Raw genomic sequence first — 72,089 nt, 5'->3', positions numbered from 1 at the left:
CATATAGCAATAATGTGAGGAAAGGGAATTTAAATCTTTTGCATGTGAATATGCATGTATCTCTGCATTATTTGTTCAAAAGGTTGTTCTTTTGCAAGTAAATTATTTTAGCAGCCTTGCTGCATATCAATTGACCATAAATACACGGGTTTATTTCTGGGCTCTCAATTTTATTCCTGTAATCAATAGGACTGATATCAAACCTGATATCAGTCACACATTGTTATGACTATTGTAGTTTGTAATAAGTTTTGAAATCAGGAAATTTTCCTGATTTCCAACTTTCTTTCTTCCCAAGATTGTTTTGGTTACCCTGCATGCCTTGCCTTCCATTATGAATCTCACATCAGCTTGTCAATTTCTACAAAAAAGCAGCTGGGATCTTTGTAGATCTTGTGTTGTCTGTACATAAAATTGAAGAGCATTTCCATTTTAGCCAAATGGTGACAATCAATAAATAAGCAAGGGATGTCTTTGCATTAATTTAAGTTGTTGCAAGGCTGTTGGGTTTTCTTTTTTTTTCTTTTTTTTAATGTTTATTTATATTTTGAGAGAGACAGACAGACAGACAGAGCTTGAGTGGGGGAGGGGCAGAGAGAGACAGAAACAGAATTTTGAAGCAGGTTCCAGGCACTGAGCTGTCAGCAAAGAGCCTGACATGGGGCTTGAACCCACAAACCATGAGATCATGACCTGAGTCAAAATTGGACACTTAACTGACTGAGCTATCCAGGAGCCCCAAAGTTGTTGGTTTTCAAGGCTACTGCAGGCTTTGGAAGATGTAAGGGAGGAGTGCAAGCTAATAGGCCATGAATCTTGCTATTCTTACCAAAACTCAGTAATTGTTCTTGATGTGACACTTCTTGGAATTTTTTGCAAGCTTTTGGTTAATTTCAGAATCCTGGAAGAGTTGATTTTGAAAATTATTGTCATTGTTTTTATGGCTTTTACTGAGAAGTGAATTTTTGAAGGCCCTTACTTTGCTATTCCAGAATTGTTTCTTTTATTTTTAATGTCATTTTGGCAAGGAGAGAATTGTAGTCCAGATATAATGGCCGCTTACCTAACATCATTGTCCCATCTAATCTACCTCATCGAAATGAGATATCTGATAAAACTTTCTATCCCAAGGGGCTGTCGTCACAATCTCTGCTGTATAGACATATGCCTATGTAATACAATAAATAACTCTAATGCTCAAAAACTGTCTTATCTCTTTGATCACAGCCTTCATGCAAAAATTGTCCTTTGAGTTTTTCATTGTGTTACATTATCAGATCTTCAATAATATGACGAATATATTTCAAAAATGTATTTTATGCAGCATTGTTTATTATCAGTGAATGGAATAATCCCTCCAGACAGATGAGATCTCCTCAGGTGAAGATATATGGAGAGAATTTTAGCAGAGAAAATAATATCAGGGCAGGGGGGGAAGTAAGTTTGAAAAAATATATTTTTTTTTTCTTTTCTGACTGTGTATAAACAAAGAAGTGAAAATGCCTTTAGTGCAAATGAATAAGGACAGTGATTGCAAAAATGTGACAGTGACAGAGGAAAGAGCAAGCTCAGTGATGGCTTAGGGACTGATGACCACATATACTCTTTATTCCCTCAGTCAGTTAACCATTATCATTAGCTGCACTATAATTTGTAAATGATTACAAAGCATGAAAAACATTAAAAAACACACAACTGATTGTGTCAATATATGATCCTTAAAATAATTAATGATCATTTAAATCAACATTGTCAAAAGTCGTTCTACTAATTTCAAAAGGGACTCATTATGGAAAAAAAAATAAAAAACTTAGGAAACACATTATTTTCTTTCTCTACGATTTCACAATGACAATACCCTATAAATAAAGGCTTCAATTAGAATAGTATTTACTTGGGGCGCCTGGGTGGCGCAGTCGGTTAAGCGTCCGACTTCAGCCAGGTCACGATCTCACGGTCCGGGAGTTCGAGCCCCACGTCAGGCTCTGGGCTGATGGCTCAGAGCCTGGAGACTGTTTCTGATTCTGTGTCTCCCTCTCTCTCTGCCCCTCCCCCGTTCATGCTCTGTCTCTCTCTGTCCCAAAAATAAATAAACGTTGAAAAAAAAAAAAAAAAAAAAAAAAAAAAAAAAAAAAGAATAGTATTTACTTTAGGAAAATATGGTTTGGTTATTATATACTAGATCATTCTGCTTCTCTAGGTTTTAAATAATATGTTTAATTTTTGATGAATTTTAACATTAGAACACCAACACATTTTATTTTGTTTTTTAGATTTTATGTGACTGTTTACGAATTGAAATTTTAATGAAGAAGACACCTGGAAAGCTGTGTCATCTGAACTAAGGTCATTGAATCCTTGTGAACAGATGTTATTTGCAATGGTGCTGTGGTTTTCATCTTGAAAAGGTATTATGAGAGTAAGAATTCTACAGAAAGTATACAAAGTCAAGTTCACAGAAAGTTTAATGCTTATAATAGACTCACTCAAGAGACTAATGTACATACTATGTATTTATCTGTCAGTAATATTTTATGGCCATGTGTTTCTCTAAGATAAATAAAGCCCATTGGTATGAATTATCACTCTCTCCAGAGTCTGAAAGTTTGGAGAGACATTGAACCATAAGAAGTAGCATTTTTTTTCTCTTTTCATACAACAACAAAAAAATTTTAACTGTATGTAATAAGCTTGACAACTCAATTCTCCACTCGGAGAAATGCTTACCTGGTTTGACCAAGTTAATATGAATTTGGAAGTTGTGATAATTAGTTCTATGCTTTAATAAAATATTTAACTATTTTTTAAAAACTGCAAACTTTCAGATAATTTTAACATTTTTTTGCTTTGCTAATCATTATCATTTTGATATTTAAAAGCAATTCAGGAAATTAGTCATGTCCAGTATCAATGTGAAAATTATTCCAAAGTTTTTTCTGTGGAGGTTATTTTCTCCTACATACTTTGATAACTGAATCCAACTGATATATATATATTTTTTTTTTTTGCATTTTATTTCACCATACTTACCTTTTACTACGACCAGAACAACTGAAAATGCCAACACTTTAAAACACAAAACCACATATAAGGTATTTTGCCTGAATATTTGCCTTTATTAAAAGTAAAGACTATTTATATAATTAGAAAATATTTCTCATATTAAAAAGATCTAAAGAAATAAGTGTCAAGAGTTTCACATTCAAGAATTGCCATGGAGAAATAATTTACTTCAATTTATTTTTGAATAAAGGCTTTATGGAACAAATATCCACCTCAGAGCTAGGTCTTGATATTTCAGAGTGTATTATTTTCAACATCTCTTTAAAGCAAATTTCATCCACCCTTTAGATGAAAAATTTTAGACATTTTGGGATAATAAATGGCCATTAATTTAAATGAAATTTCTGAGTCACCTGAGGATAATTGTCCCAAAAGCATTAAACTGAATAACTTTATGATATTAAACATCCTTATTTGATAAGCTGATATTCAGTCTATGGCCATACCATCCTGAATGCACCCGATCTCATCTCAATAAGCTGATATTCAGATACCACTAACTATATCTTCTATATGTGCCTCTGTACAAAGAAACAACTTTTTGACCTCTGAATCTTTCTGATGATAATATACACCTGAGATTTCAGTGACTGTTCTTGCTCCAATCAAATTCAGATTTATCTTACATCTCCCTACTATTCTCTCTTATTTTTCTCTAAATCAAAGATAATGTACAAATTATATTTCATTGAACTATTTAATATTAATCTTTGGCAATTCTCAAATTCAGATGCAAAAAATAAAATATACAGTATTTTTCATTGATAAAGTTTTGATAAAGCATGAATATATCTGGATGTATTATTGTTAAGGCAAAAAGCCTATTAATAAATTGTTTCAAAGAATGTCCTTCAATTTATTTCCTCTATGTCCTTCAATGCCCTACATTTCTGTATAATATTTAGTGTATAAGTAATAGGAATTATATTTCTTATGAAACCTGACTGTTTTGTTGTAAAATCTCTTAGCTATATCTGAGAGAATTAACACTGAGAAGCCACTGAAAAACAACTTGTTTTCTGAGAATATTGTTTTTATACTGAGATTCCAACATTGGCCTTTTCTTATTTTTAGTATCACATTGTGACCTTCTCCTCTCCCTCTTATGAATATAAGTTGCAATTTAGGTTAACTCAATTCAATCTCATGGTTTAAATTGCCTTCTATATACTGATATAACAAGTCCTATTTCTATGACTTCCTTTACTGTCTCTTACTGACCCCTAAGTTCAATAATTACTCCTCAAACTTGCCTTACTTGATGATTCCTGTAAGAGAAACATAATGCTAAAAATCTGAGAATTATTTTAAAGCAATTCTCTCTTCTTTATTACTCAAATATTAAAGTTTATGTCCTATAATTTTTCATTCTGAGTACTTCTCTGAGTTATCCAATCCTTTTGGTCCCGCTTCTATAATCCAGTCAGAACTTCATTATTGTTTGCTTTGACATGTATAAAAGCTACCAAATAATTTACCCATTTCCAGTTCCTTTCTGTCTACAGTAGTCTATTGAAGACACTAATATTTTTAAAATATGGATCTGATTAAAATTTTCTCTTGATAGTTATAAAATAAATTATCTTTAATTATTTATAAAATAAATGTCATCGGGGAGCCTGGGTGGCGCAGTCGGTTAAGCGTCCGACTTCAGCCAGGTCACGATCTCCCGGTCCGAGAGTTCGAGCCCCGCGTCAGGCTCTGGGCTGATGGCTCAGAGCCTGGAGCCTGTTTCCGATTCTGTGTCTCCCTCTCTCTCTGCCCCTCCCCCGTTCATGCTCTGTCTCTCTCTGTCACAAAAATAAATAAACATTGAAAAAAAAAATTAAAAAAAAAAAGAATAAAATAAATGTCATTGATATTCAGGCTCCAAAGCTAATGTTCCATACTGATATTTCTGAATCAGTCCTTTTCTAATCAATCTCCAGCAAGTTCAAACACTTGCTATATTTTGGTCTCATGTTTTCATGTAGTTGATATATTTTGTTTTCTACACAAAATATATTTCTATCTAAAAATATAACCCTACCCAACATCTCAGGTCATGCATGATCTTTGTAAAGCCCTCTCTTTTTTTTCTTCCTTTTTTCTTGTTCTTGTTGTTCATGGAATTAATTGCCTTTCCCTGTGCTTTCATAGTATTTTGTGTATCGCTTGGCTACAGCACTCATCACATATTAGAGTGAGTAAATTTTGTTTTTAATTTGCAGTATGAAGATTTATATATTACTCATATTCATAGTATCACCCAGAACAATGTTTATTTAAAAATACACATTGACTGGGGCACCTGGGTGGCTCATTCGGTTAAGCATCTGACTTCAGCTCAGGTGATGATTTCATGGTTCGTGGGTTCAAGCCCTGAGTCAGGCTCTGTGCTGATAGCCCAGCAGCCTAGAGCCTGCTTTGGATTCTCTGTCTCCCTCTCTCTCTGCCCCTTCCCCAACTCGTGCTCTGTCTCTCTCTTTCAAAAATATATAAACATTAAAAACAATTTTTTAAACACACATTTACTTAGTTTTTTTTTTAATTTTTTAATCTCATGAGGGGTCTTGACCTCAAAGGTAGATATTGTTTTATTTCCATTTAAATGCATTCCAAATGACAAAAGAAGCAAATGTTGCTTATAGTGAAGAAATATATTGTTCATTTAGTTAAAATCATAGCTACCACCTACATAACTTAGCCCCCCTTAAAGTTTCTGAGTACATCTGAATAATTAGTAAGTGATTTGTTAATATGTACAAATAGCTATATGCTCACAATAGCATTAGTGAGTGAAAACAAACTGCAAAAAAGCAAGAAAAAGGGGGCAAGAGTCCCAGTCTTTGGATAAAAATTCAGGGAAATTATGCCTCTGGTTAGCACTCTAGACACAGGAAATATTTTAGTGTGCTTCCTTTTCTCTAAGGTCTCTTGTTCTTCATTCACTTCAGGAAACCTTGGCCTTGGCCTTCTTGCTAATGCATCTTAGCTAAGCTTAAAGAAGGTACTATGATTTTTATCAGTAAAGCTATCTCATTTCTTCATCTTTTGAACAAACCTATGAACACAAAGAGTCAAAAACATGAATTTTAGACTAAACACAAGAAACAACAGATGTTGGTGAGGACGTGGACAAAGGGAAACTCTCTTATACCATTGATGGGAATGCAAACAGGTGCAGCCACTCTGGAAAACAATATGGAGGTTCCTCAAAAAGTTAAAAATAGTTACCCTACCATCTTGCAATTGCACTACTAGGTATTTACCCAAAGAATACAAAAATATTTATTCAAAGGGATACATGCACCCCAATGTTTATAACAGCATTATCTACAATAGCCAAATTATGGAAACAACCCAAGTGTCTGTCCATCAACAGATGAATGGATAAACAAGAGGTGGTATATATATATATACAATGGAATCTTAGCCATAAAAGAGAATGAAATTTTGTCATTTGCAACAACATGGATGGAGCTAGAGAGTATTATGCTAAGCAAAATCAGTCAGTCAGAGAAAGACCAATACCATATGATTTTATTCATATGTGGATTTAAGAAATAAAACAAGCCAAGGTTAAAAAACAAGAGAGAGAGACAACCCAAGAAACAGACTGTTAACTATAGAGAACAAACTGAGTTACCGGAGGGGAGGTGGGTGGGGGGATGGGTGAGATAGGTGATGGGGATTAAGGAGGGAACTTGTGATAACACCAGGTGTTGTATGGAAACACTGAATCACTACAATGTACACCTGAAAGTAATATTACACTGTATGTTAGTCAACTACCTGGAACTTAAATAAAAACTTAAAAAACATGAATTCTTAAAGCATGAAGTAGATAAGAAAAGGGAATAGAACAAGGGTCTCCTCATTCCAACTTTTTAATATTTACAAAATGTCTTCTTAAGCTTGGAAGATACTAAATGTATACGAAATTAATGTAGGATTTTTATTTTTTTTATTATTTTTTATTTTTTTTTCAACGTTTTTATTTTATTTTTGGGACAGAGAGAGACAGAGCATGAACAGGGGAGGGGCAGAGAGAGAGGGAGACACAGAATCAGAAACAGGCTCCAGGCTCTGAGCCATCAGCCCAGAGCCCGACGTGGGGCTTGAACTCGCGGACCACGTGATCGTGACCTGGCTGAAGTCGGACGCTCAACCGACTGCGCCACCCAGGCGCCCCGATGTAGGATTTTTAATGTGCAAAGTTACATATGAATATATACCATTGTAATTGACAACTATAATAGATTTTAAGCAGTCCTGTCACTTCAAAACTTAAGTGTAGGTTCTCAAATATTTTAGAATTACTGGAGAAATTTCAATTTCCAAATTTCAATTGGATAGATCATTTCCAATAAATTCATAATTATCTGAGGAATGTGAACTGCAATTTACAATGAATGGAAAATGTTTTAGCTCTTTTTCTTAAACTATCAAAAGCTTTAAATTATTTTTATTTTTCTTTGAGTATATCATTTTTAAATGTTTCCACTTCATATTTACATTAATGAGAGTCCAAGGCTTAAGGAACTTCAGCTATCCACAGTGTTTCATTACTATTTATCTCTGGCAGGAGAATACATGCATATCTAACACAGTGTTTATGAGTTCCAAATATATGATGCCAGAAGTTGATGGAATGAAGGCAAATTCTCAAAGATTTTTCTGTCTTCAAAATGTGATCTTAAAAGCCCCTGACCGCTTCTTAATGCATTGTCATATTGCTTTCTTTTTGTAACATTTTCTAATTTTCTAAATTTGAAAGTAAGCATGTTTTCTATAGCAAGTTAAAAGAAAGAGATAACAGAAGAAGTTAATAGTATGTCTTTACCTAACTTCCCCAAATCTAGTCTCTTAAAAAAATAACTATAAGTTTGGTGTATATATACCTAGACCTATGTCCTATAATCATATAAAATATATACATAGTATCTACTTATCTATCCACCTATCTACCCATCAAGATAGCTCTTCATTAATGTTTAATGAAGCACAACACACATACATATGATATTAATAAATATACAACTCGACTAATTATCACAAGCAAATACACATATGACCATCACCCAAACAATAAAACACTGAGCCCCCAGAAGCTGCCTCCTATTCTTATTAATCACCATCTCTAGCCACATTCCAAGGTTACTTGCTATGCTGATTTCTAAGACTATATTTTATTTATTTTTTTTAACGTTTATTTATTTTTGAGACAGAGAGAGACAGAGCATGAACAGGGGAGGGTCAGAGAGAGAGGGAGACACAGAATCCAAAACAGGCTCCAGGCTCTGAGCTGTCAGCACAGAGCCTCACGCGGGGCTCGAACTCAAGGACCGTGAGATCATGACCCGAGCCGAAGTCGGACGCTTAACCGACTGAGCCACCCAGGCGCACCTATTTTATTTTATTTTTTAATGTTTTATTTATGCTTGAGAGAAAGAGAGAGAGAGAGAGAGAGAGAGAGAGACAGCATGAGCGAGGGAGGGGCACAGTGAGAGAGGGACACAGAATCCAAAGCAGGTTCCAGGCTCTGAACTGTCAGCACAGAGCCTGACACAGGGCTCTAACTCACGACCAAAACATCATGACCTGAGCTGAAGTCGGATACTCAACAGACTGAGCCACCCAGGTGCCCCTCTAAGACTATATTTTAACTTACTCTGATTTTTTGGAAACTTATATTGCAATATTTATTAAGTATGCATATTTTTGTGTCTTCAATATATTGATGACATATAATTGCTACACAGAGTGATATTTTATCAATTTTGATTTTTCTTTGTTATTCCACTGTATGATATTCCACAATTTATTCATTATCCTAATATTGTTGGACATTTGGAATGTTTCTGGTTTAGGACTTATGGGCTGAACTGTGTTACCCGCCCCCCCACCCCCAGTTCACATGGTGAAGTCCTAACCCCCAGTATATCAGAAAATGGCCTCATTGAAGACAAGGTCTTTGCAGAAGTAATCAGGTTAAAATACAGCCATTAAAGTGATTCCTAATCCAATATAAATGGTGTCTAATAAAAAAAAATGGAAATTTGAAGACACACACACACACACACACACACACACACACACATACACATAGAATGTAAAGATTGAGGCAGCAATCTGGGTGATACCTGTACAAGCTAAAACTTGCCAAAGATTGCCAGAAAACCACAATAAACTAGATAAGAGACATAAAAAAAGATTATTTCTTATAGCCCTCAGAAGAATGCAATACTGCCAATTCCTTGATATTGGACTTTAACTTTCAGAACCGTGAGACAATAATTTCTGCCGTTTAAACCATCCAGTTTGTGGTACTTGTTATGACAACCCTAGTAAACTAATACTGGATTATTATGAATAATGCGGCCATGAACATTGTTGTGTAAGTCCTCTTGTCCATATAAACATGAATTTATATTGGGTATACAGATATGAGTGCAGTTGTTGTGTCATAGAGAATTTACACGGTCAACATCAACATATAATGCCACTTATCAAAGTGTCTATGAAAATTTACTACCAGGAGTATGAAAAGATTCCCATTTCTTTATATTTTTCAATGTGACAAGGAGCTGTAGTGTATTTAATTTTATCCATTTTGATGGATGTTTTATGGTATATCATAATGATTATAATGAATATTACCATTTAATCTCATGACTGAGATTAAACTATTTTCATGTTTATTAGACACTTTTTGATATGAAATTTATTGTCAAATTGGTTTCCATACAACTGTTTATTAGCCATTTAATACATTATTTTGTGAAGCACCCTTTTATATCTATTGCCTACCTTTCCTTTCAATTTTTGTTTCTTATTATATTGTATAGATCCTTTAAATATTCAAGAAAAAGGATTGCCTGTTCTGTAGCTTATAAATAACTTCTCTCTTTCATTTTCATTCACTTAATCATTTTTTTAATAAACAAGTTTTAAATTTTAATGTAGTCCAGTTACTTCAAGAAAATAAAGAAAACAGGGGCGCCTGGGTGGCGCAGTCGGTTAAGCGTCCGACTTCAGCCAGGTCACGATCTCGCGGTCCGTGAGTTCGAGCCCCGCATCGGGCTCTGGGCTGATAGCTCAGAGCCTGGAGCCTGTTTCCGATTCTGTGTCTCCTTCTCTCTCTGCCCCTCCCCCGTTCATGCTCTGTCTCTCTCTGTCCCAAAAATAAATAAATGTTGAAAAAAAATAAAAAAAATAAAATAAAATAAAGAAAACAAAATTTGCCAGACCCGCATATCCTTAAAATATTCTCCTTTTGTAACTTCTAGAGTATTATTTTATGCTTTGCATCTAGTTGTGTGTGTGCGTGTGTGCGTGTGTGCGTGTGTGTGTGTGTGTGTGTGTGTGCATGTGATAAACAGTGGTCAGTTTTCTTCAGTTTGTGTATGGATATCTAATTGGCCCAGCATAGTTTATAATACAGAATCAATCTTTGGTAATATACTTGTTTTAAATCAATTTCCACATATGCATAGCTCTATTCCTGGATTGTCTCATTAGCTCCAATCTTCTATGTGCGTATTCTTGTATTAGAAAAAGCTACCTTGGGATGCCTGGGTGGCTCAGTTGGTTAAGCATTAGACTTTGGCTCAGGTCATAAACTCATGGTTCATGAGTTAGAGCCCTGCATCAGGCTCTGCACTGACAGCTGGAAGTCTGGAGCCTGCTTCAGACTGTGGCTCCCTCTCTCTCTGCCCTTCCCCCATCTGTGTTCTCTCCCTCTACCTCTCCCTCTTCCCCTCCCCCCCCTCAAAAATAAATAAAAATTAAAAAAAAATTTTTAAGTTACATTAATTACTCTACTTTATAATAAATCTTTATAATAAAGCTTGATTACTCAAGTCCTCAAAATGTTTCCATCTTCTTCAAAAGTGCCATAGCTATTTTTTTCTTGCCTTTTTTGCATCTCCAGAAAATTTCAGAAACATCTTGGTGATTTAGAAATACACACATATGACACATACACGCACACACAAAGCATATACAAACATGCATCCTATTGCGGATTTTGTTTGCTAACAAAATAAATCACTTTGGTAAGGATGGATAGCTTTACAATGTTGAATTTCCCAATCCATTAACAAGTAACTTCCCACATTTCATTTAGTTAAGTTTTTTAATTTTTTTAATGAAATAATTGATAGTTTCTGTGTAGAGGTACTGTATATATTTTCTTTGACTTATTAGTTTTCTTTGGGTTTGTGTTGCAACTGGCAACTTTATTTTTAACTTCATTATTAAAATTTTCACACACAAACATAAAATATTTTTAATTTAACCTGAATCCAGAAAACATGCTAAGATCACTTAATCTTAAACCATGATCAGATGTTAAATTTATTAAATGTTTTCTGCACTCTAGTGCCATGGTTATTTGGAATATTTAATCTTTATCTCAATTTTGTTACATTGCTTAGATGCATTTTTTTTTATTTTGAAGCAAACTTCTTTTCCTGTAAGAATCTAATTTGGTTGTGATATACTACCTATGTGTGTGCATGTGTGTGTGGTTACACATTGTACACACTGCCAGATTTGATCTGACATTATTTTATTCAGAATCTTTGCATTTATATTCAGAACCGAAACTGGCATTTAACTTTTACCCCCATTTTTTATATCTCTTCCAGGTTTTGTTATATTGGCCTTCTAAAATTTAACAAATTAGGCAGTGTTTTCTCATGTCATATTCTCTGGAAGTTTCAGTGTTGACATTAAATAATGTCCTTAAATATTTTAAATGGGTCACTGATGACATTTGGGCCTAAAATTTCCTTGTTGGGAAGGTTTTTAATAATGTATTCAATTTGGGGGCACCTGGCTGGCTCAGTCATAGAGCATGCAATTCTCAATCTCAGGGTTGTGAGTTCAAATCCCACATTGGGCATGGAGCCTAGATAAAAACAAAACAAAAATTTTTTTTTAAATAATAATGTATTCAATTCCTGTAATATCTCAAATGTCCTTCATCTTCTTTGTTCAGATTTTGTTTTTCATTCTAACAGCATTTATCTAGAAATGCCCATTTCATCTAAATTTTCAAATGTACTAATATAAATTTACTTATCAATTTACAGTCATTTTAATTTCAGCAGATATTCCCTTTTTGTCCTACTGATGCTTTTTTTTTCTCCTTTTTCTTTTATCAATTTTCTTTGTTCAGGTAAGTTTACGACTTTTTAAAGAAATAACTCTTTTTTGGTATTGTATTATTTTCTTTATATTATTAATGTCTGCTCTTGATTCTATAATTTCTTCTTTCATTACATTGAATTTGCTTATCTTTTTTTGAGAACAATGTTAATTCATTTTAACTTTTTCTTTTCCTTTTTCTCTAATGCATGCATTAAAGGCTTCAAATTTTCTTCAAAGCACAGCCTAGATTCATCATGTAAGTTTTGATACATTATATTTTATTGTATTGGTCTTCTCAAGGCCTAAAATGTCCTATTGTACTCCTTTTTCCATAATCCTCACCCTCAGGCATCTGTGGGTCTCACATACACCAAAAGTGTGCCTACCACTGCCCTCTGTGGCTTCTAGCCTGAAGTCCAAACAAGCCTGCCATTTCTGTGTCAACTCCAAGTCAGGCAAGACATTTACTAGTTCCTTAGGCAGCCTACAGACAAGCCAGAACGTTCCAAAATATTTCTGCTCTGGTTTTTTCATGCCAAGGGAAGGAACTAGGAATTGGACTACTTCCTCCCAACCACACCAACCACACAAGGAAGGGGATTGGGTAAGAGCAAGTGAAAACATCACAAAATGTCCTATAATTCTGAATGTGATTTTTATTTGAATAGGCATCACTTTGGTTGCTACAGATTTTTTTTACTACTTTCCAAAGGTCCTATAAAGTTATTCTTGTCAGTCTCTGGTTATTTATTTGATATTTCAAATAATGATGACCTGGAGCTTCATGTTATACCATCTTGTAGATGCCTACTTTTGATCCCTCTAAGCTTCTTCCCATTCCCATCTTTAGGAAAAGTGCTGATTTTTTTCTACTCTGACAGTATGTTAATAGTAGACCCACTCATGTTCTTTATTTTTATATAACATTATAATCTGACAACAATTTATTGTAATGGGTATTTGAATCTACAATGATTACATGATTTAGATTATTGAAAGGACTCACAGAAGACTGTAATAAATGTAGAGTATATCACATAACAGGAAAGAAAAAAAATGCAAGCAAACCTAAGGGCCTATGCAAATCTAGATGTGGTTTCCTTGGACCTTTCTTAGTCTTACAGAATGAATTTCACCTCAGGATTATGAACGACAGAAATTTTCATTTCAGAAGAACTCAGGGAAAACTTTTCACAGGAGTCCTTTATGCTCCACAGGCCACCTAGTCAAATAATGCTGTGTAACCATTTAAACCAAGTATAAACTTTCATCTACTCATCCCTAAGTAATGCAAACAAGCTAGTCCTGCTTGTCAGCAGGAGAATTTTTAATTTCAATAGCATTATATAAACTACTATCCAGTTCAATCTCTCTGCAAACCACGGCCAGGAGCCAGTTCAGACTTTCAGAAAATTCTGGAATAAGCATAGTACTCAGTCTTCCATATGACTCAGAAAAAAAGCAGGCTAATTAATTACTCTATCTCATTCCCAGAAATTTGAATTGCAAATAACAGGTTAATACACATAAAACTGGGATCGTGTTACAGCCATAGAATCTGGAAAAGAGAAACACATTTTACAGAAAGAAAAAAAAATGACATGAGGGAAGTACACATGGGAAATGAAAAGAGAGATTCTTTCACTGTAATCTTATTAGATCTCATGCACATTCTGGGAACAGGGATTTCAACCGTCATAATCATCTGCTTCTCATACTCTTCCTGATCAAAGAAATACTGAACAATTGGGGTGGCTGGGTGGCTCAGTTGGTTAAGCCCCCAACTTGATTTCGGCTCAGGTCATGATCTCATAGTTCAAGAGTTTGACCCTGGTGTCAGGTTCTGTGCTGACAGCATGAAGCCTGGCTGAGATTCTCTCTCTCTCCCCCTTTCCCTCTCCCTCGCTAGAGTGCTCTCTCTCTCTCTTTCAAAATAAACAAACATTAAAAAAAAAAAAAAAAGAAATACTAAACAATAATGACCAAGACAGTAACTAGGATAGCCTAGGACTTTGTTGCAGTTCATCTGTTGTTTCATTTTTTATTGATGATATCCCATTTCTTCAAGCTGATGTGACTCAGATCACAAGCATTTAGCTGGAAAAATCTGAAGAAACTGTTACAAATTGTGTATATCTGAAATTGATTATGATTGTTTTATTTGACATATACAGGTTAAAATTTGACTACTGCATTACTTTAACTTAATGATTTTTAACTTAACTTTTAGAGTAGGATAAGTTCATGGGAATATAAAATAAATTTAGAGGAATTACATGAGTGCTCCATGGCTTGTTGAATCCAAGAGGACAGACATAGCCTACTCAACTGGTAGAAGCATCAGGCTTCTCTCATGCTTTAATATTTTTTACTTCCTAATAGTTTTATCATCAAGTAAAGTAATACTATTTTAGAATTGGCCAGTAGTTATCAATTAAGGGCTTATAGAAATCCATAAGAAAGTTGATGGGTTTTACTATTATTCTAAACACTAAAAGAAGTAATAAAGCTAAGTAAATTTTGAATTACTGTATTTCAACTCAGGAAATAAAATAACCAAATTGAAATAGTGTACCAAGAATGCATCTGACTTCTCAGAAAAAGAGCTCTATTTAACTACTATGAATCAAATTATTCAAATGAATCATTATCTTCTCAAAAGACATTGATAGTCCTGATTTTTTCCCCATTAATTATTATACTAAGAACATTTTTTCTTGGAGAGATACTTGATGTCATCTCTTTGTAATAAAACCTTTCATTCCATTTAATAATACATTGATAAACATCTAAAATAATTAATAAATGTTAGCAAAATATTCCAAAGAAGACACTCATTAGGAACAGAATTTAATTCATATAAAAGGAACACATTAAATGACTTATTCTTTACCATATAACTTGAAGTATTCATTAGAATCGATTTTCTTACCTTTAGTGTTTGTTCCACTTCATAGACACAATCTTTTTGAAAATTACCATTTTGAGTACTTCTTCATAATCTGTATTTTATTAAATGTTAATGTAATTGAAAAAGGAAATGAACCAAAACAAATTGTTCATAGAAAATGAGACACATTTGAAGTTTTGCAGACACATTTCACTGAATTTTAAAGAAAGATGAAAACATGCAACTTTTCATATTGTCACAAAATCAGAAGATAGGATATGTATATCTTCCATTGCTGAAGGTTTTATTATACACTGGCATTCCTTCTTAGAAATTATATAATTACAGAAGGAAGTAAATTAATCAAAAAGTTGTTTCTCTTTCACAAAGAATGTCTCAGGCAAGGTTTGAGGGAGAGTAAACATATATTGTATTATTCAAAGAATCATGACAATTATTTTAAATATGTATGTGTCACTTAAGACTAGAAGAGATATAACCAAAAACTTATCCAACTTGAAATCAGATCAGTATTTAAATAAGTAGAAATGAATACCCCATAAATACCCCAGTTTATAATATTCTCCTGTTTTCACACATTGATACCAAACCTAACTAGAACTAGAATGTGTAGCACTATATCTCTAGAAAGTGAACTCTTACTTTAGATTTACTATATAATGCTGGGACACATGTTATTTTGAGTTTTCAAATATATGGAATGTAAATAAAATATTTTTAAGCATTAAAGGGAGAGACATAAAAAATTTAAGCAAAAGTATGAAAACTAAATTATCATTAATAAGTCTCCTAAATGGATACTCCTACCCACATGTTCAATAAAAAAGATAGTTATAAATATACATTTCCATTAAATTCAAATCCCTAGAAGTCAATAAAGCTTATACCTAACTGTTTTGCTCACACTGAAACTCAGAACCTTGAAGCTAATAATCAGTTTAGATCTACCTTAACAAAATATCTACATATTTTGTATATCTAATACAATACATAAATCAATTTTTTATTCAAAAAATTTATGAAAAATACATTGGAAAAATTACATTATTTAGTGTAACCATGCCATCAGTTCTCCTTCCAAAAACTAATAATGCATAATTATTATGCCTGTGAGCATAGGTCTGGACAAGCCAGGACTTTGATCTCTCTGTCCTGCATTACTTCAATTCAACATTTATTTATTACTGTGTAACCTACCACTGCCAAACTTAATGGCTTAAAACATTAACAGGCATTTATTTTGCTCAAAAATCTGCAATTTGTGCAAGGTTTGGTATGGACAGTTTAACTTTGTTCCATATGACATCAGCTGAGGCAAACTGACTGGGGACTCTCAGTTTTCAAGATGGCATACTTCCATTGCTGGCAAGCTGATTCCAGAAGTTGGCTGGGATTTCAGCTGGGGTCTCCATCATGGGCCATGGTTCCTATAACTTACTATTTCTAAGAGCAAGGGAACCAGACTGTGACAATAAGAAATACATATTTGTTCTCTAAACCCAACGCCTGGTCAGAGCTCCTAAAATCACTGTAATTTCCTAAATGATAAGGATGGTAGGAATATCTTTTGTTATAGTATTTGATTTTTATCTGCAGCTCCTAAAACAGTTTCAGAGCAATAAAGGTGAAAGGAGAATCTTTTGTTAATTATAGCAAGCCCCTTTCACCCACACCTAAATTTATGTTAATAAGGTAACTGCTAGAAAGCCCTAAGAATGGGAAGCTGATTGCCAGAAAAACCAAACACATAATTAAGGGGCTGGATTTTTTATTCCTACCCACCCCCAACCTCCAGGAAGGAAGAGGGTATGGAGGTTAAGTGAATCACCAGTGGTCAATGATTTGACCAATCATTCTTATGTAATGAGGCCTCATTAAAAACCCTAACCAAAGGGTTTCAGAGAGCCTCCTCACTGGTGAACACATGGAGGTGCTGGGGAGGTGATGTTCCAGAGAAATAGGGAAACTCTATACCTTTTTCCCAATTTTGCCTTATCCATTTCTTCCATCTGATTGTTTCTTCCATCTGGTTGACTAGTAGCATTTTATGATAAGCTGATAATCTAGTAAGTAAAATGGTTTCCTAAGTTCTGCGAGCCGCTCTAGCAAACAACTGAAACTGAGAAATCGGGTCTTAGGAAACCCCCATTTGTAGCTTATAAGTCAGAAACATGGGTTACACCCTGAATTTGTGACTGCATCTGAACTGGTGGTGGTGGGTGGGTGCCTCCTGTGGGACTGAGCTCTTAAGCTGTGGGATCTGATGCTATCTCCAGGTTGATAGTGTCAGAGTTGACTTACACTGTAGGATACCCACCAGGTGTGGCAGAATTACTTGGTGTGGGGAAAGTCTCCCATTGTACATTTGAGGATCACATGTGCCAGAAATGAAGTATTCTGTGAGTTGAGTATTCATAGTAGAAGAGACACAGAGGGGTTTTGCCAAAACAACAGAAAAATTCATAAATGAATAAATGATGAAAGTTATTTACAAATTTCATCTGATGCTTCAAATAATTGATCTATTTAGATAATTTCAGGAATTATTTTATCTTTACACTGGGATCAAAACTTTACAAGTTCATTTTCTAAAAGATATGATAATAGACTTACTGATAATTATTATGAATTCAATTAAAAAGCTCAATAGAAAAAATTGGGGGGAGTGATGTCACCAAGATGGCGACATGTCATTCCTAACTTCATACCCTCTCACAAGAAGTAACATCTATTCAAAAACAAGACAACATTGAGAGAATCCTAGAACACAGAAGTGAGACTGAAGTAACCCCCTGCACCACAGAGACCAAGAGAGACTTCATTAGAAGGGGAAGAAATGTGGCTATACCTCAATCATATTATGCCCCATGCCCTTGCCCACGACAGTGCAGCAACCCATGAAGAAGTCTTCTGGTTTCTCCAGTGGGAAAAGGAAACTCAAAGCAGACAACCAGCCTCCCCCAGCACTGGGAGTCTCTCTGTGGGAGGCCCTACTTTGACCTCACACCACAGGGATTACAGGGGAATATTTGGGGCCCAGATACTGGGAATCTGTCATGAATAAGTAGAAAGGCACACAGACCTTAGCAAACTGAGTTCGCTCATGGCTCATATGCAGAACAAAGTTGGTGGTGTACTCTGACTAGGAAATTCAATGGGGTGCAGATCCACCTGATTCAGGTCCTCAAATGAGTTTTCCAGCCCTTGAACCCAGATTGCCCATGCCCAGGCAAGATGCTGAGTCATAGCCCAACCCACTGTGGAGAGTACCTTCCAGCTCCATCTGACAAGAAGGGCTGATGATAACCTAGAAGCTGTGCAGCCCAAGGGTACTTGAACCAAGAGAAGGGCAGACAAAGCCAATAGCTTGAGAAGCAAGGCTGGTGGTCCTGTTTGGCCAGAAATTGGGATGCATGCTGGCTTGAGTTAAGTAACAAAAGAGCTTTATTAGTTTTAGAGCTACATCTCCCACTTCACCTGGACAAAAAAATCTAATTTGTAGTCCTGCTCATCACCAAATATAGCCTTTAGACTGTCCGACCAGGGAACCTAACCAGAACACACAGGAAGTAGTGTGTCCATCCCATAGTCCTACGTACAGTGGCCCTTGAATAGAGAGCACAGCTCATGTCTTCCCTGTCTGCAGAGCAAAACCAGTAGCCTCACCTGACCAGGAAATTCAATGCATACTCGGGCCTGATTCAGGACCTCCAAAAATGAGCTATACAGGCATAAGACTCTAGCCTGATATCTACTGCATACAGTACCCAGTCCTAACCATTTAGCAACCCTTACCAGAGACTGCAGGCAACAATGGAGTCCATTCTACAGTTTCACTTGCATAGGGAACCAAACCAACTGTTTTCAAATTGCGGCACATCCACCCCCACCCCCATCCTCAGAGCTTGAACAGCTGACTTACCCAAAAGCAGACCATAATAGCAGGCCCTACCTGTGCAAAGACATTTCCCACCAGGTACTTGCAGAAATCCAAACAGAGATGACTGATGAAGAACTGTACTAAAGCAAACCTTGAAAGAGGAGCCCCATTACTCAAATGTTCACAAACCAATGTAAGGAATCAAGGATCATGAAAAATCAGGTAGATATGATACCAACAAAGGAAACTAATCAAGCTCCAATTACTGACCCTAAAGAAATGGAGATCTGGGGCGCCTGGGTGGCGCAGTCGGTTAAGCGTCCAACTTCAGCCAGGTCACGATCTCGCGGTCCGTGAGTTCGAGCCCCGCGTCAGGCTCTGGGCTGATGGCTCGGAGTCTGGAGCCTGTTTCCGATTCTGTGTCTCCCTCTCTCTCTGCCCCTCCCCCGTTCATGCTCTGTCTCTCTCTGTCCCAAAAATAAAAAATCGTTGAAAAAAAAAAAAAAAAAAAAGAAATGGAGATCTATGAATTGCCAAACAAAGAATTCAGAATAATACTCTTAGGGAAGTTTAGTGAACTATAAGAACACACAGATAACTAAACAAAATTTGGAAAATAATGCATCAACAAAAAAAGAAGTTTGACAACCATCAAAAGCAAACAGAACCATGAGCTGAAAAATAAAATAACTAAACTGAAGAAGTAAATAGAGTTTCAAAAGTAGATTCATCATAGGGAAGAATAAGAACCATGGAAAAAAGAACACTGAAAATTACCATCAGAAGAGCAAAACAGAAAAAAGAAGAAAGAAAAAGAGTAAAGAAAGCCTACAGGATTTGTGGGACATAAGAGAAAAAAAATCACATTGTGGGAATTCTAGAAGGAGAAGAATGAAGGAGAAAAGAACAAAATGTATATTTAAAGCAATAATGGCTGAAAACATCCCAAAATTTGAGAGAAAATGGACATCCAAATCCACAAGGCCTAAAGGACCTAAAATAGGTTAAACCAAATAGGGCTACATGGAAACACATTATAATTAAATTATCAAAAGTCAAAAACAAAGAAAGAATTTTAAGAGCAGCAAAAGGAAAGTGAGAAGCTACATACCAAAAAACCCCCATAAGATTTTTGGCAGATTTCTCAACAGAAACTTTTCAGTACAGGAGAGAATGGGAAGACATATTCAATATGTTGATGAAAACTGTCAATCAAAAATTCTATATGTAGCAAACGTGTCCTTTAGAAATAAAGGAGAAGGACTTTCCCAAACAAAGCTGAGAAAGTTTGTTAGCAGTAGACTGCCTTACAAGAAATGGTAAAGAGACATCTTTGAATGGAGGTAAAAGAATGCTGATCAACATGATTAAAACACAAAAAAGGTAGCAGACATAAATATCACTGGTAATGGTAAATATACAGTCATAGTTAGAATATGAAATATAGTAATAGTGGTGCTTAACTCAAAACTCTAGTTTAAAAGTTAAAAGCAAGTCAACATGGCAAAAATAACCATAAACACAATAATCTGTTATTAGCTCACAATATAAAAATATGTAAATTGACAGCAATGATTGAAAATGTGGGGGAAGCAGAAGTAAGAGTGAAGAATATAAATTCTATTGAAGTTAAATTGTTGTAAGTTTACAATAGAGTGTTAAAAGCTTAAGATATTTAATGTAAGCATCATAGTAGGAAGTGTTGTAGTATTTACACAAAAGAACACAATAAAGAAGTCAAAATATACTCATGCCAAAAGACATCAAAACACACACAAAAAAGACAGCAAGATAGGAAACAAAGAACAACAGATTTACAAAATAACCAAAAACAATGAACAAAATGGCAATAAGTTCTTACCTATTAGTAATTACTTTAAAGATAAACAGAATAAATTCTATAATCAAAAGACATAAAACAGTTGAATGGATAAACACACACACACGCACACACACAATATCCAACAATATTTGCCTAGAAGAAACTCACTCACTAGCTTCAAAGACACAAATAGATTGAGAGTGAAGGAATGGAAAAAGATATTTCAAGCAAATGGTAATCTAAATAAATAAACAAACAAACAAACAGATAAAGCTTTACTTATATGAGACAAAATAAACTTTAAAGTAAAAATGACAAAAACAGACAAAAAAGCTCATCATACATAACAAATGGACCAATCCATCAAGAAGACACAGTAATTATAAATAATTATGTACCCAATACTGTAGCACCTAAATATATAAAGCAAAAAGGAACAGAGCTAAAAGGAGAAATAAACAGCAATATAATACTAGTTAGGGACTTTAATACCCCACTGTCAACAATGGATAGGTCATCCAGACAGAGAATCAATAAGGAAACAGTAGACTTGAATAACACTATAAACCAAATGGACATAACAGACATATATAGAATATTCTATTCAACAACAGCAGAATACATAATCTTCTCAAGCACGTAGACTGTAGGTTAGGCCACAAAACAAGTCTTACCACATTCAAGAAGATTGAAAGTATTATCTCTGCCCATAACAGCATGAAACTAGAAATCAAAAACAAAAGGTAAATTGGAAAATTACAAACACATGGATATTAAAGAACACTCTCCTGAGCAACCAACAGATCAAAAAAAAAAAAAAAATTAAAGGGAAAATAAAAAAGTTTCTTGAGCCACATGAAAATGGAAACACAACATACCAGAGCTTAAGGGTTTCAGAAAAAGTTGTTCTAAGTAGGAATTCACAGCAATATATGTCTACACTGAAAAGCAAGAAAGATCTCAAATAAACAACTTAACTCTATACCTTAAGGAAGTGAAAAAAAGAAGAAAAAAAGAAAAAAGAAAGAGTGAACTGAGCCCAAGGTTAGCAGAAGAAAGGAAATAATGAAGATGAGAGCAGAAGTAAATAATATAGACAACAGAAAAGCAATAGAAAAAAATTAACCAAACTAAGAATTAGTTCTTTGAAAAGGTCAACAAAATTTACAGTCCTTTAGCTCTACTAACCAAGGAACAAACAGGACCAAAATCAACAAAATTATAAATGAAAAAGGAGACATTATACCTGCCACCATAGAAATTCAAATAAGAGGCTACTATGAACAACTATATGCCAACAAACTGGGAAACCTGGAAGAAAATGGAAAAATTCTTAGAAGCATACAACAAGCCTGAATCAGAAAAAAAAAAAAAAAAAAAAACCCTGAAAATCTTCATAGACCAATGGTTAGTAAGGAGATTGTATAAGTAATCAAAAATCTTCCGAACAAAGCCTAGGACCACTGGTGAATTTTAGCAAACACTTAAAAAAGAATTAACATCAGTCCTTCTCAAAATGTTCCCAAAAATGAAAGAGAAGGAAAAACTCCCAAACTCATTTTATAAGGCAAGCATTATCCTGATAACAAAACCAGATAAAACCACTAGCCAATATCCTTGGTGAATACAGATAGAAAAATTCTCAACAAAATACTAGCAAATTGAATTCAGCAGCACATTAAAAGGATCATTCACCATGATCAAATGGTATTTATCTTTGAGATGTAAGGGTGGTTCAAATTACACAAATCAGTGTGATACATTAATTTGAATTGAATAAAATGAATATGATAAAATTTAAAAATCATATAATCATCTTATTAGGTACAGAAAAATCATTCAACAAAATCTAACATCCATTCATGATAAAAATTGTTAAAAGCTAGATGGGCAAAGAATACATGCAACATAACAAAGCTCATATGTAACAAGCCTACAGCTAACATCATACTCAATGGTAAAAGATCATGAACAAGACAAGGGTGCCCTCTCACCACTCCTATTCAACACAGTACTAGAATTCCTAGCTAGAACAATCAGTCAAGAAAAGAAATAAAAGGTATCAGAATTGGAAAGGAGGAAGTAAAATTGTCTCGGTTTATAGATGATATGATTTGATATATAGAAAATCCTGAAGACTCAAAAGATTGTTATAATTAATGAATTCAGTAAAGTTGCAGAATACTAAATTAACATACAAAATTCAGTAGGATTTCTATACCCTAACAAATTTTCTAAAAAAGAAGAGAGAAAAGAAGAGAAAGAAACTGATCTCATTTATGACATCAAAAACAATAAAATGCTTACAAATAAATGTATCAAGAAGGTGAAAGATCTCTCTTCAAAGAACTATAAGATATTGATAAAAGAATTCAAAGAAGACAAAACAAATGGAAAGGAATCCTGTGTTCATAGCTTAAAAGAATTAATATTGTTAAAATGTCAATATTACCAAAAGTCATATATAAATTCAGTGCAAACCTATCAAGATTACAATGGCATTTTTTAAAGAAATTGAAAAAAAAAGTCCTAAAACTTATATAGAAACACAAAAGATCATGAGTAGCCAGAGAAACCCTAAGAACAAAGCAGAAGGCAACATACTTCCTGATTTCAAGTTATCATAAAAAGCTATAAAAATTTAAAGTATGGTACTGATATAAAAACAAATAGACTAATGAAACAGAACTGAGAACCCAGAAATAAACCCACATGCACTAAACTTATGTTTGATAAGGAACCAAGAATACTCATGTAGAAGAGATAGTATGTTCAATAAATAGTGCTGTAAAATTGGATATTCACATGTAAAAGAAAGAAATTAGACCGTTATCACATACCATTCAAAAATTAACTCAAAACAGATTAAAAACTTAACATGTGGGGCGTCTGGGTGGCGCAGTTGGTTAAGCGTCTGACTTTAGCCAGGTCACGATCTCGCGGTCCGTGAGTTCGAGCCCCGCGTCAGGCTCTGGGCTGATGGCTCAGAGCCTGGAGCCTGTTTCTGATTCTGTGTCTCCCTCTCTCTTTGCCCCTCCCCCGTTCATGCTCTGTCTCTCTCTGTCCCAAAAATAAATAAACGTTGGAAAAAAAAAAAAACTTAACATGTAGGACCTGAAACCATGAAACTATTAGAAGAAAGCATAGAAACAAAGCTCCTTGACATGGATCTTTACAATGATTTCTTCTGCAAGCACACCTAAAGCACAAGCAACAAAATTAAAAAGTGGGACTAGATGAAACTTAAAATCTGCATGGCAAAAGAATCCATTGATAAAGTGAAAAGACAAAAAAATAAAAAATAAAAAAGGGAAGAGACTACCTATGGAACCTATGGGAACCTATGGGAACATTTGCCAACCATATATCTGATAAGGGGTTAATATCCAAAATATATAAAGAACTCACACAACTCAACGGCAAAAATACGAATAACACAATTAAAAATTGAGCAAACAATGTGAATAGACATTTTCTCCAAAGAAGATATCCCAATAGCCAATGGGTACATGAAAAGATGCTTAACATCAGTAGTCATTAGTGAAATGTAAATTAAAACCACAATGAGATATCATCTCATGTCTGTTAGAATGGCCATCAACAAACTGTCAAAATATGACAAAAAAGTCAACATGGGGAATGTGGATGGCTCAGTCATTTAAGCCTCAGACTCTTGATTTCCACTCAAGTCATGACCTCAAGTTTGTGAGTTTAAGTTCCACATCAGGCTCTTCACTGACAGCATGAAGTCTGCTTGGGATTCTGTGTCTCCTTCACTCTCTCCCCCTCCTCCCTGCATTCTCTCCTGCTCTCTCTCCCTCAAAAATATATAAATATGTATGTATGTATGTGTATATATATATAAATTTTTTTAAGTCAATAACAAATGTGTGGGGGATAAGCTTAGGAATCCCCTGAGGATTACACCAATGGGTTAACAAGGCATAAAGAAATACAAAGCCATAAAATGCTCACACCCACGTTTGGGTAAATCAGATTGGCACCCTGAGGATGGGGGGGGGGGGTACAAAGACACCTGAAGAATAGGGAGGTACAAAGGTGCCAGGAATAGGAAGGTGCAAAGGCACCCCAAAATAGAGGGGGGGTGCAGACCCCCAGAATAGAGAGGGAGAGGCAAAGGCCTGAAATAGAAACAGCACAAAGGTGCCCAATACATAGGTATGTGAAATTAACAAGATTAGATTTCACTCAGGGTGAAAGCACCCCAATTTAGTACTATGGCAGAATAGCTGCTTTCACAGGAGAATAGGGCCAGGTTAAATTGGTGAATTGGACTATGGAGCGCTGCACTGCAGGCAAAGCACCCCAGAGCAGAGATGGTTAACAAAAGAAAAGGTGTCTTGTCAACCCTGAGGTTATTCTCCCTATCTGTCTCATCCCCTAGACTAGCTAAGATAAACAGAGGTACTGCCTCATGTCTGCTGTAAACAACCCTCCTCCCAACTGCCCAGCGCTCAGACTTTGTTTTGTATTAACCCAAACCCCTAACCACAAATATCCTCAAGACCCCCTTTTGCTCACATCTACAAATTAATGTTCACAGATTCATTGTCTCTTTGTGCACATCCATCACCATGTTTGTAAGCCTTCTGACCCTAATAAAAACAGGGCAAGAACTCTTACTCAGGGCTCTTATCTTTTCCCAGACATTAGCCATCTCTCGCTTTAATCCTGCGTCTGCTCTTTTGCTGGCCAAAAGAGAACTTTGGACTTAGAGTCTACAACACAAATGCTGGTGAGAATGTGGAGAAAAGGAAACCTTTGTGCACTGTGGGTAGGACTGTAAATCAGTTCAGCCATCATGGAAAACAATATGGAAGTTCCTCCAAAAATTAAAAATAGAACTACCATATAATTCAGCAATTCCGCTTGTGGGAATATATTCAAAGAAAACAAAAACACCAACTTGAAAAGATATTTGCACCCTCAGGTTCACTGCAGCATTATTAATAGCCACTTTGAGTAAATAACCCAAATATCCATCGATAGATGGATAGATAAAGTTGTGGTATATATATGCAATGGGATGTTATTAGTCATAAAAAAATAAGAAAATCCTACCATTTGAAATAACATGAAGGGATCTTGAAGGCAATATGCTAACTGAAATAAATCAGACAGAGAAAGACAAACACTATATGGTTCTACTCATATGTGGAATCAAAAAGAAAAAAACCACCAAACTCAGAAACAGATCAGATTTGTGTTTACCAGAAGTGGGAGGTTGGATGAGGGAGAAATTAGAGGAAAGTGGTCAAGAGATACAAACTTCTAGGTACAAGATAAATAAGTACTAGGAATGTAATATACAATGTGATGAATATGGTTAACACTGCTGTGCAATAAAGAGATTAGTTGTTAAGAGAGTAGATCCTAAGCTCTCATAACAAGGGGGAAATTTCTTTTCTTTTTATGGTACGTATATAAGACAATGAATATTAACTAAACCTATTGTGTTAATCATTTCACATTATGTGTAAATCAAACCATTATGCTGTATGCCTTAAACTTATACAGTGATGCATGTCAATTACTTCTCAGTAAGACTGGAAAAAGATACTAAAATAAAATAGTCAAATAGCCTTTAAAGTCTATCGATGATAGATGATAGATAGATAGATAGATAAATAGATAGATAGATAGATAATAGATAGGTCTATCTATATATTCTTATAACAATCATCATAGAGTTTCTATTTAATCTTTCAACTTCTCCTTTCAATGTTCTCCATTTGGAATCTTATTTTCTGCACATATCAAATTACTGATATGTCCTGAATGCACCATTTTATTTTCCTAAGTACTTTTGCAGAGATGCCACATGTACCTAAGACACCTTCTACTTTCCTCTTCTACTCACATTCACCCAGCTCATCCTTGACTCCTACTGTGCCTAACTATAAAAGAATAATGAATAAATTCTTCTCTACTCTATTTTCCAATTCACTTTTACAATTTATTTTGGTTATCAGTGCTCACCTACACTCAGATTATCCATGGAAATACCTGACACAAATTATTTTTAAGACCACATAAATATGGCATAGAAAACGGGAGTATAGGAACATATTTATGTAATCAAATAATTCAGAATAAATAGTTCAGATTTGAAAATGGGTATTTTGCTTACTTTATTCAATTTGCTAGCCTGAGCCATCATTTTGCTCAAGGATTAAAAGCCATTAGCATTTCTCCAAGTCTCATTAAAAATAAATTAATCTTGGGGCGCCTGGGTGGCGCAGTCGGTTAAGCGTCCGACTTCAGCCAGGTCACGATCTCGCGGTCCGGGAGTTCGAGCCCCGCGTCGGGCTCTGGGCTGATGGCTCAGAGCCTGGAGCCTGTTTCTGATTCTGTGTCTCCCTCTCTCTCTGACCCTCGCCCGTTCATGCTCTGTCTCTCTCTGTCCCAAAAATAAATAAACGTTGAAAAAAAAAAAATTAAAAAAAAAAAATAAATTAATCTTTGCAAAGCACATTTTAACATTTATTTCAAACTAAACCTGAAAACTGTAATTAGCAGAAATGCAGGGACAAGAGACTCATTTTCAATATGTATCTATTATAGAAAATTTTATTTAACAAAACAAAAATAAACATAAAAGCAAGCAAACAAAATAAAATAATCTGTTACCATTGGTATGCCCTTGACTCAAACAACCACTGAGGAAGTTTCATGATGTTGGAAGTTTACTAAAATACTATAGCTTTCCCATAATACACACTCTATCTATATAATCAATTTTTCTCTTAGAAATAATTATCATAATATAACATACATTTGAAACTAAATTTTAATACTTAAAAAATGCTGAAGAGGAAAAAATACCTTTTTAAGTAAGGTATTATGAAACCCACTCTGCTCAAGAAGAAATTATTTATAAGATTATAGATTAATTTTTACTTAGGATAAGCCTGCTTGTGACCAAGGCCATGTGTTAAACCACCATAAAGAATTTTCACTATGGGCTTTGCTGCAAATGTTGGCTTCCAATCAAATGCCATCCTCTCAGCTGGGTCTCCTCAAACCACCCGCTTCCCTGGAAGAGGCTAATTCTTCTTAGCCTGTTCTACTTTCCCCATAGTAATTCAGTTTCTAATATCTTATAAAAGTTATTTATTTTTAATATTTATTTTTATTTATGTTTCCTTGTTAGTATATAAGCTTCAGGAAGGAAGGGCTTTTGTCTATTGTATGCTCTAATGTAGCTAAGAACCAAGAGTACCTGCCATTTAATAGCTGTTCTAAATAAAACCAGGGCAAGTGAATCATATTAAAAAATAAAATAGCAAAAGGGATTTTTTCTCTTGGTTGAAACACAATAAAACAAGCAAACAGAATCGTATTGGTCCCGAATTATGTCAGAATCTAAACTTCTCTGTCATTAGAACATGCCATCACCACCCATTATTCTATATCATCTCAACACAGCCACAGAAACAATTGTGTCTAATATGCCCTGGTTTCTGCACTTGAGAACACCGTGGATATTTACTATCTCAGATAACTAGGTTGTTTCATTTTTATTTATTTTTTATTTTGAATTATAAAAATCCAATAGTAAAACATTATAGGTTTAATATGTGTGACTTCTTGAAAGATCTTCAAATTAAATGAAATTTTTATCCAGAAAATCTCAAAATATTTTATCTTCTTTTTTTCTCATTGAAGGTATTTTTGATTTGTTAGCTTTAAAACTGTAGTGAAGCAAGAAAATCAAAATTATTGAAGAAGAACAGGACTTATTATTTGTTCCTTTTGATATAATAGACAGAAAAATGAATCTTAAAAAAAACAAAAAGAAAAATGCATAATTACTAAGTTATCAATGCTTTTTTCATTCTAATAATTATAAACCTGAAAAAACATCAGTACTTGATAGATGGAATAACCCTGTTATTTATACAACAAGATTCACTTGACACTGAACAAAAACAGTGCTGTTGATGCCTATGCTTAATCTATAATAAATATGCCACTCATGTTTCGCTATTGCAAAAAAGCAAAATATGCTTGTGTTGTTGGTTGGTACATTTTTTTTCTGTGAATTTTCTAAACATTTTATAATCTTATTATTAACTGACTGAATACATTACTTTCAATCAAGACATTAACCCTTTCATCATAAGCCAAGGTGAGATTTATACAAATGAGATAAATATTTCCAAGTATTACTTCATGAAAATATCATGAAAAATATATCTGGGCATTAGTATAGCTCATAATGTCACAAGTGGTGATAAAAAAAAGTTCATCATTAACTTGACAAACATGTTTCTCTCATATGGAATAATTTAAACAAGAAACATTTGGAACACCTGGGTGGCTCAGTCGGTTAAGCATCCAACCTTGATTTCAGCTCAGGTCATGATCTCACAGTTCATGAGATGAAGTCCCACGTCAGCCTCTGCACTTGGGATTCTCTCTTTCCCCTCCTCTCTGCCCCTACCCTGCTTATGCTATAAACAAACAAACAAACAAACAAACAAACAAATAAATAAATAAATTTAAAATAAGCTACTTTTGCTGCTATATTCTACTGTTAATAAAATGGTGACAGGGATAGAGGTAACCCATTGGCTTAGCACACAGACTTTCACTCAGCAATGCAGACCTGGCTACAGCTACTGCTGAGTGCCCAATATACCAGCAGAGACTAATACTGAGTCCCCAGTATGGCGCTCTTCCCCAGGGCTGATCGGGTAGCTACCTGGTGGCAAGTTAATTACACTCTATAGCTTCTATCATGGAAGTAGTTTTTTTCTTACTGGGACAGACACTTACTCTACATGCAGATTTGATTTCTCTGTACACAAAGCATCTGCCAAAACTACCATCTGTGTACTTACAGAGTGTCTTATCTGTTGTCATAGTATTCCACACAGTATTGCTTCTGATCAAACAGCTCATTTCACAACAAAATAAGTGCAGCAGTGGGCCCATGCTCCTGGAATTCATTGGTCCTAATCTTATTCCCCACCACTGTGAAGCAGCTAGTTTGACAGAATGGCAAAATGGCCCTTTGAAGACTTAGTTACCAAGTCAGTTTATAACAATATCTTGCAGAGTTAGAGCAAGATTCTCCAGGAGGCTGTAAATGCTATGAATCAACATCCAATATATGGTGCTCTTCCTCCCATTGCCAGGATTCACAGATCAAGAATTAAGGGATAGAAATGGAAGTGGCACCCTCTCACTACATTGCAAATGACCCACTAGCAAAACTGTCGCTTTCCATTACCATGACTTTATGCACTGCTGGCCTAGAGGTCTTAGTTCCAAAGGGAGGAATGCTTCCACCAGGAAACACAACAATGATTTCATGAACAGGAAGTTAAGACTATCACCCAGCCATTTTGGGCACCTCATGCCTCTGAATCAATAGGCATAGAAAGGAGTTACAGTTATGGCTGGGTTGATTGATCCTGACCCCCCAGAGGAAATTCGATTTCTACTCCACAATGGAGGTAAGGAAAACTATGTCTGGAATACAGGAGATCACTTAGGACATCTTAGTACCATCACTTGTAACTGAAGTCAACAGAAAACTATTACAACCCAATTCACGCAGGACTACTAAGGTCCCAGATACAACACACACGCGCGCGCGCACGCGTGCGCACACACACACACACACACACACACACACACCACAGACACATACACACACACCCTATTGGTTCTGTTTGTCAGAGAATTTTGACTAGCACACAGGGGTATCTCTATTTTATGGATGAAGAAAGAGGTAGATGAGAATAAGCTGACTGATCTGTTTCCAATTACCTGTTCAGCCTCATCTCCAGACTAATTACCCGCAAATAACTTCTCACCCCAAAATGCCACATTTTTCCACATCTGTGCAATTTTACCTATTCTATCATTAATTGGAATGTTATTCTATCAATACTCTGAAAACCTAATTCTTGTCCTTTAATGTTCAGATCAAGCAGCACCTCCTACCATCATTCCTTGACATCTTCTCCTCTAGTTGAATCTGAGTCATTTTCCATTACAGATGTTGTGAGAACTGTGCCCTGTCCACTATCAGAATGAATTCTAATTACTTGTTTTTTTGCTGGGTCTCATTTAGTGAGTTGTGATCTCATTTAAATTAATAAAATATTTTATTTCCTTAGTATTTTCAGTGCATATGCCATTGTACTATATTAGTACTCATTCTTACAAATGTTGAATGAAAATAAGCTTAGAAAATGTTACATTCATTATATAGCTTTCTATCCTAATTATACTGATGATAACATGATACCCCTACATTCTTGCTTTTAATGAGCTTGGCCTTCTAGCTATCTGTGTGTTGTTTTTTTTCCCCCATTATCAGTTAAGTATCACTAGGTTTTACTCCAGGATAAGAAAGCATCTATTTTACACCGTAAGTTATTTTGTCTCCAAACCCTGCCATTATGGCTGAAATTGAATCAAACAATTCATATTTTTCAGAGTCAAGCAGGCAAAGAATCCAAAGTAACTAGTGAATAGATAAATGTCAACAGTGTTTAATCATATTTCTAATGTAGGCAGAGATAAAATTGTCTAAATTATCTGAATCGAATCCCAGGTACCAGTAAGATGGCTCTGTTCCAGTACTGGCTTGGATTTTATGAAACTGTTAAAAAGCATTGTTTAATAAATATTCTCTGTTAATTGGCCACCTGGCCAGGTCAGTTTGCTCTGTTGTAAAAATCATCCTGTTCCCATATGGCCTTCCTATTGTGAAAGCATTAAACTTCCTTGAACATTTGTTTCATGTACTCATCATGTTAATAATGGAAGCCTGCCAGAGTAAGTGATGGTAATGGTGGAAAATCCAGCATTATTTTAAGGAAATAAAGTCATATAGAATATAAATCCCTATCTTTCCACTTACAACAGAAGAGAATCAAACATAGATAAAAGTAGTTAATTTAATTTTAAATCAAATTATATAATGATGATAATGCAAGTAGTTAAAATTGTAGAGTGTTTGGGGCGGGGGGGGGAGGGGGCTTTCAGACATAGGTAAAAAAAGTTCCAAATATGTTTTCCTTAATTAGCTCTCAGCTCCCTACCTGAAGCCCCACCCAACTAACATCTAAAACTACACTTTCTTGTGATGTGATATCCTAGTAAATAATTTGTGAAGTGAATCTCTCTGTGGAATGTGTTTTTCCTGAGGTTCTTTCTACTGTGAAAAGAATTAACTTATAGATTCATTAGCCTTAAAATATAACAAACATATAAAAAAAAACCCTGAGAATTCAATTATCTTATAGTGTAGCATATAAGGATAGGTGAATTTCAGAGTATTTAGAAAACTACATTAGCACCCTAGATTCTATAAACTGGACAAAAATTGAACTCACTTTTTCACCTTTAATAAAAGTTGGTGTTAATAGAAATATTGTGGCTATTTATAATTAGCACACATTTCAAATTTCAGATTATTTCATAGTCTTTCTGAGATGTAATTTAGCATAGAAACTTCCATAGAGCATAGGACAGAAAATTTGACTCCCAGCTTTGTTACTCTTTGTTTGAAAGAGGCTGAATTAGATCTCACTATTCATGACTCCATAACATTTGACTTTCCACTATTAGGTATAATCATATCATCGTCTGATACTTTTATGTAGTTGTTTTAGTGGGAAAATATAAAGCTCTACACATTTGAGCTAAAAATCCTAGAATGCAACCAACTTGAGGGTAGCTGAGGTTGTTCACCACTTCAGTAGTACCTAGGAAAATCTCTGGGTATAGTAGGCACTCAAAAATCTTAGGTACACAAAATCTAAAGTTTTACTATACTATCTGGTCATTACAGGTTTTTGTTCAGAGAAAACTGAACTTGGTTAGAAAGGTAAGGAGCAAAAGTCAAAGAGTCTATCTTCAACCAGATTTTCCCTAAAAAGTGTAAAAATAAAAATAAGCATGTTCTAGTCCATTGTTATATAAATATACCAGCTATGCTTTGAAAAATATTATCCTAGTACTTTTGGTGGCAAATTAATACATGACAGTCCTACTAAGCTTCATAAATCAAATCAGCAGTTAGGTACAGTTTACCAAAATTTTCACTAAAGGATATCTACAATTCAAGTAAACTGTACTTTCTGTCCATAGCTTACAGAGCAGTAGGGATCGTCTTTCAATTTCAATCACTTACTGGAATCCTCTAGATGGGATAAAGAAACTAGATTACTCTTTTCTCCCTCCTCTCCTTCACAACCAGACCTCTAGGTTATAAATAATTATGACCAGTGGCATGTATTAAGAAATTACATCCATAACTGGACACATGTATTTTCTACCCTCCTTCACTCATTTTGCCCATTCGTCCACCCCAGTTATGTTATGAATAGGCCACAGGAATAAAAAGTACAGAATAGGGAATACAGTCAATGGCACTGTAATAGCATTGTATGGTGACAGATGGTTGGCACACTTGTGGTGAGCATGGCATAAGGAATAAAGTTGTTGAATCACTATGTTGTACACCCGAAACTAATGTAACATTGTGTCAACTATACTCAAATAAGCACCTGCCCATCCACAGAAGAATAGATAAAGAAGATGTCACACACACACATACACACACCCACACAATGAATATTACTCAGTCATAAAAAAAAGAATGAAGTCTTGCCATTTGCAACATGGATGGATCTAAAGGGTATGATTCTAAGTGAAATAAGTCAGTCAGAGAAAGCCAAATACCATATGGTTTCACTTACATGTTGAATTTAAGAAACAAATGAACAAAGAAAAAAGAGACAAAAACAAACAAAAAAGCAGACTCGTAAATATAGAGAACACTCTAATGGTTGCCAGAGAGTCGGTGGGGGTAGGGCAGGGAGAATGGGTGAAATAGGTGAAGGAGATTAAGAGCACACTTATGATGAGTTCTGAGTAGCGTATATAATTGCTGAATTATTATATTGTATAACTGAAACTAACATTGTATGTTAATTATTCTTGAATTTTAAAAAAAAGTACATCCATGGAGCACCTGAGTGTCTCAGTCGGTTAAGCGTCCAAATTCAGCTCAGGTCATGATCTCACGGTTCTTGAGTTTGAGCCTCATGTAGGGCTATGTGCTGATAGCCCAGAGCCTGGAGCTTGCTTCAGATTCCATGTCTCCCTTTCTCTCTGCCCCTCCCCTGCTTGCACTCTGTCTCTCTCTCTCCCTCTCTCTCTCTCATAAATAAATAATAAACATTAAAATTAAGAAAAATACATCCAAATTAGCCATTATATTGAGGTTATCAATATGCCCTTATTTTAGCAATGACACAGATTTTCTTATTATCAAATTACAAAAATTACCTGTTGTCATCACACTAATAAAAAGTATGAAATGAGTATCCAGAAATTACTTGTACGTTGTTACGGACTTGGTTAAATTTGCCTGTCACTTGCCTCTTTGGCCTCTAACAATTGCCCTGAAGCACAATCAACTCTCACAAATTTTTTTAAGAAGTGTTCTGTCTTGTCTCAGTGTTTTTTATATATGTTCTATCTGTAAAGATCAATATACTAATTCCTACCCAAATTGTGATTCTTCTTTTAGATTGGGCTCAGGCATTGCATTTCCTAGGAACCAGATCCTATTTCAATTCTTATCTCAACCTGGATTAAGAATCCTTCTTACATGCTTCCTTGTCATCCAGTGTGTTTCCCTTATCAGAGATCTGTCATAGAAGGTTTTGAAGGGCTCTTTTAACTTGGTCTCTTCTCCCACAATAAGCTTCTTGAAGGCAAGAAACAACATTGAATAACAAACACATTGCATTGATCATAATAAACGTAGTCTAAACTCAGTCTATGAATAAGGATCCAGTTTCTGTACTATTATTACTACCTAAAATTGGATTTTGGAAACTTTTTGTCATAGCGTTATAATAATGCCCTAAAAATTAACATAGTATCATCATTGGTTAAAGAGAACTTCTCATTATGTGATACTGGAGTTCTCAATATAGCTTGTTATAACAGGACTCACATATGAAATTTAAGTGATTACTGTGTATTATTTTTTCAATATTAAAAGCAGGTAAGTGCCAACATAACTATAGCTTTCACGGATTACTAATATTCCAAATATTTCAAATCCTAACTCATTGTTTTAGATGAGTTCAAATCCTAACTCATTGTTAAGAGCCATCATGTTCCTGTAAGAGATTTACCTAAGACCTAAGAATTACAGGTTAAGTCTGATGCAACTATGTGATAAGTGTTCTTAATCTCATTCTCATGACTAAAGAACCTGAAATTATTTTTTAAAGCTCCCTGTAAGGAAAAGTGGGAATAAAATAGGCTTAGTATTTTAAAAATTTTAAAAATTCATTTCTATTTCACCAAACAGCAGTGTTTCTTTCACCTAGCCAAAACTGTGATCATAATCTTCTTATAACTTTAAACATAGGTCACTGAAAGATCAATAAACATAGATAATCCATAGACAAAACCATGGGAACAGCTGAATTTAAATAATCCAAAAATAAATATATTTATTCTTACAAATAAATATTTTTCAGAATTCCATGGGCAAATATGCAAATATAATTTTGCTAAGACTGTAGTCTAAATTATATATTCTTTCAAAGTCTACCTAACTCCCATACCTTGCAAAGGGAATCATGCCTGAGCTACCCACAGTTATATGAAATATTTTTAAATGTTTGAATTTTTAAAAATATTTTTACAAATAAATACACTCCAATTGCTTTGGACTAATATTTTCATCTTAGAATATTTTTAGATTGACAGTAAAGTTGAGGAGAGTACGGAGTTCCAGTTTGTCAGTTGCTAATATCTTACATTAGTATGGTATATTTGTCACAACTAGAGGATCAATATTGATACATTATTATTAAGTAAAATTCCACAATTTATTCATATTTCATAATTTTTACAAATGTCTACTTTTTGTTAAAGTATCCCATCAAGGATATTATGTTACTTTTATTTGTCAAAACTCTTTAAACTCCTCTTGACTATGATAATTTCCCAGGCTATTCTTTTTTTTTTTTTTTTGATGACCTTGAGAGTTTTAAGGAGTACTGGTCAAACATTTTACAGACTGTCCCTCAACTGAGTTCTGCTGGTTGTTTTTTTTTTCTCATGATTAGATTAGTTACATTTTTAAGGGAGGAAGACCACAGAGGTAAGGTGCTATTTTCAACATATCATATCAAGGGAACATTCTACCAACACGATTTATCATTGTTCCTGTTGACCTTCAACACCCAGCTAGGGCAGTGTTTAATAGGTTTTTCCACTATAAAGTTCATCTTTTCATCCCCTTTGCCATACTGTACTCTTTGGAAGGAAGTCACTAAGCACAGCCCAATTACGTTCCACCTATTTGTGGAATATGTAGAATTATGTTCTACCTATTTGTGGATGGAGTCTCTACATAAAATAATTGCAATTAAACTGCACAAAGATATTAATCTGTTCCCTTCAATTATTTTTATTCAATCATTTGTATCAGTATGGACTCATGGATATTTGTGTTATATTTTGAATTACAATCTAATACAGCTTAGTTTTGGGAGGAGGAATTACGAGGAAAATGACTCTGTTAAGTTTTTTAAATTGCTCATTAGCTTTAGCCAAGGATTCTTTTTTAATTTTATTGATTGACTGATTGATTTATATTAAGTTAATTAGCATACAGTTTAGTCTTGGTTTCAGGAATAGAACCCAGTGATTCACGTCTTACATAGGACTTCCAATGCTCATCCCTAAAACTGCCCTCTTTAGTGGCCATTACCCATTCAACCCATCTCACCACCCACCTATCCTCCACAACCCTGTTTGTTCTTTGTTATTGACTTCCTCTCTGTTTTTATCTTATTTTTCTTTCCCTTCCCCTATGTTCATCTGTTTTGTTTCTTAAATTCCACATGAGTGAAATTATATGATATTTGTATTTCTGACTGACTTACTTTTCTTAGCATAATATACTCTAGCTCCATCTACATTGTTGCAAATGGCAAGGTTTAATTCTTTTTTGGTTGTTGAGTAGTATGTATATATATATATACATATTATATATATATATACTATATATATACTATATATATATATACTATATATATATATACTATATATATATACATATATATTTGTATTGCAACACACACATTGTTGCAAATGGCAAGGTTTAATTTTTTTTTGGTTTTTGAGTAGTATGTATATATATATATATACATACTATATATATATATACACTATATATATACTATATATATATACTATATATATATATACATATACATATATGTGTGTGTGTGTGTGTATACACACACACACACACACACACACACACACACACCTATTGATCCATTCATCAGTCTATGGACATTTAGGCTCTTTCCATACTTTGGCTATTGTTGATTGTGTTGCTGTAAACATTGGGGTGTATGTGCCCCTTCAAAACAGCACACCTGTATTTCCTGCATATATACCTAGTAGTGCAGTTGCTGCGTCATAGGGTAATTCTATGTTTAATTATTTGAGGAACCTCTATACTGTTTTCCAGAATGGCTGCACCAGTGTGCATTCACACAAACAGTGCAAAAGTGTTCCCTTTTATCTGCATCCTCACCAATATCTGTTGTTCCTAAGTTGTTACTTTTAGCGATTCTGACAGGTATGAAATGATATCTCATTTTGGTTTTGATTTGTATCTCTTTGATGATGAGTGATGTTGAGTATCTTTTCATGTGTCTCCTAGCCATTTGGATGTCTTCTTTGGGAAAGTGTCTATTCATGTCTTCTGCCCATGTCTTCACCGTATTATTTGTTTTGGGGGGGGGGGCGGTATGAGTTTGATAAGTTCTTTATAGATTTTGGATACTAACGCTTTATCCCATATGTCATTTGAAAACATCTTCTCCCATTCCGTTGGTTGTCTTTTAGTTTTGTTGACTGTTCACTTCACCACGCAGAAGCTTTTTATCTTGATGAGGTCCCCTAGTTCATTTCTGGTTTTATTTCCCTTGCTTCTGGAGACATGTGGGGTAAGAAATTACTGTCACTGAAGTCAAAGAGGTTGCTGCTTATTTTCTCCTCTAGGATTTTTTTTTTTTTACGTTTATTTATTTTTTTGGGACAGAGAGAGACAGAGCATGAACGGGGGAGGGGCAGAGAGAGAGGGAGACACAGAATCGGAAACAGGCTCCAGGCTCCGAGCCATCAGCCCAGAGCCCGACGCGGGGCTCGAACTCACGGACCGCGAGATCGTGACCTGGCTGAAGTCGGACGCTTAACCGACTGCGCCACCCAGGCGCCCCTCTCCTCTAGGATTTTGATGGTTTCCTGTATCACATTTAGGTCTCATCAATTTTGAATTTATTTTTGTGTATGGTGTAAGAAAGTGGTCCATTTTCATTCTTCTACATGTTGCTGTCCAGTTTTCCCAACACTATCTGCTGAAAAGACTGTTTTTTTTTTCATGGGATATTCTTTCCTGTTTTGTCAAAGATTAGTTGGTCATCCACCTGTGGGTTCATTTCTGGTTTCTCTACTCTGTTCCATTGATCTATGTGTCTGTTTTTGTGCCAGTACCATAGTGATCACAGCTTTGTAATACAGCTTGAAGTCCAGAATTGTGATGTTTACATCTTTGTTTTTGTTTTTGTTTTGTTTTGTTTTTGTTTTTCAACATTACTTTGGTTATTGTGGGTCTTTTCTGGTTCTATACAAATTTTAGAATTGTTTGTTATAGCGCTATAAAGAATGCTGGTGTTATTTTTTTTTTAATTTTTTTTTCAACGTTTATTTATTTTTGGGACAGAGAGAGACAGAGCATGAACGGGGGAGGGGCAGAGAGAGAGGGAGACACAGAATCGGAAACAGGCTCCAGGCTCTGAGCCATCAGCCCAGAGCCCGACGCGGGGCTCGAACTCACGGACTGTGAGATCGTGACCTGGCCGAAGTCGGACGCTTAACCGACTGCGCCACCCAGGCGCCCCAAGAATGCTGGTGTTATTTTGATAGGGGTTGCATTGAATGTGTAGATTGCTTTGGGTAGTGTAGACATTTTAACAATATTTGTTCTTCTAATTCATGAGCATGGAATGTTTTTCCATTTCTTTGTGTCTTCTTCAATTTCTTTCATATGTCTTCTGTAGTTTCCAGCATACAGATTTTTTTACCTCTTTGGTTAGGTTTATTCCTTGGTATTACAGTTTTGGTACAATTACAAATGGGATCAATTCCTTGATTTCTCTTCCTACCACTTCATTACTGGTGTATAGAGATGCAACCAACTTCTGTACATTGATTTTATATCCTGTAACTTTGTTGAATTCATGTATCAGTTCTAGCAGTTTTTGGTGGTCTTTCAGGTTTTCCATGTAGAGTATCATGTCTTCTGCAAAGAGTAAAAGTTTTATTTCTTCCTTGCAAATTTGTATGCCTTTTATCTCTTTTTTTGTTCTCTGATTGCTGAGGCTAGGGCTTCTTGTACTATGTTGAACAACACTAGTGAAGAAACAATGGCTTTGAACGATACACTGGGCAAGATGGACTTAACAGATATATTCAGAACATTTTATCCCAAAGCAGCAGACTACACATTCTTCTCAGGTGCACATGGAACATTCTCTAGAAAAGATCACATACTGGATCACAGATCAGCCCTCAAGAGACACAAAAAGATCTAGATCGTACTATGCATATTTTCAGATCATGCTATGAAACTTGAAATCACCCACAAGAAAAAATCTGGAAAGCCCTCAAATGTTTTGAGGTTAAAGAATATCCTACTAAAGAATGAATGTATTAGCCAGAAAATTAAATAAGGAATAAAAACATACATGGAAGCAAATGAAAATGAAAACACAACAGTCCAAACTCCTTGGGATGCAGCAAAGGCAGACCTAAAAGTTAAGTACATTGCAGTTCAGGCCTACCTCAAGAAGCAAAAAAGGTCCCAAATACACAACCCACCCTTACACCTAAAGGTGCTAGAAAAGGAGCAGCAAATAAAGCCTAAAGCCAGCAGAATAATGTAAATTTTAAAAATTGGAGCAGAAATAAACAATGTAGAAACAACAGCAGCAAAACAGTAGAACAGATCAATGAAACTTAAAATCTGGCTTTTTGAAAGAATAAACAAAATTGATAAACACCTAGCCAGAGGTCTAAAGAGAGAGAGAGAGAGAGAGAGAGAGAGAGAGAGAGAGAGAGAGAACCCAAATAGATAAAATCATGAATGAAAGAGGAGAGATCACAACCACCACCACAGAAATACAAACAATTATAAGAGAATATATACGCCAACAAATGAGGCAATCTGGAAGAAATGGACAAATTCCTGGAAACTCACACACTACCAAACTGAAACAGAAATAAATAGAACACTTGAACAGGCTCATAACCAACAAAGAAACTGAATCTGTTATCAAAAATCTCCCAAGAAACAAGAGTCCTGGTCCAGATGGCTTCCCAGAGGAATTCTACCAGGCATTTAAAGAAGTGTTAATACCTATTCTTCTCAAACTGTTCCAAAAACTAGAAATGGAAGGAAAGCTTCCAAACTCATTTTATGAAGCCAGCATTACCTTGATTCCAAAACCAGACAAAGATCCCACTAAAAGGGAGAATTACAGACCAATATCCCTGATGAACTTGGATGTAAAAATTCTCAGCCAGATACTAGCAAATTGAATTCAACAGTACATTAAAATAATTATTCACCAAGATCAAGTGGGATTTATTCCTGGGCTGCAAGGCTTGTTCAATATTCACAAATCATTCAATGTGATACGCCACATTAATAAAAGAAAGGATAAGAACCATATGATCCTCTCAATAGATGCAGAAAAAGTATTTGACAAAATACAGCATCTTTCTTATTAAAAACTCTCAAGAAAGTAATGATAGAAGGACATTCCTCAATATCATAAAGGTCATATATGAAAGACCCACAGCTGGTATCATCCTCACTGGGGAAAACCTGATCCCCCTGTGGTCAGGAACACAACAGATTTGTCCATTCTCACCACTGTTGTTGTTGTTTTTTAAGTGCTTATTTATTTTGAGAGACAGAGAGAGAGAGAGAACAAGTGGGGAGTGGGGAAGAGAGAGAGGAGAGAGAGAATCCCAAGCAAACTCTGCACTGTCAGCACAGAGCCCAACGTGGGGCTTAATCCCATGAACCATGAGATCATGACCTGAGCTGAAATAAAGGGTTGGACACTTAACCGACTGAGTGAACCACCCAGATGCCCCTAGCCAAGGATTCTTTTTTTTTTTTTTTTTTAATTTTTTTTTTTTTTCAACGTTTATTTATTTTTGGGACAGAGAGAGACAGAGCATGAACGGGGGAGGGGCAGAGAGAGAGGGAGTCACAGAATCGGAAACAGGCTCCAGGCTCTGAGCCATCAACCCAGAGCCCGACGCGGGGCTCGAACTCACGGACCGCGAGATCGTGACCTGGCTGAAGTCGGACGCTTAACCGACTGCGCCACCCAGGCGCCCCCCAAGGATTCTTTTTAATGAAGCAATTTTTGAATGAGAATTTTGTTTGGAGGACCCTATATACTAATAAATAATGCTGTCCCCTAGGCCTGACAAATCTTATTCCCTTTCTTTCCTAAGGAACCTCTCATATAAACAATTTTGCTCAAATTAAACATCTCTCACAAATCATTCTTGTTGACATTATAAAATTTATAGAGACAGAAAAAATAATTAGGATTGTAAGGAGGGTATACAAGAATATAAGAAACAGGAGACTATTCCTGGAGGAGCATAGGATTTATAATAGGAGTATTGCTCTAAAGCAATACTTGTGTACTTTACATGTTGGTTTCCCAATCTCACTACTGGCCACCTCTGAACACAGACCTGATAGTTTGCATCCCTATAACAGATGGAAAACTAGACGGGACATTCTCACTGGTCTCACAGGACAAAAATTGAAGGTGGAAGGATAAACTCATGCAGTTTTACTTGTGACCCACAGTAAATTGTGTCCAAACAGATGCATGTTTGATGAGAATCGCAAATTCACTAGTCTTCTAAACTCGCTAGCTCCAACAATAGGCTTATAAGGACTGTGCCTAATTTTGACTTGAGATTCAACCTGTGATTCTCCTTCTTATCACAGATAACACTGTTAGGCAGCACAATACAAAAACAAGCTAAAAAGAACAAAAAAGGATGAAAAAAAATTACCCGTTTCTACCAAGGATACTAAACAAACTGAAACTAATAAAACCTGAGTACCAAATTGAGAATAAATAGCTGAGGAAGTCAATGCAAAGAGAGTAAAGTTCAGACCTGGTGCTGACTTAATACATCGGCAGGGTCTCCACAAGCCATGAGCAAAAAAGACATAAGCAGCCTCTGGATATCATACCTGATGGAAGATTGGAAACCACAGCAATGGGCAGTGCAGACTATCACCAAAGAAGCTCCAGGAAAACTGTGGAAATAAACAAAGACAACCCAAATGAGAATAAACAGAGGCAATTTATTCAGAGTTTGCTGTTATCAAGAGAGTTAGCCACCATAACTCTGATTTGACAGAAACTCAAAGGCAGGAAGAATGGGAAAGCTTGAGAGACGTTTGGGTGGGGTGGGGGGAAGAAACAGAGAAAAAGAGAGAGAGAGAGAGGCGGGAGGAGAGAGAAAGGCTTCTAGTATGCTCTGATTATAGGCTGCTCATATAGGGGGTGCTGAGAGTGGGCTAATTAGAAGCGAGGTATCTTATATGATTGATTTTGGAAGTATCTGGCTCTATCTTGTTATTTCTGTGTTGGAAACAGGGGCAAAGTTGGTAATCACTGTAAGTCCTGTCCATTCTGGACTCATTGCTACAGAGGTTATGGTTTTGCCTTCCTTGGCTGGTTGCTCCAGTGGTTGTAGATCATATATTGTCATATATAATCTGACCGCTGTCCATTTAAGTATACAATCTTTCAAAAATTTTGTCCAGGTAAACTTTTATCAAATTTAGTCATATTGCAGAATCATTTAGAGGGAATCATTTAACTGAAGTAGATTAGTATCTTCACACTACTAAGCATCCCCATATTAAATCAGTAAAGGTTCTCCAGAGAAACAGAACTAGTGGAATATATTTTTAAAAATACACACACACATATACACACACATATATGACACATACATCACATATGCATGATTTCAACAAATGTGTTTATGCACAAGGATTGGCTTACAAAACCCACAAGGCACGCCAGTATCCTTGAACTCTTAGACAAGAAGTTCATACTGCAGACTCGAGGTTTTCATCAGGAAAACCTCAGTTTTACTTTTAAGGCTTTTCAACTGATTAGATGAAGCCCATCCATATTTCCAAGTCTCCTTTACTTAAAGTCAACTGATTGTTGACTTTTGTAGATGTTCACCACATCTACAAAATACCTTCCCAGCAACACCTATGTTATTATTTGATTAAGTGGGTACTATAAACTATCAAATTTGACACAAACTAAAATCATAATCCACAACAGAAATATTCTTCCCAGCCAATTCTCTCCTTAAAATGACCACTTTAAGTACAATTTTAGAATTTTTTATATTTAATTTTTGTGAAATTTTTATTTACTTTCTTTAGAAAATATGATAGTGCTCTTTATAAATTATATATTGTGACTGGTTATTATGGTTATACCACATAACATTTTTAATGTAATTACAGTGAACCAGCTAACTTATTGGAGAAACAATTTTTCATAAAAACTTTTATCTGGATATGAAAATGCAGCTACATCATTTGTTGTATTCTAACATTTTTTATTATACAAAGAGGCATTAAAATTTAAATTTTGAGAGGTACATTTAAATATTGATAGTCTTATAAAAAACAATACATGAGAAATTTTTAAATTTTTTTTGTTTTTAAAATTTTTACATTCTGAGAGTCTTTTTCTTTTTGATTGCTTTTCATTGAATTTTCATATGGTAGTGAGATGGAGAATAAAGAAACTGATGGTGTTCCAGAAAAACTGTATCAAAATTCAGAATAGGAATCATTCTGGAGAACCTTACCAACCTATAAGATTTTGAAAGCTTTCTGAATTACTAAAGAATAAATACAAAATTTTAATTAGCATCGAGTGGTAAATATATTGTCCTTTGATTGGCATAATCATACACGGTAAATATTATTCAGAAAATGCCATCTCTAATATTATTTTACTAAAGTTATGATAAATAATTTTTCAATTTTAGATCCTTTGTTCTCATTTACAATCAACCCACATTAAAAAGGCACACATTGGGACACCTGGATGGCTCAGTCAGTTGAGCATCTGACTTCAGCTCAGGTCATGATCTCACGGTTCATGAGTTCAGGCCCCACGTCGGGCTCTGTGCTGACAGCTCGGAGCCTGAAGCCTGCTTTGGATTCTGTGTCTCCCTCTCTCTCTGCCCCTCCCCTGCTCATACTCTGTCTCTCACTCTCAAAAATAAATAAACATTAAGAAATTTTTTTTTAAAGGCACACATGAGGGTGGCTCAGTCATTTATGAGTCCAACTTCAGCTCGGATCATGATCTCGCAGTTTGTGGGTTTGAGCCCTGCACCAGGCTCTATGCTGACAGCTCAGAGCCTGGAGCCTGCTTCAGATTCGGGGTCTCCCTCTCTCTCCTCCTTCCCCTGCTCACACACTGTCTCTTTTTCTCTCAAAAATAAATAAACATTTAAAAATTGTTTTCAATAAAATAAAAAGGCACACGTGAAAGTGATCCATCTCAATAACAACAGGGTATGCTAAAAAATAGGGTATGCAAATATGGACATATTTTTTAATAACCACTTTCCAAATGCTGAACTTCCTTTCTTAAACATTTTATTTTTCCCTCCTTTCAAACATTTTTTTCCTTTGCCTCTGATACCTTTCCTCTATGTTATTTGTATCCCTCAAGTCTTTGCTCATATTCCCAAAGGTTTATAACTGTAGAGTGACAAATAACCTGCATCTTTGCAGACACAGGTTTGTGTATCTATAGGGAGCCCCCCACCTGCTGAATGAAAAAAACAAAATCATTAGATTCTATTTTTTTAAATTAAGTTGCTATGCCTCCTGCTGCTATAATCTGTTATAGAATATAGGCAGGTCCTGCTGCCATAGCATAATTAAGTAGCAGACTCTAACAGCAAGACCTCTGACAATATCAATTTAAAATGCTTTTAAATAAACAGATCTCATATCAAAGATGCATAGCACTTTTCATAAAAGAACCATCAAGACACATGTTCGTTGTGTATCTGCAGTACTAGTGGCTCAATCAAGGGAGAGGGAAAGATGGCATGAACTCTAAGTGGCCTCTCTGACAAAAGGAACCATGCAGTCACCTGGGTCAGCATGTTTTCTTGTTCTACTGAGAAGAGATACAACAAAACAGAAAAACAAAAGCAAATGTCAAAATAAAATCAGAGAGGAAATTTTCTACCATTACAATTCACGAGTTTCACACTAGGCAAAACAGGTGTACTACTAAAAATTTAAGAGAATAAAGACGGTGCTGCATATCTAACGTTTTTCAAAAACTGTATACAGAAATTGAATATTTTAGGTGTTTCTTCATTGGTAACACTAAAACCTCCACTTATATTTTGCCTTGGTTCTCTATAAATAATTAACTTTATAGGAGAATACATCCATTGCTTAGACCACATGTGTGGGTTTGAATAACTGAAATTATCCTCTAAGAGACTTCCATGCAGAATATACATTCCTAAAGCCTCTCTGCCAACTTTACATCTGCTTGCTACTCTTGGGATTTGCACCAATACATTCTGATTCTCTTATAGATTTCACATCAGTACACTGTATTAAATATCCTTTACCATACGTTAATAAGATAATAGAAGAATAAAAATGATTTCATATACACAGTAGCATAGTGTCATGTTTACATAAATACTACCCAGTGAATGCTGCTTTAAAATATTATCAGTTTAAATATTAAAGAATCCAGTGGCATATATATTATAAACTAAATTTCTAGGCACACTTTTCAATATTTAACAGTAACTAAAAGAATTATATTATAGCAGAAACAGAATTTATTTATTTGACCCAACTCTTAGTTTTTAATGGGTTCCAAGTTCACTCCAAGCAATCTGTAAATGTTCTTAGAGTTGGGTTTTTCTCTCTTACTTTTTAGTGCCCCGTGGATAGCCAATGTCCTTCTGAGTATTTAGAAAACTTTTGGATTAATATGATCTATTCACATCAGTATAGAAATCAGATATATAATATAATGGTATGTATCTATTAAGGTCAGGAAAATAGGAAAACCAAAACTACACTCCTTTTTTGGCAGTGAGTTTTATGTAAGGAAATGCTTAAACAGACACTGAAGGACTAACTATGGTAGCTCACACCTCTAATGTAGAGAGAATAAAGGGAAGACGTTGGGCTTATTAGAACCTACAGCTTATAGGATTCTCTTATCTCTGAAAAGGAGGTGCTACCTGCCAATGTTGATATGTCTGGGGGAGCACCCAGAGGTTGGTTTGGGGAATATGGAAAAATCAAACTTGGGAACTGGAACCTACTGCCTGTTCTGACTACAGAGACAACATTACTGGGAATGGAAGGGGCAAGTTCCTTCTTCCTCCACCTGCCTTTGTGCCTCCCTCTAGTGCCCTCTGGTGGCAGAGCTTAAGAGGGATGCAGCAGGTGAAGGAGAAAGGGGGTTTGCAGAATCACAGCCCCAGTGTTACAAAGCAGAATATAGAAGGATGAGTTAAAGCTAATATATAACAGCTTAGTTAGAACACTCTGATAGAAATCCCAGTTCCTACGAAAAGTTCCTATGTATTCAATTTAGTGTTCATTTTACTCTTAAACATGTAGTGATGTGGATGACAAATTATATGGGCACTCTAGAGATAAAGCTGTTCATCTGATTTAAATTAAATGAAGCTCCATGGTAAATAGGTTCCAAAGACAGCCACCTTCATTTCTCCTCTCCTGTTTGTAGCATGCTGCTTCCCACATGAAAACCTAGAGTCTACATCCCCTTACTTTAAATATGGGATGATCTTAGTAATTTGCTTGATAACAATATGGTAATAGCAACATTCTGGAAGTTCAGAGGTTGGGTCATAGAAAGCTTTGCAGTATCTACCTGGATGTCAAAATGCTTGCTTTTGAGACACGTCCTCTCAGAACACAGCCACACCATGCTGTGAGACTCCCAAGCCACAAAAAGACCCCATGTGGAAGAGCTACAGTGGACAGCACAACTAAGTCCCAGCTTACAACCGGCATCAAGTACCATGTACTCTTTCATGCATCCAGCAATGTTAAGCCTTCAGATAACAGCCCTAGCTGATACCCAATTACCATCACGTGAGAATCATAAATGAGACTTTCTCAACTGGACCACAATATAAATATCAAGGATAATAAATTGTAGGGTTTTTTTTTTAAGTTTATTTACTTAGAGCACTGTGAGTGGGAGAAGAGCAGAAAGAGGAAGACAAGCAGGCTTTGTGGAGGCCAACATGGGGCTCCAACTCTGGAACCGTGAGATCATGACCTGAGCCAAAAGCAAGGGATGGACACTTAACCAACTGAGCCACCCAGGCACCCCATAAATTGTAGTTCCAGTGACCAGGTTTTCGGGTATTTGGTTATGCAGCATGCATAATTAGGACAGCCTACCTATTTAGTTTTCTAAGAACTTTTATTAGCAAATCACTAGACTCAATCTCACATTCATGACTCAGCAGGTTGATTGTAATTCAGCTGATCAGGCTGGGATTAACTACATAGCTCTGCATCAGGATACATTTTATGTGGACTTGTATTCAAGCTGTGGGTTAAGTTTATATCTACTCGATTTGTTTTTCTTCTGAGCTAAAGCTGAAGGGCAACAGCTGCTGACATCATTCTCTTCTGGTATTTTTATTGTATTCATTATTTGTAAATTTGTACTTTTATTAGTATTTATTATTAGGAATAAGTATTTTCTTAATGTTTATTTATTTTTGAGAGAGAGAGTGCGAGCAGGGGAGGGGCAGAGAGATTGACAGAGAGACAGAATCCAAGGCAGGCTCCAGACTCTAAGCTGTCAGCACAGAGTGCGATGTGGCGCTCTAACTCACAAACTGGGAGACCATGACCTGAGCCGAAGTCTGATGCTCAACTGACTGAGTCACCCACGTGCCCCCCAGAACTATGTATTTAAATGAACGCAGGTTAAATTTAAAGGTAAGCCCTTTCTTCTAATTTTGTAAAGACTACAGTAAATTTACTGATACATATCAATGCCTTCAGGATACTCAATTAAAATATTATGAGTTCAGATATTACGGACATCCATAGTTGTCCCAAACGAACACTTAAAAACTCAGAAAACATTAACTACACACATACAGGTGAATATTATTAAAAAGAATGAATCATTGACATCAAATACTTTGTATTTCCTGCTGTAAATCAGGAAACCCTGCTGTAAATCCTGCTGATTCATGTTAGAATGATGCATTATTTTAATTCAAAGTGAACTGTGGAGGCAGGTCTAAGATTTATATGATAATCAATGATAAATACCTATACTTTCAAGGTAAGAATGTGCCCTGAAGCATGAAAATAAATAAGTCTAAGATGAAGGTGTTGGCAGAGTTAGTTTCTGGTAAGGGCTCTCTCTTTGACCTATGGACATCCACCTTCTTATCATGTCTTAATATGGCCTTTCCTCTGTGTGTGGGCACTCAAGGTATCTCTTCCTCTTCTTATAAAAACACCAGTCCTATTGATTAGGGCCTCACCCTTATGATCTCAGTTAGCCTTAAATACCTCCTAATAGACCCTACCTTCAAATATGGTTGTACTGGGGGTTAGTACTTCAACATATGAATTTGAGGGGAACACATTTCAGTCCATAATGCTGGGGCATGGTATCTGTGTTTTTGCTTTCTGTGTTTTGAGGTTTTTTTTTCTTTACTTTTCCAAATATGCATTTTAACAGTTTTATTGAGGTATAATTGACATACAAAAACTGCACATATTTAATGTATACAAGTTGATGAAGTCAGACATATGCATACACTCATGAAACCATCACTGCAATTAAAGTATTAGATGTATCTATCAACTCCAAAGGTTTTCTTGTGTCTCTTTGCTCTTGTTGTTGTTTTAAAACCACTTGGGGCACCTGGTGGCTCACTCAGTTAAGCGTCCAACTTCGGCTCAGGTCATGATCCTGCTGTTCATGGGTTTGAGCCCCACGTGGGGCTCTGGGCTGACAGCTCAGAGCCTGAAGCCTACTTCGGATTCTGTGTCTCCCTCCCTCTCTCACTCACACACTCTCTCTCTCTTTCTCTCTCTCTCTCTCTCTCTCTCTCTCTCTTCCCTTCCCCCACTTGCACTATGTCTCTCTCTCAAAAATAAAAACATTCAAAAAAATTTTTAAAGAACACTTAACATGAGATCTATCCTCAATAAATGTTTAAGTGAACAATAAAGTATTATTAACTATAGGCATAAAGTTGAACAGATCTCTACAACTTATTCATCTTGCATAACTGAAATTTTATACTAATTAAACTCCCCATTTTCCCCTTTCTCCCACTTCTGGCAACCCCTGTCCAATTTTCTGCCCCAATGAATTTGATTATTTTAGATACCTCACATAAGTGGAATCATTTGTCCTTCTGGCTTATATCACTTAGCATAATATCCTCCAGGTTTATTTATATTGTCACATATAATAACAAATTTCCTCTTTTTCAAGACAGAATAATATTCTGTTGTACAAACATATGAACATCAACATTCCTCTATTGATGGATATTTTGGTTATTTCCATAGCTTGGCTATTGTAAATAGTACTACAATGAACAAAGGAGTTCAAAGATCTCTTTGAAATCTTGATTACAATTATTTTGGATATATACCCGAAAGTGGGATTGTTGTCCAACTATGTATTTTTAATATTAGATTTATTGAGATATAATTCATGTACTATAAATTTCATCTTTAAAAGTACCATCTTCTCATAGATTTGTCCCATATCCTTTGAAGCCAGGCCTTTGTTGTTTATTTATTACAGTTGGCCTTGTTTTATAATTATATGTACCTGTCACATCTCCTCTACTCATATCCTATTGAACATAGAACTTTTATTTATTTATTTATTTTTGCTTTTTATTTGAGTATAGTTGACACACAATGTTACATTAGTTTCAGGTATACAACACAGTAATTCAACATCTCCAAGCATTATGTTATGTTCACCACAAGGGTAGCTACCATCTGTTGCCATACAATGCTATTGCAATATCACTGACTATATTCTCTGTGCTGTACCTTTTAAATGAGATATCACTGTATGCCAGTCAAATGGCTAAAATTAAAAAGACAAGAAATAACAAGCAAAGGCAAGGATATGGAGGAAAAGGAACACTTGTGTGCTGTTGGTTAGAATGTCAACTGGTATAGCCACTATGGAAAACAGGAGGGAAGTTCCTCAAAAAATTAAAAACAAAAAATATATGATCCAACAATTCAAAAGAAAATGAAAACACTAGATCAAAAAGACAGATGCACTACTATGTTCTAAGTCCAACGTCTTCCCTTTATTCTCTCTACATTAGAGGTGTGAGCTACCATAGTTAGTCCTTCAGTGTCTGTTTAAGCATTTCCTTACATAAAACTCACTGCCAAAAAAGGAGTGTAGTTTTGGTTTTCCTATTTTCCTGACCTTAATAGATACATACCATTATATTATATATCTGATTTCTATACTGATGTGAATAGATCATATTAATCCAAAAGTTTTCTAAATACTCAGAAGGACATTGGCTATCCACGGGGCACTAAAAAGTAAGAGAGAAAAACCCAACTCTAAGAACATTTACAGATTGCTTGGAGTGAACTTGGAACCCATTAAAAACTAAGAGTTGGGTCAAATAAATAAATTCTGTTTCTGCTATAATTCTTTTAGTTACTGTTAAATATTGAAAAGTGTGCCTAGAAATTTAGTTTATAATATATATGCCACTGGCTTCTTTAATATTTAAACTGATAATATCATAAAGCAGCATTCACTGGATAGTATTTATATAAACATGACACTATGCTATTGTGTATATGAAATCATTTTTATTCTTCTATTTACAATAGCAAAAATATGGAAGCAACCCAAGTATCCAATAGATGAATGGATAAAGAAGATGTGGTGTGTGTCATACACACTTATATATGAATATTACACAGCCATAAGAGATCTTACCACTTGTGACAACATGGATGCACCTAGAGGGTATTATGCTAAATGAAATAAGTCAGAGTGAGATGACAAATACCATATGATTTCACTCATATGTGCAATCTAAAATACAAAACAAATGAATAGACAAACAAAAAATCAGAATGAGACATAAATACAGAGAACAAAATTCTCTGTTACCAGAGCTTACCAGAGGGATGGGGGTTGGGGAAAGGGCAAAATGGGTGAAGGCTAGTGGGCGATATAGGCTTCCAGTTACTGTATGATGTCTATGTTGCTGGTGAAAAGGGGATATTTTGGAATTACTTGGGAGCTTTTTGGATTGTGGTTGGCATAGACTCATATCTGCAGGTCATAGTTTTATGGAAATATAATTTCTTCAGGACCTCATTTTGAAGCTTTTTAGTGTCTGCGCTGTTTTAGAACTGAAAATAAAAAAGCAACCTGTCACACTACTGCACATACATCACCATATACATTTGATAGCCCTACCATAACAGCTACAACTGTGCCTCAGTGACCTCACCTAAGGATACAACAGAATATGCCCCACTGTCCAAACTCAAACATATGCTACTGTTTCACAGTTTGCCTTGTTTGAAATATAGCCATTCAGAAAACAAGACAGGTCAGAAGATACTACAATCAGCATTAACTTAGAATGTGCAGCAGAGGTTCTGAACCTTGGCTCACCTTGACTGCATATCAAATTCACCTGGGGAGTTTTTAAAGTCCCGATCCTCATTCTTAACCCTAGACAAATTAAATCAGAATCAATGCAGGTTGAGAACCACGCATCCACATTTTTTAAATTCTCAGGTGATTCCTATGTTCAGATGAGACTGAGGGGCACTGATATACAGCTTCAAATAACTTTAGTTCACATAAGGATCATTTTATTAAGTCTGATTATTCACTCAACATTATTTTTATTTTTTTTTTTAATTTTTTTTCAACGTTTTTATTTTATTTTTGGGACAGAGAGAGACAGAGCATGAACGGGGGAGGGGCAGAGAGAGAGGGAGACACAGAATCGGAAACAGGCTCCAGGCTCTGAGCCATCAGCCCAGAGCCTGACGCGGGGCTCAAACTCACAGACCGCGAGATCGTGACCTGGCTGAAGTCGGACGCTCAACCGACTGCGCCACCCAGGCACCCCTCAACATTATTTTTAGACTCTTGCTATACTACTCCCTTGCATGCGAAGCACAGCTTGTACTCACATTAATGTAAAATTTTTCAAATTAACCTATATTCAAAGGAAAAATGTATCTTATTAATGAATGACTCTTTTAAATAAAGTACATTTAGTTAAGTTTCTCACTTTCAGAGACAGAAGTTATACATAAACAAAAAAGAAGATTAGAATAAACCATGTGGTACTAAATTAGAGTCAAGGTAGTAAGAATGAACTAATATTTAGCTTAATAAGCTTGATAGATATCAAAACAGTTATACACACATTCTTCATGTAGGTTATTACACCTACATATATTTATAGTCTGTTTGCAGAAAAGGCCTAAAAACAATGACACTCCAGCAAAAATTACACCCAGTGACCAGAACTTAGTTTCTGAATACCATTCTTTAATAAAAAGAACCAGGTACCTTGGAAAAATTGATGGTTCTAAGGCTGGGCAGGCAAGATACAAGGTGAGTTTTGAAAATCGTATAGTACCAGAAAGTAAGGAAGTACTCAAAATACAAAGGAATGGGGACACAATATAGGGACAAAGGATCTAACTATAAAGAACTCCCAGTGGCCAAAGATGGAACAATTTCAGCAGCAAAAGAAAGAACACAGTATTAAATTATAACCCAAAGTATAAAATAAATATACATGAGTCCAGACTGACATAAATGACTGAGTAAATAAATGGTAGAGAACAGATGAATCTTTCTTACAAAAGAATCCATTTAATATATGTAGATATTCCCACTTCCAGGGGAAAAGCTTGTAACACACACACACACATGCACACGCACACACTTTAGAGAGGGCTTGAGTTAGTAATTTGTTTTCAAAGAACAGAATAGGTAAGAGGGGAAAGGATAACTTTACTCTGGAGAAACTTAGCAAACAGTGCCTTAACCAAGTGATAATATCCCCAGTGATGTCTGGTGCATTTCATGTACCCCCTTATATGATGTGATAAGAAGAGCATTTTAACTGTGTGGTATTCTCATAAACCCATAAACTCAGTCTAATCATCAGAAAAACATTACAAAAATCAGACTGGAGGATGTTCCATAGGATACTCAGTCAGTACTTCCTGTCATTCAAGGTCATAAAAAGACAAGGAAAGAGTAAGAAAGTGTCACTGACCAGAGGAGACCTTGAAGGAGACCCGAGAACTAAATGCAATGTGGTACTCTGGATTGGGTCCCAGAACAAAAAGAGAACATTAAGAGCAAAATTGGTGAAACTGAAAACTAAAACCATAGTACTAAGGTCCATTTCTCAGTTTTGAAAAATGTACTGTAACAATGTAAGATGTGAACAATGGGGAAAATTAGACAAGGGGTATATAGGACCTCTCTGTATTATCTTTGCAATTTTTCTGAAAACCAAAAATTATTCCAAAATAAAAGTTCATTTAAAAAAAAAACTATGTAGGGGCGCCTGGGTGGCTCAGTTGGTTAAGCGTCTGACTTCAGCTCAGGTCACTATTTCGCGGTCCGTGAGTTCGAGCCCCGCGTCGGGTTCTGGGCTGATGGCTCAGAGCCTGGAGCCTGTTTCCGGTTCTGTGTCTCCCTCTCTCTCTGCCCCTCCCCCATTCATGCTCTGTCTCTCTCTGTCTCAAAAATAAATAAACGTTAAAAAAAAAAAACTATGTAATTCGAAAGAGATTCCTCTCAGAATAAGAACTTGGATAAATACATTTAACTATTACAGGTACCACAGAGATTTCTTCTCTTTCTGCAATTAAAGAGCATATTTCAAAAAGAACGAAATGTGATAGCCATTAAAACCTAAATTACTATTCCACAATAAGTAAAATTGTATTTTATACTATTCCCAAGGCAGCTACTTAAGGTCATGTACTATGCTTATTCTGGGTATAAAATGAGCATTGAAACTAAAACCCATTTAGATAAATGTTCCTTCAGAGCTTTCCTCCCCCCAACACACACACACTATTATGTGTATCTAAGAGTCTAAGTGCATTTAAGCAAAAGGAAAAAATCAGTTTCCTAAATTCTTTGTCTTACCACAGATTTATTAGATGGAATTTTATTTCTCTCAACTCTTAAAACTGATTTCAATTTTGCAATGTTATTTCATTTTTCAAAAAAATATAATTTATTGTCAAATTGGTTTCCATACAACACCCAGTGCTCATCTTCAATATTATTTATTTAGAAAGAGATTAGTTTAATACTGTTACAGCTTCAGGATATATTGTTTCTATGGAATTTTATTTAGGTCTTAGAACCTACCTGGGTTAGCCAATGTTCCAGAAATTACATTTCAACTTTAAGTTTGTTTATTTTTTAAGTTTATTTCTTTATTTTGAGAGAGAGAGAGAGAGAGAGAGAGAGAGAGAGAGAGAGAGAGCGCATGAGTGGGGTAGAGGCAGAGAGAGAGAGGGAGAGAGAATTCTAAGCAGGCTCCATGCTGATATAGCATACAGTCCTGCACAGGGCTCACAGTCATGAGCTGTGAGATCATGACCTGAGCTGATATCAAGAGTTGGATGCTTAACCAACTGAGCCACCCAGGTGCCCCAAGTTTATTTATGTTTTAACTCTGCTAACATCACAGGGGGCCTAAAGTTTGTGTAAGACTGCTGCACAAAATGTAAGGCTTCAGCTAGTCAAGATCTGGATCTAAAAAGGCAACTGAATGTGCTCTTCAATAATTTAAAGCAATAGGATACTATAACTATGGAATTTCACATATCCATTTAATTACAGTAAATTAAATTTTAATAATAGTATTATATGTAGAACACCTTGTTTCACAAATGGAATAGAATAAGGACAGTCCTAGTTTTTATTTTTATATCTCCCAGCTCTATAATATTCTTTTTATTTACATTCATTCTCTTCTGCCTTCTTTTTTTTTACTTTTTATTTTACAGAGAAAGAGAATGCGCACAAGATGGGAAGAGGGGCAGAGGGAGAGAGAATCTTAAGCAGGCTCCATGCTCACCACAGAGCCTGAACAGGGCTCAATCCCACCACACTAGGATCATGACCTGAGCTGATATCAACACTTGGGGCTGTGCAACTGACTGAGCCACCTAGATGCCCCTTTCTTCTACTGTTTTTTCTAAGTCTATTTTCAAATAAGAGAATCATATTTGTTTCCTAATGAGCAAATAGTTGATAGATAAAAAGAAAATAAATGTTAGAAGGGAAATGATAACTAAAATTAAACTCAATCAATTTCTCAGTAACTACATTCATTTCTCTAAACATCTGCGGAGGACTGTTACTTTGGTAATTCCTCAATGAACCATACTTCTGAGATTTCAAGTCTTACGTAACCCCCCTCTCACTACTGTGACATTTTTTTTTGGATTCTTTTTTTTTAATATGAAATTTATTGTCAAATTGGTTTCCATACAACACCCAGTGTTCACCCCAACAGGTGCCCTCCTCAATGCCCATCACCCACTTTCCCCTCCCTCCCACCCCCCATCAACTCTCAGTTTATTCTCAGTTTTTAAGAGTCTCTTATGGTTTGCCTCCCTCCCTCTCTAACTTTTTCTTTTTTTTCCCTTCCCCTACCCTATGGTCTTCTGTTAAGTTTCTCAGGATCCACAAAAGAGGGAAAACATATGGTAACTGTCTTTCTCTGTGTGACTTATTCCACTTAGCATAACACTCTCCAGTTCCATCCACGTCGCTACAAAAGGCCATATTTCATTCTTTCTCATTGCCAAGTAGTATTCCGTTGTATACATAAACCACAATTTCTTTATCCACTTGTCAGTTGATGGACATTTAGGCTCTTTCCATAATTTGGCTGTTGTTGAAAGTGCTGCTATAAACATTGGGGTACAAGTGCCCCTATGCATCATCACTCCTGTATCCCTTGGGTAAATTCCTAGAAGTGCTATTGCTGGGTCATAGGGTAGATCTATTTTTAATTTTCTGAGGAACCTCCACCCTGTTTTCCAGAGCGGCTGCACCAGTTTGCATTCCCACCAACAGTGTAAGAGGGGTTCCTGTTTCTCTACATCCTCTCCAGCATCTATAGTCTCCTGATTTGTTCATTTTAGCCATTAAAAAAAAAAAAAGTAGAAGTTACACTCTGCCAGTTCTGAGCCTAACCCTTAACTGGCCTGATAACTTTGTATGTTCTCCTCTTTGGAATGCTAACTCTAGAATGCTTCTTGAAATCCAACCACCATGATATGAGGCTGCCCAAGCAGCCATGTAGAGGAAAACCTTGTCCCTAACCAAACACCCCATCTGAGCTACCAGTTGAGTCTCCAGATGACTACAGCCACTAAAATACCCCAGTTGACACTACATGGAGCAGAACCAACCAATCAACCTACAGAATCATGAGGGATAATAAATTGCTGTTTTAAGACACTAAGTTTTGGGATGGCTTGTTTTACAGGAATAGAAAACTAAAACAACTTCATAGTAAATACTTAAAGGAAAAGCCATTGTTACACATGGTTTTTAGGATGATTACTTCTACTGTCACTGAGTCCCTGAGACAAGGAAGGAAAGAAGACAGTTTGGAAAGAGCCCAGAGAAAGGATGCAGTATGTTAATTCCTCCTACATGATTATGTTCTTCTAAAAGGAATTAGGAGGTCTTTGACCCAAGACCTATGGTTAATTTAGAAACATAGTCTAGCACATTGCTACTCAAAATATAGTTGTCAATTGGCAAAAAGAGCATCATCTGGAAACTTGTTAGAAATTCAGAATTTCAGACCCCACAAAGACCTACTAAATTAGATTCTGCATTTTAGCATGATCCCTGGGTGACTAGTTTGCACTTGCATATAATAATAAGTGATCTGACAAAATTAAATCACACAATTACCTAATAGAATATGAACTTATTTTCCAACCAAATGAAAATGTTCTTTCTATCCAGGCTAATGGTTCCTCAAATAAAATTTGCCTAAGTTAGAAAACAGTGTCTAAAAAACAAAAGCAAAAACAAAAACAAAGAAAACAAAACAAAGTCTAATCTTAGACTTTCCTAGCTCTCTTCATTTCATGTGGAAATTACAAATTGTAACAAATTATACAAATTGATACATGTTATATCTTCCTAGGGCCTATATCACTACTTGTATGATCTACTCCAGTGGTTCAGTGTCACCCTTACATGGGTAAGTGAAGCCTCTGCTCTTGTCTTATGCCTCAAGGGCTCTATGCTTTGAAGTCTTTCTTCAAAAATTTTAGGCCTTCCTCTGATGGTTGGGACCAACCAGGGCCAGTATTGCCATCCATCAGGTACCCAGAAACTGACCTACTGCCCACCTAGGCCCCAGTCTGTTTCTCCCCTTCAGCTTTATACTTGCTCCTTCCTCTCCTTCTATATTGACCAGCATGTAGGGTCAATCAGATACCCCAAATAGCTTTTAAAGTCATGCCTCTGGAATCATATGGAACCCTAGTTCCCCAAAAGATTGCTCCTACTGATAGGTGTGATATGTCTTTCATGGGATTGCATAACATTAGGCAACCAGAATGGTGCTGACATACTGATTTTAGCATTTCTTACTCTGCACATTGGACATAGAGCAGTTCAAGGCCCTAGGGCTTAGATTCTATGGATAGTCAACAAATGATCCTTGAGCTTAACTGTGTGTGTAGGCCCATGAAACAGCTCCCTCCTGTTCATGTTCCCAACCTGGCAACATCTCCAGTCTATAGCACATAAGAGTGGGAGGAGTGGCATCAAGAATCATGTACACTATGCCTACCTTCCAACCCGTGCTCTCCCTCCCATGTCAGTCATTAGCCATGCTACATGAATGACACCATTCTTTTCACTCTACTCACAGACATTTTCCTGTCTTCCCCACTGGTGGCAGTATATGGAAATATAGGGACAAGATCAACTTTGAAAGAGAAGATATTCTAAGAATTCACTGATAAAAGCCTAAAGTGTTCAAGAGAAGACACAGTCCTACCTTCAAGCTACTTAATAATGAACAGTGGATTCAACATGGCCATAAAACAAATTATTACTCAAATATTGCTCTAGGGTCTGTGAAAAACTAGCATTTGTAATCATCATCAACTAAGCAGAGTAACAATATTAGCACAAGTCTTTGGAAACCAGCATTCATTTGTGGCATGATGAATGTCACAATGTCATGACTAATAATATAACCTCCACTAAATAAAAGATTTTAGGGATTGACAGAGACAAGATATATGTTGTTTCAGTTAAAAAAAAAAGAAAGCCATGATGTTGAAGTAAGAAATGTTGCTACTATTTACTTATGGCAGGAGAAATAAAACTTGTCAGGAATAACACATTTGACAACAAAGAACCCAAAGAGGTAGTTCCTGGACCTGAATAGAAAGCTATGGTATCTTGACACTGCAAAGAATCTTCATTTGACTGAGTGGTTAAAGTGCTTCTTTTCTCCCTATTATTCTGTCTCCTTTATGCTTTTCTAGTCATCCCTATGTTTCCTACACTTGGCTTGTTCTTATTCATTCTTGAAAAGCCACACCAAGATATTCACTAATCTAGAAAACAGTCTTTAAAAAGTCTATAAGAAAAGATAGTTATCTCCTTTTTATAAAACAACTCCTTTATAAATAGAGATAGTGATAGAGGAGGTTACAAATACAAAGAGACAGACACATTTTCCTATGCACCCAAGATTAGTCCTTTTTATGTGTCTACCTTCAGACAGTAAGCTCCTTAAAGGGCCATGGGTTATCATTCTATTTTACACACATGATGACTGATATACAGATAGAGATCAAAATGAATTTTAAATAAATAAGTAATACACTTAAGTCTATAATTGGGCCTCCTATGAATTACTTTTGTAACATTTTCATTGATAATCCAAGATATGTAATTATTGTTACAAAAACTGAAAAATATACTGATTTTTAAAAAGAAAATAAAAATCATTAATAATTCTTCCATAATGTTAACATATTTCCTCTTATTTATTAAAATATGTATTTTTTCTAAAGTTGTAAGGTAATTACTGGAAAATGAAAAAAATAAATTTTTACTCTATTTTCCTACCAATTCGAGAGATTAGTAAATATTAGAAATAAAATCACCCTAAAAATATTTTCTGGTTGAAGTTAAAGAGAGTATATATATATATATATATTCCTCTTGTCTTTATATTATAAATGGGAGCAATTGTGGATATATGGTACAGTAACGGGGCATTGCTTTTAGCCCAGTTAGGTTTCACTGCATGAAGGGAGAAAGGAGACTACGAAAATATCAATGAAATTTCTCTGGATAATAATGTAAAATGGTATCCACATCTTAGGCAGGGTAAGTTTTGTAAGATTCTGTTATCTCATGGAAAAATTTTTACTTTCCTTAACATAAATTTAGACTACAATATCACCAAGGATAATAATTATTTTTTAACGTGGGTTTGTATATATGTATATGATTGATTGCCTATGTGTTCCTCAACAGTTTTCCAAAAGAAACTAAAAATCCAACGAAGAAATGAATAAATATATCTTCACAGAATGCTGGTGTAGGAGTAAAGCCATATTGTTGAACATAATATGGCAATGCCCACTCTGAACACATCGTTGAAAGCTTCCCCCTTGACCTGAAGCACTACCCCTACTTCAATCCTGCTATGTGGATTACAGCAGTTAGTTGTATGGCTGTAGGCATGGTTGGAAGAGAGTTGTATGCAAATCCCAAGGCGAGACCTTGCCTATGGGTACAAGGATGTTCTACAGGAGGGTGGAGTAAGGATGGAGGCTCTCAGAGAAGGAAAATAAGGGGCAATCTAGGTGAGACACTGAGGGTTACCTATTAAGAGATCCTGAATGAGGTTTCTGACATTTTTTTTCTTTCTCATCTTGGAGTCCAGAAATAGTCATATGTAACATTCAGTTTCTAATTTGTGTTTTATTTGGTATTTCTTTTTTCCCTGAAATCCCATCTGGTTGTTCCCAAAGTTACTGTTAAACACACAGCTTCACAGTCTAGGCAGAATTAATAAATGAGGCTTTGAAGGAAACAAGGCCATTTTGACGGTGTCAAGCACTGGACTGAAGGAAGAGAGTAGTCTCAGAACGCCAAGTAGCAACCTCTGGCCTAATTTAAAAATATCACACTTTGCTATATTTGCTTCACGTATTTCTCAGGCAAATGAAATAGTACCGATATTTCTAAACCTCCCAGAATTCTATCCCCATCCTACTTCCCACAGGAGTAGCTCCTCTGCTGAGATTGTGCAAATCATTCCTATGGTTGCCTTTAAGTTTTTTACCATCCAATACATTGTTCCCAACATAAGATGAAGCAATATTCAGTGTATTTCTAAGATTTACTAAAATTGAATGCAGTATTTTTCAAGTTGCAGTATTTATTCATCACTATATTCACTCACATTGATATAGTTTATATGGTTTATTTTAAATACAAGGTTGTGTAGCATTTTATAAATATAATTTATTCATCCCTCAGCTTAGACTATATCATATTTATACTCTCTCCTATTGCTCACAGTGATAAAATAAACTTCCTTATTCAGATTACTTTGTGTGCATGTCAGGTATTTTCCATGGGCTATATTTCAAAAAAGAATTGCTTGGTTCTATGTTATGTGCATTTTTATCTTTAACTGATATTTAAAAATTATTCTCCAAAGTTAAACAATACCTTTCCATTTCCCAAATACACTAGAACAGAGGTTCTCCAATATAACTGCACATTTGAATAGGCAAAGAACTTTTTAAAATTACCAGAGGCGCCTGGGTGGCTCAGTCTGTTAAGCATCTGACTTCGGCTCAGGTCATGATCTTGCAGCTCTGTGAGTTCTAGCCTCCCATCGGGCTCTGTGCTGACAGCTCAGAGCCTGGGGTGTGCTTCGGATTTTGTGTCTCCACTTCTCTCTGCCCCGCCCCCCACTCACGCACACGTGGGCACGTGCTCACTCTCTCTCCCAAAAATAAACCTTAAAAAATTTAAAAATAAAATGAAATAAAAAATAAAAAAATAACCAAACCCTAGGCCCAGACTGGAGATTCTAATTGTAATTGGGCAGAGGTTGGTCGTGGCCATCAGTAGGATTTTAAAGTCCCCATCTCCCAGGTGATTCTAATGTGAAGTCAGGACAGAAAACCATCTCACCAGGGGTTCTCAAATGTTAGCTAGCATTAGAATCACCTGGATTGGAGGGTTTGTTAACACATAGATGGTTTGGCTCCACCTCCAGTTTCTGATGCAGCGCATCTGGGTGGGTTTGAGAATTTACATTTATAACAAGTTTACAGTTGATGTTGATGTTACACTTTGAAAACAACTCCTCCTGCTGATGCATAGGGGCACTTGTACCCCAATATTTATAGCAGCACTTTCAACAATAGCCAAATTATGGAAAGAGCCTAAATGTCCATCAACTGATGAATGGATAAAGAAATTGTGGTTTATATACACAATGGAATACTAAGTGGCAATGAGAAAGAATGAAATATGGCCTTTTGTAGCAACGTGGCTGGAACTGGAGAGTGTGATGCTAAGTGAAATAAGCCATACAGAGAAAGACAGATACCCTATGTTTTCCCTCTTTTGTGGATCCTGAGAAACTTAACAGAAGACCTTGGGGGAGGAGAAGGAAAAAAAAAGTTAGAGAAGGAGGGAGCCAAACCATAAGTTTATTCTTAAAAACTGAGAACAAACTGAGGGTTGATGGGGGGTGGGAGGGAGGAGAGGGTGGGTGATGGGTATTGAGGAGGGCACCTTTTGGGATGAGCACTGGGTGTTGTATGGAAACCAATTTGACAGTAAATTTCATATTAAAAAAAAGAAAATAAAACAACTCCTCCACAATAAAGAATGTAAAAAAGAAAAACACAGCCTTGACAACTAGTACTAACAGCTAGGCTACAATATTCCTACTAATTTGAATCACCCTGTCCATAATAAACAAGACAAAAACAAAACCATCATATAATAGTGTCTCAACAAATAAAAACTAGAACTCAGTGCAAACCACAAAAATGATCAAGCATCTTCCTCTCCTAACATTAATGACTGTTTCTTTATCCAGACAACTTTAGCCCCTCTTTTTTTTTCTGCCTCTTTTATAAAATTACTGAATTATTCAATATGAAATAACTTCACTTTCATACATGACTCAATCCAGCAAAAACTCCTAATATAAGCCCAAAACCTTTAACAACTCTCCCCACTGTACATGCTCTGACTGAAACACTCATGATACCCCAGTGTCCAGTCTCCTATCCTAGAAAAAGGAATAAACCCAAATTTGTTTGACTATAGGTGTGCTTCTGCTGGTCTTAGTGGACAATGACAAAGGTTACCAATAAAGTGGGAATGGGATATATATACATAACATTTATATATCACACACAAACACATATATACTTGAAATACTACTGTATACACTTAAGAAACATCTTTTAACATTTGTTTCTACTGGTCTTTGATGGACATTGACAAAGGTTACCAAAAAAGTGGGAATGGATAGATTATATATATAATCTATCTCACACATATATACTCGGAACACTACTGTGTACACTTTAAAAATACATATTACCATTATAAATATTAAATATTCGACATATTCATCATAGGAGAGGAATAATTCACAAAGGATAAAGAAGAAAAATAATCAACTAGATATCCAAAGATATTGCCAAACTGAATGATTTTAGTTTTTCCTCAGTGTAAATATAACCAATTAGTTATCACACTATTTGTAATACTTTCACTTAAAATGTCATATACTTGTCCCATGTTACTCAATGGGCAATAACTTATTAATAATATTGGTATTAACTCAATATTAATATATACATTAATTTAACCAGTTGTAAATTTCAATTCTCAGAACAGAATTTCAATTTTTTCTAATGTATAAATAATTAATATTAAATGCTTCAAATTCTTACTATCTTTCATTATTCTTTTTGTTTTCAAGATAATTTTCTTTATTATTGGACTTTAGAAACATTTCTGTGGAGGAAAAACACCAACATGGGCCAGATTTGACTTGCAGACTGTGGATTGCCAACACCTGCTTAGAGCATTAAGATCCCTCACTATAAGAGGAACTTTAAATGCAATTCATGAAATACAAATATACTCACACTTTAGGCCCAGACTTCTGTCATTAATGCTCCAATCTTGTATTTCACAAGTCTGTGACCAACCCAACAAAACCATTAGGTATGCAAATACTAACCTCAGGTTAGCTTTGTTTCAGAATCTTTAGAAGTTTGCTTTTGGTTTAGACAATTAATGCTCAATTTATTAAAGTTACAATTTTAAAAAGTTCTTCAGGCTATTAAATTCAACCAGAAAATTATTTTTCTTCTGTTTCAAAGTACACTATATTTTAAAAATCATTTTCTAGGGAGTTCCATTTTACAATATTTAAAATAAAAACAAAAACAAAACCACCCTTGAAGTGTTTCACAACACATCCCATTTAAATGAGTTTGCCCACCCATCCAGGAAGAACACAGAGGCATCATCCTCATTAACTGAAGTTACTCACAATCAGGTTCCAGTTGAGTGTGAGACCAGGAGCTGCAAACATGCATACTGAGTATTCTCAATGGGCTATTTTAAAAATAATTATTGTATCTTCAGCTACAACAGTCAAAGGGTGATTATCTAATTACAAAGCACATAATTCCTACATAGGTAGATCAGTGGGATGGAATTTTATAATCTGTTGTTCTTAAAATGTATGCCTGTATTTATTTACCCATTTATCTTTAATGACCCTTATAGGAATAATGGAATCCTAAGGTTTATTTTCAGTCTAATGACAAAGACTTTTGGATGTCATGAAATACTATATTTTTTCATATATCTATATCAATAAGTATAAGGATCATGATATTCATATTGAATTTTGGATAGCTCACATTGATTCACCTGACTTGTGGTTAAAATCCTAAAGTCATTCTTTAGAGCCAGCTAAGATGAACAGTGAGATGTAATACTCAGAACTCAGCTTTCAGCAGTGCTTTTTCTTTCCATTTTTCTTTAGAGCCACTTGCGGCTATAACCTAGATTTAGATTTGCCTATGTGGCTTAAATGGTTTTGTCTGCTCAGGGAATTTTTAAGTCTTTTCTCCATTTTGTATTTAATTTTAAATATACATACATATGCTCATAAATACATATATAAGTATATATATATATATATAATATCATTACATTAAATATTACATTTATGTGCACCATGACATTATATATACACATTATTATATATCCATATGTTATTTATAATTATGTATCATAAATATATAAATATTTATCAGCTATATATATCTATATATATATCAGCCATATACTCAGAAACTGAGAAGTTGGTTATATAGGAGTCTTTGGAGAAAGTGATTCACAGCATGTATCTATAATGTCATAGCAAAAACTTTCTTCAAGAATACCTGATCACTCTTTCAAGGCCTTACAATCTAAAGAAACTCAGGTTTTAGAATCAAGTGAACAATCATAAATTTCAAGCATTATGACTTAGGACACATTATTTTCCATAAGTTAGGAATTAAACGGGACCTTAATGTCCTGAAACACCACTAGGGATCCCAGTGAGACAAGGTCAATTATTCCACCAGTTTGTACCCTTTTGATTATCATAAATGCTTAGCTAAGCATTATTTTTAATTAATAGGTCAATATTGATGAGGAAACTGTGGAAGTATGTAGAAGTAAGCTTACTTTTTTTCAAGATGGAAAATTTGTAAAGACACTTACAAAAGTGAAAAAAATGTTCATATGTAAAAAATATATAAAAGAGGAAATCTTATGGTTGAATAAAAATAATTATTTAGAATGTGGTAAAAATATATAAATCATTAAACATGGGTACATGATACATATATTTGGTGATAACCCTTATATGGGTGGAATAGGGGATCTATTTTTTAGACACATAGTTGGGTGTTATGATCTTCATTAATAACATGACCAGAATGGATTTGCTAGTGTTCTTGTTCCTTTGCATAGGTAGCTGCTAATTCAAAATCCTGGATGATTGTTTCTAACTGGGCAAGGCTAGGTTGAAGCTCTTGCCCATGCTGGAGAGGGTCTGTGCATGTATGTGTGCATGGGGAAGGCTGAGGGGAGTTGCAATCAGAACATCTTTCTTTTGTTTGTAACAGGTGGTGGCCTCTCGTTTTCTAAAATAAACCTCCAGAATGTGAGTCAGTGAAGGTAGTGACTTTGCCTATCATGTCACTACTGTACATCCAGTCCAATGTTCACATAGTTAGTACTACATATATTTGTTAAATTAATTTGTAAATGAATGATTGACAGCAAATGCCTAAATATATTAAGGATTTTCAGACGCTAGGCACCTAGACAATGACAACTCTTACACAGTGTTTCCAACGTTCCTTTTTCCTACATTAAGCATTCTTCTTGATTGTTCTGCATTTATCTATATATACTCCCAAACCAATAACTTCTTTCCCACCTAGCTCAGCAGACAAAAAAAAAAAAAAAAAAAAATGGGTTGGATACAATCATTTGTAATTTTTAAATAGGAACTTCTCCCAGAAATCACTCCTAGCTCTCAATGACTAAGTATAGATAAAAGAATAAAGTAACATCTCAATATATAGCATCTATACTAATTTGATATAATTTTTTATTAATTACAAGCAACTCAATCAAACATTAACTCTTCATACCCTAACAATTGTAGGAATGTCTCAAATCTTTATTGTGTGTAAATAGTTAAAAAATTCTTGTATCTGGGGCGCCTGGGTGGCGCAGTCGGTTGAGCGTCCGACTTCAGCCAGGTCACGATCTCACGGTCCGTGAGTTCGAGCCCCGCGTCGGGCTCTGGGCTGATGGCTCAGAGCCTGGAGCCTGTTTCTGATTCTGTGTCTCCCTCTCTCTCTCTCTGCCTCTCCCCTGTTCATGCTCTGTCTCTCTCTGTCCCAAAAATAAATAAACGTTGAAAAAAAAATTAAAAAAAAAAAATCTTGTATCTATTTTGTTATGATAAAAGGTGAATACACAAATTACCTAAATAATTTAAAATATTATAGAGAATTTTAAACAATGTAAAAATGCAGTTAAGAAATTTGAGATACTGTGTTGGGGCGCCTGGGTGGCTCAGTCGGTTAAGCGGCCGACTTCGGCTCAGGTCACGATCTCGCGGTCCGTGAGTTCAAGCCCCGCATCGGGCTCTGTGCTGACAGCTCAGAGCCTGGAGCCTGTTTTAGATTCTGTGTCTCCCTCTCTCTGACCCTCCCCTGTTCATGCTCTGTCTCTCCCTGTCTCGAAAATAAATAAAAGGTTAAAAAAAAAGTCAAAAAAAAAAGAAATTTGAGATACTGTTATAAATATTCAATGACGGAATGGTCTACTCACTCTTTTGCATTATCACTATTAAGCTACTCAATTCAACTTTGCAAATCATCCCTATACTCTGCCCAGCTATACACCACCTATAAGAGCTAGGGAGAGTAAAAGAGCAAATACTTTATATCACCTCATTTGTACTGAATCACTCAGAAAGAGGATGGCAGAGGCAAGCTGAAAACGATTCATAAGAATATAATAACACCATATGTTAAGGAATAATGCAGTTTGAAGGTGTGGTCATTCCATCAAGACACGTTTTTGTCTCCATCGTCTCCTCCCCACAAAAATACAGTAAGATCTATATATATCATTCCTTGATAAGCTAAACAGATGATGCAGAAATACTAACCTAAGTCACATTTTCTGGAAGCAGAAATAGACGATGAAGAAGAAGTTCAGATAAATGAATTTTCTCCTAATTCCTGTGCAAATGTTTTGCTGTTATTGTTGTTTTTCCCTATAGCTATGGATGTCATTTTTTTTTAGTAGCAGGCAAAATACAAAATCAGCATTTTCTATTTTCACACTTCACTGTTAAGAAAACACAATATAAAATTGTTCTTACACTATTACAGTGACAATAAATAGTATTTATTTATTTACTATGAGCATTTACTGTGCTAATCTCTTTAAAAGGATTTTCTCATCTAACTGTCACAGTTAACACTGTGAGGTACATACTATTATTCTCCCCGCTTTGCAAATATATAAGAGCTGAAAATTACACCGTTGAAATAATGCCTAATGCCATACAAGTAACTTATAAATCCAAGTTTCAAATACAGTCATTCTGGTTCTAAAGCTCTTTTCATTTGGTGATCTAGCTTTTGAAAGCATAATAGAAAACTGTATCCAAATTATGATATTGTAATTATATCTAGAAATCATGAAAGCTATGAGTATGAAAATATGCTAAATGCTTTATATGGATTTCTTTATTTAATTCTTAAAGCTGTGACATTACTGTCACTATTTTTTAGATGAAGTAACTGAATGAAGACTTTAGGAGGTTAATTACCTAAGCACACAAATGAAATGAGTTTGATTTGTTGGGGTGCCTGGATGGCACAGTTGGTTAAGCGTCCAACTCTTGATCTCAGCTTAGGTCATGATCTTACTGTTCATGAATGTGAGCCGCCCCCCCCCCCCCCCCCCCCGCATCGGGCTCAGTGCCAATGGTACAGAGCCTGCTTGAGATTCTGTCTCTCCTTCTCTCTGCTCTTCCCCCACTTGTGTGTGCACTCTCTCTCTCTCAAAATAAATAATAAACTTAAAAAAAGAAATTAGTTTGATTTGTTGATGTACATAAATTTAACTGAGGCTCCTATGATGGAACAAGAGAAGTTCCTTGCTTAGGGTATGGAAAGGGAGTGGGCAAGTGAGAAGTCTGACCGTCACAGAGAATCAAGAGGAAGGCAAGAGACCGAAAAGTGACAAGGATAAATAGTCTACATTACAATTTTAGTTCACTTCAGCCTGTAACTAGTCATGTCAAATAATTTTAGCATCCCCCTTTTGAAAGTAACATTACTAGGCTATCCTCTAGTAATGATCTCTAAGATCAACAATGTCCAAACACTTTCTTTTTTCTTGTTCCCTGCATTATCTTTTAAAGAAAATACACTGTGGCATTTAAGTTGTGTTAAGGGGATTTCATAGTTCATATGTAATCCTTCATTTTCTCTCAATGGAATGAGTAACCTTTTTTGTTCAAGATAAAATTTATGAATTGTACGACTGAAAGGTTTATTTAAGATGATATAAATGGCACATACCATCTTTGGTAAATTATCACTGCATATGTTCAGTCAATAAATAAGACAACATACATAGTAAGATGGCATGATGTCTCACTTGAGCATAATCACTAGCATGTGGAAAGGACTTAGGTAGGCATAGAACTATGTGACATGTGTAACATTATTATTATACTTGTATTAATGAGATAGTTGAATCTAAGACTAAATTACCCATTATTAGGAAAACAATAAGTGGAAAGCAATGGGTTGAACCCCTTCTTAATAAAACTCTGTGCTTTATGCACATAATGATACCGTTCACGTTAGAGAGCAGAGAATGGGCTCAAATAAACACCGAACTCCCTATTATGGGATTTGTCCAAATACAGGCAGAAAAGTTCTTTGACAAAGACGTACAGGACTAGCTATGGATGGACTAGATAGTTTCTAAAGTGCCTCTTCACTCTGAAAGTCTGGGTTAGATTAAACGTAATGTCTTTGTGAATCATGACAATCTCTCTCAGCTGCGTTTTCCGTGTTTTTGTTGCTCTCAGGTTATTACACTGAGGTTACACATTTAGTGTAATGTAGTGGATCTGCACATAAGAGAGTGGCTTAAATTTTGGGGTTGTGCTTTAGTTTTTAATGCACTTTTACATATGTGATTTCATTTCATTTTTTGCCACAGCCCTGTGTAGTAGAGAACACAAGCATTTTAATTTCTGTATAATAAACTTGAAAATTAAGTCCCTGCAAGGAAGAAAGTGGCTTGGCCAGATTTCTATAATTAATAATTCATGAAGCTAGACTTTATTTCCCCTATATTTTCTGCCTTTGAGGTTTGTACCTGATACAATAATCCTTCTCCTTTCCTTAATTTTTCCAGGAATGAAAGAGAAACATCTTTAAAAGCCACATTTCTCTTGAAACGTCCAGTGCCTATTAAATGTCACTTTGTTATCTGTAATTTTATGCTTGCTCTACACCAGGAAAATGCAAACATTAACCAGGTAATGAACTGTTTTATCTCTGATGCCAAATAGTCTATGTTCTATTTGCCTCCTTTTAAATTTGCTGCTTCAGTGCTTTGTGGAGAGACCTGGTCTTAATCTATAAGAGCAGGCTGCCAGCAGTTAGTTGGAAAACAATTTCCCTTAGCCTTTGCATGGCTAGTGTTTTATATTGGAAACGGTATTGACATAACACTTATACCATTTGATAACTCAACTACTCTGACAAGAGAAGGTAACAAGGAAAGAAGGACAGCCAAGAATGTTGCAGGCACCGCTATCTAATCAGGTGTTGCTACAGAATGAGCTGGAAGCTTTGCAAAAAGGAAACCACCATGAAGAATCATTTTGCATAAGATTGGGGAACATCTGTAGCTCTGTGGCCTCTAGCCTTTTATATGTTGCCAGTATCCCCCTACAAATTCCGTGACATGTTCTTTGAGGTTAAGAAGACATAAGGGATCCAGATAGAAGCAAAGCTAATTCTACAGTATTAAAACTTCCTTTTCTCAAAAAAAAACAAAAACAAAAAAACTTCCTTTTCTCTCAGAAGAATCTGTTTACTTTATTGTTCTGAGAAAGAACAATAAGCACACATGAACACAACCTGATTCCTGACCTTTTAAGAGCACACATAACCTTCCAATCCCCTTAGCTCTACAGATTCTTTTTTTTTCAATATATGAAATTTATTGTCAAATTGGTTTCCATACAACACCCAGTGTTCATCCCAAAAGGTGCCCTCCTCAATACCCATCACCCACCCTCCTCTCCCTCCCAACCCCCATCAACCTTCAGTTTGTTCTCAGTTTTTAAGAGTCTCTTATGCTTTGGCTCTCTCCAACTCTAACCTCTTTTTTTCCTTTTCCTTCCCCTCCCCCATGGGTTTCTGTTAAGTTTCTCAGGATCCACATAAGAGTGAAAACATATGGTATCTGTCTTTCACTGTATGGCTTATTTCACTTAGCATCACACTCTCCAGTTCCACCCACGTTGCTACAAAGGGCCATATTTCGTTCTTTCTCATTGCCACTTAGTATTCCATTGTGTATATAAACCACAATTTCTTTATCCATTCATCAGTTGATGGAAATTTAGGCTCTTTCCATAATTTGGCTATTGTTGAAAGTGCTGCTATAAACATTGGGGTACAATACCTCTATGCATCAGTACTCCTGTATCCCTTGGGTAAATTCCTAGCAGTGCTACTGCTTGGTCATAGGGTAGGTCTATTTTTAATTTTTTGAGGAATCTCCACCCTGTTTTCCAGAGTGGCTGCACCAATTTGCATTCCCACCAACAGTGCAAGAGGGTTCCCGTTTCTCCACATCCTCTCCAGCATCTATAGTCTCCTGATTTGTTCATTTGGCCACTCTGACTGGCGTGAGGTGATATCTGAGGGTGGTTTTGATTTGTATTTCCCTGATGAGGAGCGACGTTGAGCATCTTTTCATGTGCCTGTTGGCCATCCTGATGTCTTCTAGGAGAAGTGTCTGTTCATGTTCTCTGCCCATTTCTTCACTGGGTTATTTGTTTTTCAGGTGTGGAGTTTGGTGAGCTCTTTATAGATTTTGGATACTAGCCCTTTGTCCAATATGTCATTTGCAAATATCTTTTCCCATTCCATTGGTTGCCTTTTAGTTTTGTTGGTTGTTTCCTTTGCTGTTCAGAAGCTTTTTATCTTCATAAGGTCACAGTAGTTCATTTTTGCTTTTAATTCCCTTGCCTTTGGGGATGTGTCAAGTAAGAAATTGCTATGACTGAGGTCAGAGAGGTCTTTTCCTACTTTCTCCTCTAGGGTTTTGATGGTTTCCTGTCTCACATTCAGGTCCTTTATCCATTTTGAGTTTATTTTTGTGAATGGTGTGAGAAAGTGGTCTAGTTTCAATCTTCTGCATGTTGCTGTCCAGTTCTCCCAGCACCATTTGTTAGGGAGACTGTCTTTTTTCCATTGGATGTTCTTTCCTGCTTTGTCAAAGATTAGTTGGCCATACAGATTCTTTTAATAAACCCATATGCAAGCTCTACACTATGGTACAAGCCATTCTAACTTAATAAGCAGCAAAAAGTCTCCTTTTTTTTTTTTTTTTTTTTTCAGAAATGAAATCACCATTGAGACTGAAAATTGTAATTAACAGATGCCTGGAAACTGCAGGTTGGTAATAAAGGTGAACATATGGGCAGTCACCTCCAGGGATGTAAAGCTTCAGATGCTGTGGGGAACCTTGAAAGCAGACAAATGCTGTGCACAGTGGAGGGGCCCTGAGTTGTCCCAACCTGCATGTTGGGTCCCATTTCTCTAAGGCTTTTGTGTTTCCTGTAGTTTAATAGTTTGTCAACACTTGACCTTATAAAAGGGACAACAGGAGAGCCTGAGATAAATGAAAATACTAAACATCAGTAGAGCTAAATTGAAGTATGTGTCATTTTAAATACTTTAAACACTGAGAACCAGGAAACCCAAATCAAGCAGGCCTGAAAAGTTAGGAGATGTATTATTTCACAAAATAATTACAAGTTTGGAGGTAGAGCAGACTCTAGAAGCAGGACGGTTGATTTTATTCTGCTCTCTGCTATCTGCCTCAAAATCAGCTTTATCCCAAGGCTGCACCCCCCCCCACAATCATTACTATATGGTCTCTGTAGCAATCAGGGAATCAGATAAACTGTCATCCCCACTGAAGAGCAAAACATTGCTTATCTGTGAACAACTACATTTGTAATGAATTACTTCAGAC

This window comes from Prionailurus viverrinus, chromosome B3 (assembly GCF_022837055.1).
Source record: "Prionailurus viverrinus isolate Anna chromosome B3, UM_Priviv_1.0, whole genome shotgun sequence".
Classification (NCBI taxonomy): domain Eukaryota; kingdom Metazoa; phylum Chordata; class Mammalia; order Carnivora; family Felidae; genus Prionailurus; species Prionailurus viverrinus.
The sequence above is the reverse complement of the archived record's forward strand: the minus strand, read 5'-3'. Positions refer to the sequence as shown.